The sequence below is a fragment of the Henckelia pumila genome, chromosome 4 (genome assembly GCF_033568475.1).
Source record: "Henckelia pumila isolate YLH828 chromosome 4, ASM3356847v2, whole genome shotgun sequence".
In the NCBI taxonomy this organism is placed as follows: Eukaryota; Viridiplantae; Streptophyta; class Magnoliopsida; order Lamiales; family Gesneriaceae; genus Henckelia; species Henckelia pumila.
Genome location: NC_133123.1, coordinates 141,189,888 through 141,261,976, shown reverse-complemented (window position 1 = coordinate 141,261,976; position 72,089 = coordinate 141,189,888). Strand labels below are relative to the sequence as shown.

General features: G+C 33.5%; 5 protein-coding genes and 1 pseudogene across 10 annotated transcripts; 4 read left to right on the top strand and 2 right to left on the bottom strand.

The window, feature by feature from the left end:
- Window positions 1-3,379: 3,379 nt before the first annotated feature.
- Window positions 3,380-3,757, top strand: LOC140861912 (isoflavone reductase-like protein). Its single transcript, XM_073264914.1, has one exon. It carries the CDS (start codon window positions 3,380-3,382, stop codon window positions 3,755-3,757), a length of 378 nt encoding a protein of 125 aa, XP_073121015.1.
- Window positions 3,758-6,417: 2,660 nt separating this feature from the next.
- On the top strand, window positions 6,418-8,709 carry LOC140864738 (isoflavone reductase-like protein). The gene is made up of 4 exons (XM_073269078.1): window positions 6,418-6,693; window positions 6,808-6,942; window positions 7,837-8,074; window positions 8,203-8,709. The coding sequence occupies exons 1-4, from the start codon at window positions 6,511-6,513 to the stop codon at window positions 8,574-8,576; spliced, it is 930 nt and encodes a 309-aa protein (XP_073125179.1). The 5' UTR covers window positions 6,418-6,510; the 3' UTR covers window positions 8,577-8,709.
- A 28,181-nt stretch (window positions 8,710-36,890) lies between these two features.
- On the top strand, window positions 36,891-38,185 carry LOC140861911 (eugenol synthase 2-like; annotated as a pseudogene).
- A 1,866-nt stretch (window positions 38,186-40,051) lies between these two features.
- Window positions 40,052-43,447, top strand: LOC140864821 (gamma carbonic anhydrase 1, mitochondrial-like). The gene is made up of 5 exons (XM_073269207.1): window positions 40,052-40,320; window positions 41,248-41,391; window positions 42,350-42,475; window positions 42,558-42,709; window positions 42,962-43,447. The coding sequence occupies exons 1-5, from the start codon at window positions 40,206-40,208 to the stop codon at window positions 43,241-43,243; spliced, it is 819 nt and encodes a 272-aa protein (XP_073125308.1). The 5' UTR covers window positions 40,052-40,205; the 3' UTR covers window positions 43,244-43,447.
- Window positions 43,448-43,631: 184 nt separating this feature from the next.
- On the bottom strand, window positions 43,632-45,535 carry LOC140865277 (proteasome subunit alpha type-1-B-like). Its single transcript, XM_073269868.1, has 2 exons — window positions 45,086-45,535; window positions 43,632-44,318 (listed from the first exon to the last, which is right to left on the bottom strand). Exons 1-2 carry the CDS (start codon window positions 45,434-45,436, stop codon window positions 43,860-43,862), a joined length of 810 nt encoding a protein of 269 aa, XP_073125969.1. The 5' UTR covers window positions 45,437-45,535; the 3' UTR covers window positions 43,632-43,859.
- Window positions 45,536-46,021: 486 nt separating this feature from the next.
- Window positions 46,022-50,283, bottom strand: LOC140860336 (glucose-1-phosphate adenylyltransferase large subunit 2, chloroplastic/amyloplastic-like). 6 transcript variants are annotated; one of them, XM_073263304.1, is made up of 15 exons: window positions 50,159-50,283; window positions 49,385-49,623; window positions 49,152-49,280; window positions 48,724-48,897; window positions 48,502-48,594; window positions 48,357-48,440; window positions 48,222-48,277; window positions 48,001-48,094; window positions 47,442-47,627; window positions 47,288-47,368; window positions 47,053-47,139; window positions 46,873-46,977; window positions 46,629-46,735; window positions 46,490-46,550; window positions 46,022-46,343 (listed from the first exon to the last, which is right to left on the bottom strand). In XM_073263304.1, the coding sequence occupies exons 2-15, from the start codon at window positions 49,616-49,618 to the stop codon at window positions 46,242-46,244; spliced, it is 1,593 nt and encodes a 530-aa protein (XP_073119405.1). In that variant the 5' UTR covers window positions 49,619-49,623; window positions 50,159-50,283; the 3' UTR covers window positions 46,022-46,241. The 6 variants fall into 6 exon arrangements, with proteins under 6 accessions (XP_073119405.1, XP_073119403.1, XP_073119408.1 ...); XM_073263302.1 differs by having other exon boundaries at window positions 49,976-50,273; XM_073263307.1 differs by having other exon boundaries at window positions 49,388-49,623; window positions 49,976-50,273.
- Between the last annotated feature and the right edge of the window lie 21,806 nt (window positions 50,284-72,089).

Here is a 72,089-nt window from a genome sequence, read left to right as displayed (position 1 = left end):
CAAACCTTTCTTCACAGTAGATATATTTCTGGAGATGTTGTGGGAGGGTGTTGGCAACACCTTAGGCAACATCTTCAATGCAGATCTCTGTCTGTAATATTCCTGCAACTTAAAACAATATGGTTTGATATGACCAGGTCTATGACAGTAATGACAAACATACTTACGTTTCCTTCCAGACTTTACAAGAACAGTAGGCTGTGGCTTTGGTTTTGGAGGATCAGGAAACTTCTTTGATGATTGATCAGGCCCGCCAATTTTCAGAGTTTTGTTAGCAGCCGGAAAAAGTGGAGCATTGAGTTTCTGATCGGTCTTCTTTGTCTCCCTCATCTTCTTCAGATAATCATCAAACTTCTTTGTGATGAGTGACATCGAGTCATCTCCCAAATCCAATTCAAATACTTCTTGAGGTTTGAAGAATAAGTTTGCTGTTGTTGACTCCATAATATTCCTGAAAAAATAATCCAGAATCAGCTCTTAGTGTATCAAGAGTAGGCTCTGATACCACTTGTAAGGAATATCATGGTTCATAAAAACTATCAGAATAAGATGTTGTCACTAGATGTTGACAACATCCTACACAACATGCAGCGGAAATATTAAAACGTGAATAGTAACAGCAAACCAACAATATAAATACTCAAGAGTAAATATGTACAAGTACTAAAGTAATAAAAGTTTGCACATACAAATAGATTCAGATGTTGTCACAAGGTATTGAAAACATCTTCAATAACACCTTGATTAACATGCATCAGAATTTATGAAAGTATGAATAAAATAGATAAGCAACCAAAAAAATCAGACTCAAATATTTAAGCAAAAGTATAAAATACTTTTGCAGGGCAAAACTTTCACTAGAAAATAAATCAAAGAGTTTACAAAACCCTAAAACTAGTGAATTATTTCAAAACTCAATTTTCTCAAGAACGAGTGAGAAAATAAACAAATAAAATCATCTCCTAAAATTCTATACAAAGTAGAATAAATAAACAGAAACACGGAGATGAATCCTTGATGCCGAACACACGAGAGCAACACTCTTGAATCTTCAATGCTCTCAAATCTTCAACGACAATCAAGTAGACCACGACCAATGGTTGTAGAAACGAGCTTCAAATATGTATTCTGAATTCTCGTGATGTACGCTCAAAAGCTCTCTAAAAAATCTCACTTGGTTGTGTCTTTTATTTTGTACGCTCAAATCCTCATCTACGGCTTTGATCTCTCTTTTCTGCTCTCTCTCGTTTTTTTCCAAGCCGCATCAATCTCTACACCCTCTTCTTCTATTTAAGCGTGTCAGCTTATCTCCAAAAAGACTTGATCATATTTCCTTTCAAACTTGAACCAATCTACAACGATAAGGAAATAATATTAAGTTAGGAGATAAAGATATATTATGATAAGTGCATAATATCTCCTACAAAATAATCAAGTAAATATTTAAGCTCTTTAAGAAATATGAATATCTTATTCTATAATAAAACAATTCCTATTTAAAATATCTCAAACACTTAGATAGGAAAAAATATCAATCCAAGAAAGGCAAAATATCACAATAAATCTTTCACAATATTAACTAACAATCATAGAAAGGCAAAACACATTAATACAATCTTTCAAAACATGGAAAGATATCAAGGAATAATTATCCTTTCAAAGTTTAGCACAATACATGAACAATAAGAATACACATGCGATCTAATTTAGCATAAGTTGTTCTTCTTACCGAGATAAAATTTTGAGCCACTAAGATAGACTTTTCAAAGTGAAAATAAATTAGGTTGGAATTATCTTGGATTCAGAATCATTTTATATTAATTTGGAATAATGTCGGATATTTTTGGCACAAATAGAGAAGCACTTGGGTATAAAAGACTCATTTTTTGCACTAATGCGAAGATGTTATGATTTAATGCATAACAGACATTATGATGCTTATGATGATATTTCAATGTAACATTATTTGTCACCCAATTACATTGATATTGATAATCTAATATCATGTGTGCTACTTTGACAAATGTAGAAAAGTAATGTATATTTCTCATTATAGAATTAAATCATATGTGGTGATACTATTCAATTCCAACGTCTACAATTATGTAACTAGATGTAATTATAAACTTAAAAAAATATTGAATATGATAAGACGATGCTTGTATTTGAATTCAACTATTAAAATAACATGTGTGATCTTAGAGTTTGACACAACACATGAAAAATAAGAGTACTCATGAGATCTAATTTAGCATAAGTTATTCTACTTATCAAGATAAAATTTTGAACCACTAAGATACACTTTTTCAAGTAAAAATAAATTAGGTTCAAAAGTATCTCAAATTCAGAATAATTATATAATAATTTGGACATTTGTGGCACGAATAGATATACAATTGAATACACACACTCGACCTATGAATACACATTCTCCAAAAAATATTATTTGTACCTTGTTTTCTACACTCTTAAACACGTACTCATAAAAAACGAAAATATATACACTCGACTTATTTTACGTACTTCTCAATTATCTGAATATCATACTCAACTTATTCGAAGAACGCTCTACAATTTCTACTTGTTATGCTGAATCTAAGATTATTTATAATTGAGTTTCTCCACTTTTAAAAATTTTCAAAAAAATGAAGTTGTGCACACTTAGGGTACCTAAAGTTCATACTCGACTGAGTAGCTACAAAATGAATAGTTCAATACATCATCATAAAATTTAAACAATTAATATTGTTTTTTTATCAACACATAATGTAAACATACCACGAAACTCCATGATGATTTAAAAAAATCAAAGTTCAATCTCTCAAACTACAAACTATAAGCATAATGATAAAAAAAAAAATTAATAAATTACTTGAATTTTCTCTCCAACAATCCATTTAAATTTGATAATATAATCGTTGGATCAATCTTTGTTCATCTTTACAACTTATTAATATCTGAATATGGCATTCGTGTCATGAGCTAGACACTCTAATTGTATGCATGAATAAACACCACGATTGAAAGTTGCAACTTGCTAACACGAGATTATTTCACAACCTTTTCACTATCAATGAAAAATCTCGAAAGATGAAGCATGCAAACTGTCAAAAAAATATGTCTACAAGTAACATAATTATTTACAAACTTTAATAACAGATATTGAAATATAATATGGACAGTTTTAAAAGTTATTGAAATACAATATAACCAAGTAATGCTTACACTCTCAAATCCAAACAAAATTTCAAATAAGAACAATCAAAACATCGTAAAAATAGGCTCTAATAAACAAAAATATATACAAATTAATCATCCATCAAAGAATTACATACCATTCTGATGTTGTCTTTTCTTTGTATTTGTCCACGCTTTGTAGATGTCTTCAACTATGAGCACGATATCGGGAGACGGGACATGTACCATCAAAGCAACGGATGATCCAAGAACATTGAACAAGGTTCTGTACATCAAGCCACACAAGAATATCTATTCATCCAACCACCTTGTTGCGTTATGGGAGAAGAAGATTGGTAAAACACTGGAGAAAGAGTATGTTCCCGAAGAACAAGTCTTGAAACAAATTGCTGAAACTCCATTCCCTGCCAACGTCTTACTCTCAATCAACCACTCGATCTATGTTAAGTGGGATCAGACATACTTCGAGATCGATCCGTCGTTCGGGGTTGAGGCTACGGAGCTCTATCTAGAAGTTGAATACAAAACGGTGGAAGAGTATCTTGATCAATTTGTTTGAGAATTAAATCTTGTTTCAAGGTTGTGTTACAGTATGTGTGTTTGTTGCCTGTGTTATTGTTGTGTGTTAATTATTATTATTAATTATTAATGAATAAATGTGCGTTTCTGCTTATTTTCTCTATTTCTACTCTATCTCTGTTTTGTGTATACTACTTAGAAAACAAGTAAATCTGATTAATGCACTTACGGGGTGTTCAAGTTGGTGGAGTAGGTAAACTTTTAGCCATAGGTCAGGAGTTCGTTTTCCTTTACCAACACTTTCTTGGGCTAGCCTGTCACACAAGGTTTGCCTAGTGTGGTTTACCTGACTAGCGTAGTTTGCAAGCAATTGCGTTAGTTCGGGGCTTTATCCAGAGCGCACCGCAAAATAGCGACTGCAGTTTCCCATGTCAAAAAAAGAGTAAATCTAATTAATTCTGTTAACCAAGTTGTTACAAAATCCATCTCTAAAAATAGTGCATCTTTTAAAAAAAATAAATTGTAGTGCAGTGTGGCGTTTATTGTGGTCATAGATCCTTGCTATCTTCTTCCGACTACGTTCGCAACATGAACTTTTCGTAAAGCGATAAGTTTCCAATCTTACAATGAATATTAAAAACCATGTCACCTGTTGTGTTCCTTTACCAAGAAATGCAAATTAAAGAACTGGGCATTGACTTGTATATATTTGAGATCAAGATTCATATATAGAATCAGACGGGTAAAAAGATATTATATGATGACCTCATAAATTTGATTTGTTTAAAAAGAATTACTAAAAACCGCGAGACTAATGTAATACTCCATTGAAAAACAGAGATTTATTTTCCTTTTTTCCCTTGTGGGAAGGCCATAACAAATTTGCCTAAATTCTACAAGAAGCTTGCAGTTAATTGTCAGTTGTTCAAACCAGAATTTCTGCAAATTTGGCAAAATGTATTTTGATTATATTTTCCAAAAAAAATTATTGAAAAAAATTTGATATCCTTCAAAGTGACGAATACTCCTATTTTTAAGAACAAGATATATAATCAAATGACATGAATATGCTACAAAATTTGACTTGATTTTAATAAAACTAAAAATTCAAAATTTGATAACTTTGGTTTCAATAAAAAAAATTGTTGATACATGCAACGTACGTGCATTTTTCTAATATATTTTAAATAATTCAATAATCCAAACACAACCTAAAAAACTTTGAAGGGATGATTTAGAGGATACATATTACGGTGAATTCAATCTGACTTAAAAAAATAAGTTGTTGAGATTCGAAATCTATTGCCAAATAGATTTTAACATAAAAACTAGTAGATTGGGGTTTTTAACTTCTAACCACATATTATTATAACATAAACAAATAAGTGGTTGAGATTCGAAATTTATTGTCAAATAGATTTGCTTCATTTTTTATTCTTTTAACTTGTATGCTATTTTTATTTTTATTTTTGATCCTTTTTTGGTTGGATTTTATCATGTATTGAGGTAATAAAAAAAGACTGAAAAAGAAAGCAAATAAAAGTTTAATGATAAAAAAAAGAAAACAATATAAAGTTATAGGAGTAAAATGACAAATTTATAATTAACATGACCAAAAATTAAAAAAATACAAGTTATAGGACTAAAAATACAAATATAATCCACTATTAATAGGAACAAAAATTAAAAAAAAATACAAAACCAAAAATATATTTCACCCACCAATAAAATACAACTATATTTTAATCAGATATAGGTGGCACACGAATGAGGTCAATTGACCAAGTGATATAATTGATATGCAGAAAAAATTATTTATATTATATTTATCAATGACTATATTTTTAAATATTTACTTTGATATAATAGACTAAAAGTTATGTTTGAATTTTAAGATAGAACGTGAATTTGAAATCTTCTTTTTCTTTCTTTAATTTCCTATATGTTTTTTGTTTTTTAAATATTTACTTTGATATATTTTTAAATATTTACTTTGATATAATAGACTAAAAGTACTCATGCCAATATTTCAGTTAAACTAATCGACATTGGTCAAAGATTTGCAACGATAAAGTTTGTAATTTTTAAAAATAGATGATTATAGATTTTTTATTAACAAATTTATGAAAAATGAAATGTGTTTTTTGTCGAGTGTTAAATTAGTACCCTAAGGTATATATATATATATATATATATAAATTTGATATTGTGAGAAATAATTAGTGAGCACTTATGTGCACCCAATCTATGTGGCAGCCATGCCACTTTTCTTTATTAAATAATATAATATATTAATATGGAGAAAGCGGCGTGAACTCTTCTCTCTCTGCGTCCAGATTCTCTTTCGTCTCTCTTGAAATATTTCTCCAAAAAATTTTAGACGATCGTTGCCGCTGCCGCCAACCCCCACCGCATATTCTCTCACTCGTCTCACGATTTCAAGAGAGACGAAAGAGAATCTGGACGCAGAGAGAGAAGAGTTCACGTCGCTTTCTCCATATTAATATATTATATTATTTAATAATAGATCAAGCAAGAATCAAGATCTATTGATCAAACATTAATGGAGTACCCCACATGTATATTGATCGTTCAATTTAGATATGATATTTTCCTAAATATAGCCTTTTAAAATGAAATAAAATAAAACCTATATTATATATCGTGAGTTGTGTATATATAGGCTTACACGAGACGCAACATAGCACCCCATATATTCTTTAATATCAAGTAATCACATCTCTTTATCACAAGTACTTCTTGAGTTGACCAAAAAAAAAAGGGGGCAAGCAGATGGGCGAGAGGAGCAAGATTCTGATCATCGGAGGAACAGGGTCCATAGGCAAATTCGTGTTGGAAGCAAGTGTTAAATCCGGCCACCCCACATTTGCTTTGTTCAGAGAGAGCACCGTTTCTGATCCTGTTAAAGGCAAAATCGTGGATGGTTTCAAGAACTCTGGTGTCACAATTCTTATTGTACTAATTACGTTTTTGTATTTATTTTGATAAAAGAAAATTGCTTCCCTTATTCTCCGTGGATCGATCGAGGAATATTCTTGATTGATTGGGGACTTCTGTTTTTATATGCAGGGTGATTTGAATGATCAGGAGAGTTTGGTGAAGGCTATAAAGCAAGTGGATGTGGTCATATCCACTGTTGGTCTCTTTCAGTTGGCTGATCAAGTGAAGATCATTCCTGCTATTAAAGAGGCTGGAAATGTTAAGGTAATTGGCTTCATTTTTCCTCTTGTATATCAATGATGTATTCTTGTGCATGTGGTGTAAGTTGTTTGACTCTTAAATTTGGGTTGATTTCATATCTAGATATAAGGGCACGAGAAGACATTAATCAACTGGAAAATTAATCCGCACGGATGTATAATTCAGTAACTGATACGAAACAACCAAAAGAGGCTGAGGTAGATTGCTTGGGAAAACTTGTAATAATTAATTCTCGGCTTCTAACAAAATTTCACAAAACTACGTATGTTGCTTTAATTTATATAAATTTGACTTGTCCAAAAGTTGAAGTACCAGAATCTCAGCAGATTCACAGATTACCTTAAAACAAATCCAACCATGTCTAAAATCTAATCCCAGTCTTTGATTTTACAAAATAAATAGAAACTTATAAATTCATCGGTGAAGAATAAACCCAGAACAAATCACGCCAGCTGCTTCAATTGCATGATATGTCCCGACAGTCCCAATTTTGTATATGTGATCATATCCAATGGATCCACTAATAGCTTAGAGTGGTGGTAATGTCTGAAATATGATTGGGCTGCCTTATAATATCATATTGTCAAAAAGAGCCCATGCATCAAGTAAGGAATCCATCAAATTAAATTTCATAATCTACTCAACCAAATTCAATTTAAATCTATAAGGTCTCGGCTATGGATCAAGCACTGCCTAAACTTTGGAGGAATGTAATTAAGAACCAGCGTTACAGAAGAATATAATCCATGAGGTAAATTCTGGGAAAGATCCATAACAATCATGCCATCCAAAAAGAAAATGGGTGAATTCATTTCCATGAGAATTAGCAAGTGAAATCTGTATTCCGCGCAGACTGTGATGTGTAAATCCAAATTACGTACCATTTTTGTTGTATAGAGATTCTTGCCTTCGGAATTCGGTAACGATGTAGATCGTGCTAGTGGGGTCGAACCAGTGAAGTCTGTATTTGAAACTAAAGCTCAAATCCGCAGAGCAGTGGAAGCACAAGGCATACCTTACACCTATGTGGCGTCCAACTATTTCGCAGGCTATTCGCTTTCAACGCTAATTCAACCAGGCGCTACTGCTCCTCCAAGAGATAAAGTGATTATCTTAGGAGATGGTAACGTCAAAGGTACGTATCATATATTTTTTTTTTCATACAGAATAATTAATTTTATTAAATCAATCATATATCCATCTAATCTAAGAAATAAATGGTTCTTTTTCTTCGTATTAATTTGTTCCCTGCTTTGCATGCAGCTGTATTCAATTATGAGCACGATATTGGGACATATACGATCAAAGCAGTGGATGATCCGAGAACACTGAACAAGAATCTATACATCAACCCACCCAAGAATATCTATTCATTCAATGATCTTGTTTCCTTATGGGAGAAGAAGATTGGTAAAACACTGGAGAAAGAGTATGTTCACGAAGAGCAAATCTTGAAACAAATTGCAGCAGCTCCAAACTATATAAGCAAATTCTTGCTGTCACTCAACCACTCCATTTTTGTGAAGGGGGTTTTTTCAAACTACGAGATCGATCCCACATTCGGGATTGAGGCCTCGGAGCTTTATCCAGAGGTTGAATACAAAACAGTGGAAGAGTATCTTCATCAGTTTGTTTAAGAATATTTAAATCTTGTTTCAAGGTGTTAGTTTATATATATAGTATGTGATGCATGCGTCTATGTTATTGTTGTGTGTATTAATTAATTAATTAATTAATGAATAATAAATAAATGTGTGTGCTAACTGTATATTTCTCTGTTTCTATTGACTCTTCGTTGTCATTATATCCCAAATCTTTACTGATTAACCAACAAAACAAAACTACTACTTGTTCCTAATATATGAAAAATCCATAAATCTATTCATGATTTATTAAATGCATTTTAAGTTATTGTATTTTATTATTTATGATTTAAATTTATTCTTAATTAAATATTTTTATGTGTTGCATGTGTGAATATTTAAAAGTTGATATTTCATGTATTTAAATATACATTTATTTATTGTGTTAAATAATTTTAATGGTTTTATGAATTTTATTTATGAAGTATAAAATTATTATTTAAATTATTTGATGTTAGGTATTTACCTAATATATTTTTATGCCTTGCAAGATAGTTTAATGTTTTCTCGGTAGAATTGGTTCTGCACTGAGAAAACGAGACTAGCTTATAAACGAGATCGAAGAAAATGATTTTACAAGTGTTTTGAGTACAATATCGCTATGGTTTTATTTCTAGCATCGAGAGGAGAAAATTGTATTGACTCAGTTCAAGTCTTGTTGGATTAACTATGTTTTATGCACAGCCATAGCTGTGTTTGATGAGGCCTGAAGCGAATAATAAAAATGAGTTCTTTTGTTGTGGTTAATAACAGTGAACAATGACTTTCAATCCCCAAATTATCCCCTAATTATTCTTCTATTCTTTCTACTAAAATATTTGTCAATATCACAACGAAAATTTGAAATAATGTCTCCTCCATTTGTTTATTTTTCTCTTTTGAGCTCAAGATATATATTAAAGATATATTTTAGATATTATTTTGTTATACCTATTAATTATTAAAAATAAATATATAGCTCGGTAATTCATAATGATATTTTAAAATTCAAAATCATTAAAAAAAATTCATTAACCTTATATGACTCTATATATTCAAAAAATTCTTACCCCATTATTTAAATCTCAAACAATCATTAAATCAATAAAAAATAATATCAATTTTTATATAATTTCGATATTAGCTCCATAAATTCAACTCCACAAAAATTAAAGTAAAAGTTTAGCAACTTAAACTCATTGAAGTGCATTAAATTAGATTTAAAAAATTAAATTGGTATTGGATCTTATCTTTCATAAAGACTATGTGAATTATTTTTTATTTGATCATTACCACAAAAAATACAAGAAAGTTTTTTTTTAAAAAAAAATAAAATTGGCCCCCAGTTGGGCCAGGCCCTGAGGCAGCGGCCTCTTTGGCCTCATAAGAGGTCCGACCCTGGTTTTATATATGTAGTCATTCCACCTAATGTACAATTATAATTTATTTCTCCTCACCCAACCCAATTTATTGTATTGTCTCCTTGTCTTTTCCATCATTGTCTCTTTCCCCTTCTAATCACACGACTCCTACATCTTCTTGCTCCCATTTCTCAATCTTCATCTCTCCATCTCGCCTCTTTGAGCAGCTATAGTAGATGACTCATATCTCCTTCATCCGATGTCTTCTTTAAAGTTTTAATTATTATTTCAAAAAAATATTATTAAATATTAGTCATACGAATAAAGATGTTTAAAGTTTTAATTTACTGATATTTTAGCATGCACTCAAATGCAAATAAAAAATATATAAAGAAGACGAATTTTTGTTAATAGATAACAAAATTACTGATATTGAATAAGAAAGATAATATTTCAATATAAAAACAAATTGACATTATTTTTTCGGCAAATCCATGTAAAATCCCCCATAGCAAATATAAATGTACTTTCAGTCCCTGTATTAGTAAAACTTTTTTACACTCCATGACAACCTCTATTTGTTTTAACTCCCTAATCAATATTTTTTATCCTTTTGCCCTTTTTTTCTCTCCAATCTTAGGTCAACCTTCTCCTCCCCTCATATTCTTTCAACAAACTTCTATATCCAGGCACTTAATTTTTTTTAAAATTTTTAAATTATTCAATCAAAAAGGCCAAAATTTTTTTTAGAGTTTACAAATCTGAAATTGGATTCTTCCAACCTTGTGAGTAAAAATTACATAAATCGTAGGCTATATAAATCTTTTATTTTGCCGCTGCTATATCGTCGATAATTCTCCTTCCCGGGTTTTTATCAATTTATTATTTTTTTATATATTTATTTTATTTTCTACTCTATTTTCGAAATCCAAAAGAAAAAAAATCGCAGACCTTGGATAAATCCATGTCTAGATGGGATTTTTGGTTTCCTTGTCAATAAGATGAAGGTTTTCGATTTTAAAAATTGGAATTTGGAAGATATATTCTGTTTATGATCGGAATTATTTTTTATCATAAACTTGTAAATAATTTGTCAAAAATAAATTTACTTGTGCATGAACCAACAACATGAATGAAGATAACGAAATTTGGTGGCAAAATAATAATTTACAATGCATAAACTTGTAAGCTATTGATGGCGATCTTAAGAATAAAATTAAAATTTGGTGGTATAATATTGGCACTTGAAAGGCAAATTAAATACTTAAATAATGGTCCTGGAGCTTCAAATTTTGTGGTAATCAAGCATCTTCTCATACCACTAATAAAATGACATTTCTTACATATATAAACTGTCAATTTCTTCATTTTTAGCATTGATTATTAATTTCTGGTCATTTTTCATATTGACAATCGCTGAGGCCTCGAACGACTAATCAACAGAAGAGTTTACTGAAATTAGGGTTAGTGAAATTAATCAGAAAAACACACTATGACAACAAACTTTATTTGAGGACAAATCAGTATTCATAAATCATGCAAATTTTTTACTTTTTATTTTTTAGACGAAGATTCACTTGTTTGATTCAGGGGGTCAGACATATATGAACAAGAAGAGTACACATATGACCTAATTCATCATAAATTATTTTACTTATCGGGACAAAATTTTGGGCTACTAATATCGACCTTGCCAAATGAAAATAAATTAGCTTCGAATTTTTTGGATTTCGAAATCTTTCCATATTAATTTGAAACAATTTTTGGAATTTGTGTCACAAATTGAGAAGTAATTGAGCATGAGAGACTAATTCTTTGTGGTGCATAACACATAATTATGATGTCCATGATGATTTTTTATTGTCGTAAGAATTGTCGCTCAATTACAATGGTGTTGATAATCTAATGTCATGTGCACAACTTTGACAAATATAAAAGAGTAAGTATTGCTAAGTATTGAATGAGATCCACATGTGTTGATATCATTCATTACTTAATGTCTACAATTTCGCAACTAAATGTAATCATAAACTTAAAAAATGTTGAATATGATATTTAGATATCGATTAGCCTAATTTGTAAGACAGATCTAGTATTTGTATTTTAATATTAAAAGACGATGCTTGATCTTGGAGTTTGGCACATCACAAGAACAATAAGAGTAAAAATGCGACCTAATTCAGCATAAGTAGTTCTACTTACGGGATAAAATTTTGGGCCACTAATATCGAATTGACCAAGTAAAATAAATTAGGTTCTAATTTTCTTGGATTCAAAATCATTCCATATTAATTTGGAATAATGTCGGATATTTTGGCACAAATAGTGAATCATTTGGGTATAAGAGACTCGTTCTTTGCACTAATGCGAAGATGTTATGATTTGATGCGTAACACACATTATGATCTTTATGATGATATTTCATTGTCGCATGATTTGTCTCCCAATTACATTGGAATTGATCGTCTAATTTCATGTGTGCTACTTTGACAAATGTAGAAGAGGAATGTATTGCTCATTATAGAATGAAATCATATGTGCTAATATCATTTAATGTCCAATGTCTATAATTGTGTAACTAGATGTAATTATAAACTTAAAAAATTGTTGAATATGATATTTAATCATCGATTAGCCTAATTTTTAAAACGACGCTTGTATTTGAATTCAACTATTAAAATAGCATGTGTGATCATGGAGTTTGGCACAACACATACATGAACAATAAGAGTACACATGCGATCTAATTTAGCATAAGTTGTTCTCCTTACTGGGATAAAATTTAAACCACTAAGATAGACTTTTTCAAGTAAAAATAAATTAGGTTCGAATTATCTCAGATTCAGAATCATTTCATATTAATATGGAATAACGTCGGATATTTTCAGCACAAATAGAGAAACAGTTGGGTATATGAGATTTCATTGACACATTATTTGTCGTCCAATTACATTGATATTAATAATCTAATGTCACGTGTCCTACTTTGACAAATATAAAAGAGGAATTTATTGCTCATTATAGAATGAAATTTTATGTGATGATATCATTCAATGTCCAATATCTACAATTGTGTAACTAGATATAATTATAAACTTAAAAAATTGTTGAATATGATATTTAAGTATCAATTAGCCATTAAAAAAAGTATCGATTAGCCTAATTTATAAGACGACGCTTGTATTTGAATTCCACTATTAAAATAGCATGCGTGATCATGGAGTTTGGCACAATACATGAACAATAAGAATACACATGCGATCTAATTTAGCATAAGTTGTTCTTCTTACCGAGATAAAAGTTTGAACCACTAAGATAGACTTTTCAAAGTGAAAATAAATTAGGTTCTAATTATCTCGGATTTAGAATCATTTCATATTAATTTGGAATAATGTCGGATATTTTTGGCACAAATAGAGAAGCACTTGGGTATAAATTAAAGACTCATTCTTTGCACTAATGTGAAGATGTTATGATTTGATGCATAACACACATTATGATGCTTATGATGATATTTCATTTTCACATAATTTGTCGCCCAACTACATTAATATTGATAATCTAATATCATGTGTGCTACTTTGACAAATGTAGAAGAGTAATGTATATTTCTCATTATAGAATTAAATCATATGTGGTGATACTATTCAATTCCAACGCCTACAATTGTGTAACTAGATGTAATTATAAACTTAAAAATTTGTTGAATATGATATTTAAGCTTCGATTAGCCTAATTTGTAAGACGATGCTTGTATTTGAATTCAACTATTAAAATAACATGTGTGATCTTGGAGTTTGGCATAATACATGAACAATAAAAATACTCATGAGATCTAATTTAGCATATTTTATTCTACTTATCGAGATAAAATTTTGAACCGCTAAAATACACTTTTTCAAGTGAAAATAAATTAGGTTCAAAAGTATCTCGAATTCAGAATAATTATATAATAATTTGGATATTTGTGACACGAATAGAGATACGTACAATTGAATACACACACTCGACCTTTGAATACACACTCTTCAAAAAATATTATTTGTACCTTGTTTTCTACACTTTTAAACACATACTCATAAAAAACGAAAATATACACACTCGACTTATTTTGCGTACTTCTCAATTATCTGAATATTATACTCAACTTATTCGAAGAACGCTCTACAATTTCTACTAGTTATGCTAAATCTAAGATTATTTATAATTGAGTTTCTCCACTCAAAAAATGAAGTTGTGCACACTTAGGTATCTAAAGTAAATACTCGACCTAGTAGCTACAAAATGAACATTTCAATACATCATCATAAAATTTAAACAATAAGATTATTTTTTTTATCAACACATAATGTAAACTTATACCACGAAACTCCATGATGATTAAAAAAAAATCATAGTTCAATCTCTCAAACTACAAACTATAAGCATAATGATAAAAAAAAATCAATAAATTACTCGAAATTTATCTGCAACAATCCATTCGCATTTGATAATATAATTTTGGATCAATCTTTGTTCATCTTCACAACTTATTAATATCCGAATATGGCATTCGTGTTATGAGCTAGACACTCCAACTGTATGCATGAATAAACACCACGATTGAGAGTTGCAACCTGCTAACACGAGATTATTTCACCACCTTTTCACTATCAATGGAAATCTCGAAAGATGAAGCATGCAAACTGTCAAAAAAATATGTCTGCAAGTAACATAATTATTTACAAACTTCGATAACAGATATTGAAATATAATATGGACAGTTTTAAAAGTTATTGAAATACAATATAACCAAGTAACACTTATACTCTCAAATCCAAACAAAATTTCAAATAAGAACAATCAATGCATCGTAAAAATAGACTCTAATAAACAAAAGTATATAAAATTTAATCATCCATCAAAGAATTACATATCATTCTGATGTTGTCTTTCTTTGTATTTGTCCACGCTTTGTAGCTGTCTTCAACTATGAGCATGATATCAAAGCAGCGGATGATCCAAGAACATTGAACAAGGTTCTGTACATCAAGCTACACAAGAATATCTATTCATTAATCAACACCCTTGTTGTGTTATGGGAGAAGAATATTGGTAAAATAACGGAGAAAAAGTATGTTCCCGAAGAACAAGTCTTGAAACAAATTTCTGAAACTCCATTACCTGCCAACGTCTTACTCTCAATCAACCACTCGATCTATGTTAAGGGGGATCAGACATACTTCGAGATCGATCCGTCGTTCGGGGTTGAGGCCACAGAGCTCTATCTAGAAGTTGAATATACGAAACGGTGGAAGAGTATCTTGATCAATTTGTTTGAGAATTAAAACTTGTTTCAAGGTGGTGTTACAGTATGTGATGTGTTGCCTGTGTTATTGTTATTTGTTAAATTATTATTAATGAATAAATGTGCGTGTGTTTGCTTATTTCTCTCTTCCTACTCAAATCTCCATTTTGTGTATACAACTTAGCATGGGCGGTTTCATATAGGGTCCGAGCCCATCAAGTTTTGATATAAATTTTTAGATTTATTTGTACCAAACACCCCTGTCAAATATTGAAAATGCACACTTCTCCCATGTGAAATTTTAATAGGCATCTTCAACCCTAACCTTTTAAAAAATTAGCACACTCGCCCCATCAGATGAGTGATTGTTGTGCACGCGCCCCTCATGCGACTGGACAAAGATTTTGATATTTTTTTTTGCACCAAATACCCCTGTGAAATATTAAAAAAGCATATTTGACCCCGTGAAAATAATTTTTAAATCTATTCAACTCATAATACACAATTTTTATTAAAATTTAATTATAAAATATTTTGCAAACACTTTTCGTTTATTAATATTATTTTTAATTTTTAATTTATTATGATTATATAATTATTTTCCAAAAAATATTATTTTTTTGAGAGATTTAAAAAGTACCAAAATATTAAATCAAAATGATAATTTCATGCATATTAATTTTCAATTTAGGATTATAGATTTTTGAACCAAAATCTAAATTTTTTAAAATGCATTGCAGAATTTGCATTAAATAATAATACAAAATATTTATTAAGATCTAATTATAAAATATTTTTCAAACATTTTTTATTTTATTTTATTTATTTTTATTTTTTATTTTAAATTTATAATTTATAATTAATTTATTTTTTAAAAAACTTATTACTTTATCTCGTTATCATTATTTTTATCAAATCACTTTGTGTTTTCAACTTCTCCATTAAACATGATTCATAAATAAGGCTTTAAATATCTAAAAATATCAAAATATTGAACCAAATGATAAGTGTTACTTTTTCAAATTAGAATTATATAAGCATGTTATTTTTTTATTATTTATTACAAATTGTGCAATGCATATTCTAGAAAAATTTTAATTTTGGTTCAATAATATATAGTCCTAAATTAAAAAGCAATATGTTTGAACTTATCGGTTTAGTTCAATATTTTGGTACTTGAAATTATTTAAATACTTGTTTATGAATGCATGTTTAATGGAAAAGTTGAAAATACGAAGTGAGTTTAATAAAATAATGATAACATTATAAAGTAATAATATTTTTTAGAAAATAATTAATTAATGATAATACAATTAAAATAAAAAATAAAAATTACTGAAACAAAAAATGTTTGCTAAATATTTATAATTGGATTTTATTAAAAATTGTGTATTATGAGTTGAATAGATTTAAAAATTATTTTCACAGGGGTTAAAAATGAATTTTTAATATTTCACAGGGTATTTGGTGCAAAAAAATATATCAAAATATTTGTCCAGTCGCATGAGGGGAGCGTGCGCAACAATCACTCATCTGATGGGGCGAGTGTGCTAATTTTTTAAAAGGTTAGGGTTGAAGATGCCTATTAAAATTTCACAGGGGAGAAATGTGCATTTTTAATATTTCACAGGGGTGTTTGGTGTAAATAACTCTAAATTTTTATTATATACTTGTATCATTTATGTAATAAAATAAAATATGGTAAATGTCAATTTTAACTCATATTGATATTATATATTTTGAAAAATAAAATATTTAGCGACTTATCAAATAGTTATATAATAAAATTATTATGAATTGAAGATAATATACTTGTGTTGTACAGGTTTTTGGGATGTCCTATTTATGGATAGGTCATCCCAAAATTTTTGTAGGACCAAAACAAAAACTTTTAACACGTTTTTGTTGTTTATATTAATTAATTTTGATCGTTTGATCATTAAATATTAAATCAGGGCCCGGGTCTTTTTACTTTAACTTTTTTGCTCGTCTTTTAGTGATATAAATTATGTATTCGTGATTTTTTTATGAATTATATCCAATAACGGAGCCAGATTTTTATTTTTATCCAGATTAAAATTTTCTAACCTCTCAATTTTTTTAATGTCTTTAACTTGAATCTTTTTATTTTTAAAATTGTTCACAGAGATATTGACAAAGTGGACTAAATTTAATTTATAAAAAATAGGAAAAAAAATTGGACACCCAAGCTATCACCGAGCAGAGCAACACATGGTTCTGCTATTCATTGTGCCCCCTGAACAAAATTTTTGGATCCGTCACTAAACAATTAAAAAATAAGTAAATCTGATTAATTCTGTTTAACCAAATTATTGTTACAAAATCCGTCGCTAGTAGAACTATTGTAGTACAGCATGGCGTTTTTTGTGGTCATAGATTCTTATTATCTTCTTCAGATTGAGTTCACAACATGAACTTTTAGTAAAACGATAAATTTTCGATTTTACAATCAATATTAAACATCATGTCACATGTGTTTCTTTAAGGTGAAATGCCAAGTAAAGAACTGAACATTGATTTGTATATAATTGAGATCCAAGATTTGGTCCAGTACATGCTGCTCTCATCCAGTACATGCTATCTTTAGGGTGGCTACCTCCAACAGTAATTAGATATATGGATCAGATCTCTTTGCAGATCAATTGATTTTATTTGCTGATGTGATATGGTCCATTCAAATGTTTTTAACCCAGAATTTTGTCAAATTTGGCAAAATGTACTTTGATTATATATATTTTCCCAAATAAAAAATTATTGAAAGAAATTTTATATCCTTGAAAGTGACGAATACTCTAATTTTTAATGCATAAAATAAGATAATCAAATTACATGAATATGCTATATATAATATGAATAATAGAAAAACATTAGACATATAAAATAATACCGATCCTTCCACTATGCCAGGCATTTTCAGATTCCATCTGTATCACGATGATAGCCTGGAAGATCAAACCTATACATATGTATATGTAGATAGAGAGACACAGATCGGCAAGCCAGAAAATGTACATGGATGATACCTGTTTGCTAAGAGAGCCCAAGTGAGGCCAATAAGACAAGCATAGTTATTTGGATTCTTGCTCAGCCCAACCCAAATTTTCTTCATAAATGATAGCCTAGAAGATCAAACCTATACATATGTATATGTAGACAAAGAGAATCATACATTCCAAATTTAAGGAAAATTTGGATAAAATAATACTCACTTTCCATGTAGGCTTCTTTTTCCCTTTTCTTTCCTTAGCACACTATATTATTTTATGCATAAAATAATACTCATGGCACAATTAATTGTATTTACCCCATGGGATAATACTCATGGAGTAGGATCGAAGTTTCCGTGATGGATCGTGAGATTCCTCTCAAAGAAAATATAAAATCATATATATGAGATTGTGCATGCAGCATATGGGCAATCACTTGATCAAAGGCCAAGTAAAGATATTCATTTTTGCAAAAAAAAAAAATCCCGAGTAAAGATGAGAAGATGGTTTGTTAATTTGCCAAAGAGGGCACGATACATTTGGAGGATTTCGAATTTAAGGTCATGCTTGGTAGACAGGAATGCGGCAAGCTATGAATGGAATCCATTATGGAATTGAATTAGTGTGAGAATGGAATGACATGTATATTCCTTTCCAATGCTTGGCATCAAAAGTGAATGAGGTTGGGAATGAAATACTAATTACTTATTTGATTCCAATATTATGATTGGTAGCTCAAAATAAACCGTTGGAATGGAATAAAATTATTTTCACTGACAAAATTACCCTTTATGTCAAATGAATAAAAATAACATATGCAAAATATGTGTATTCATTTTATTCTATTTTTATGAAGGTTTTTTTTAAAAAAAAATAAAAACAAGTAACAAAATTACGAACTTGTTACAAACAAATTTCAAATTAGTAGCAACCAAAAAATTCCAACTAATTTTAAATAACAAACATATTAAATAATGTATTGTTGATTTCCAAAAGAGAAAAATAAGGAATATGGTTTTCTAGTCATCACCCAAAGTATGACAAACGATATTGGCCAACTATTCTTTTATTTTTTCAAAAACTTTAGACAGCACCATTGTTAATAGCTTCAACCAACTGCTCTTTTTCTTGTTCCAACATGCTAAAAAACACTTCAATTAACTCGTCAGATTTTTCTATGAGACACACTGCTTTCACGATTTCTCCAGCAGTAAGATTAGAAATCTTTCTTATCTCAGAATTAATTTTTTGCCGTTTTTCTGAAATTTCTGCATCAACTCCAATTGCTTTCGCAAAAACTTGTCTTGCTTTGCTAATTTCACTTCCAATAATTGAAGCCGCATCTTTAATATCTACCATGGAAATCATGTTATCATTGCTTTTGCTTCTCTTTCGCTTCTTTTGGTTGTGAAATCCTTCACTTCTTGGAGATTGCATAGGAGAAAATGAATTATAATTATCAAAATCTTCAAGACCATCTTCTACCGTTGTTTCAATACCATTGTTATTATTGGGTTCTTCTCTTTGTATCTCTTCCATCATATCAACGGAATTTTCGGCGCTCAACCCTGTTGCTTGATCTTTTCCGAAAATGATAATTAGCTCGTCATAGAATGGGAATGACTTGTTTCTCCATGCTGAATGAGTAGGATGACTCTGGAAAAATAATAGTTTTTGTAATAGTCACTAAATAATCAACAATATGAGAAAATATATAACCAACTAAATATGCAAACCTGAATATATAAATTCCATACGGCTTTTTCTGCAGTAATACATTTTTTTATTGGATCATAACCAAAACCACTTATATTGGGGTCATTCAACATATCATAAACAATATGAAAATCTCTCTTGAAGACCTTAATTCTTGATTCAATATGTGGTTTGGCCTTCAAACCTGAATTGGGTAAAGAAACTTGCATCTTCTCCTCAACATAATTAAGATATCCAGGCTTGAAACCATTTTCTGCTTTATATGCTCCAAGATTTACCATATCTAAAAGTGCTTCAACAAGTTTGGCATCTTCTTCATGCTTCCATTTTCTCTTGTTCTTGCCTAGACCTCTCTGATCTTGGTTTTGATTGTTCATTCTTCATTAAATAAGCCAATAAAATGATAGAATTATAAAAGAAAAAAATGTTTTTCGCACTATCTACATAAAAAAAAATTACGAGAAAAAACAAAAAATAACACTAATTAAAAAATAAAAATATTTAACAAAAAATTTCATTGCACCAACAATCCAATCTATTTATTCTATAACAAAACAAATCATATATGATTTCTTTGAGCTGCCCAAGTATTGAACATATTATCTGCAAGATTTCTTCTAAATTCAGTCCATTCGTTAGAAGGCTCAATTACAGTAACAAGTTTTTCTGCATCAACGACATTAGTGTTTAGGCTTTCCTCTTGTTCTTCTTGAACTAGTGGACTATCATTATCTGATTGATAACCAACCATTTCTTGTCTTATAAAATTATGAAGTAAAAAACATGCCATGATGATGCGATTTTGAATTTTAATTGGATAATACGAGGGACTTCTAAGGATTCCCCAACGACTCTTTAACATTCCAAACAATCTCTCTATTACATTTCTAGCAGAAGAATGTTTCATGTTGAATAATTCTTTATAAGTAGTAGGTTGATGTCTTTCACTCCAATCATTCAGGTGGTATCTTTGACCTCGAAATGGTGCAAGAAATCCATCACAATTGGAATATCCGGCATCCACAAGATAGTAGGAACCTTAAAAAAATATACAACAATTAATGAGTTTGTCTTCAATACATCACTAGTTATGTTAATTTTCAAAAAATTATGATGGATGAATCATACCACGAGGAACAACTAAACCATTTCTCCTACTTATAGCATTTCTTAGAACTCTACCATCAGCGGCTGATCCTTCCCAACCGGTCAACACATAGATAAATTGCATATCATGGGAGCACACTCCTAATACATTAGTAGCGATTTCATTTTTGCGTGTGCGATATTTTGGTTTGTCTTCTGAAGACACACGAACCTTGATATGAGTGCCATCTAGAGCCCCTAAACACCCCTATCATTAAAAAATCTCTAATAAGTATATTATAACATATATAAACTAACTTCTATATAATAAATATAAACTAACTAAAATACCTTAAAATATTTCCATCTCTCATCCGTAGAGTCATCAGGCACTGCCTCGGCTTTCTTAAGTAGTTCTCCTTGAAGTCTAATTAGAGCATTTATCACTTTTTTTGAAATATCTACTAATTGTTTCCCCGAAACGTTCAAAATTAGCATTTATAACTCTATGTTTTACGTGATGAGCCAAAATATGCAATGCCAATGCAACTTGTTCATCCACTAACATATTATTGGTCGATGAAATTATACCTATTGCTTCAAGTTTAGAGCATAAACGAACAAAAGTTGTCCTATTCATTCTAATTAAATTGTAACATACTCTATCGTTTGCATAAATTATTTTTTCAATATATTTTCTCCTCTCATAAAAATTACGTTCATGTATTGACCTTGAAATAATAAACCTATTGTGATTTTCTGTAAATTTAAGAACAATTATCCAAAACCAATTTACTAACTGCATTATATTCAACCAAAAAGATATCATTGCTATGTATTTCTTTTTTCTTGCCAGTTTTTTTGTTGCTAAACTTAATCTTGCCATAGCTGCAAATATATTAAAAAGAAAATATATTAGCTGGGTTAGTCCAAAAAAATTAACACGATAAATTCCTACTTGTTGAAACATATTATATACTTTTAAAACTTCATTTTCTAGTTAATAATCATAAAGGATAATTAATTAAATCAAATCCCATTTATTTGTTAATTCTTGCCACCATGCTACTGGTCGCAACTATGACAAGCATACAAATTGAGATATCAAACAAAGATTAAAGCTATGTTTCGCAACACAAAAACAAATTTATTAGGAAGAAGAAAACACCCATTATTTATACGATAAAAAATATTAGTCCAAAAGCAAAATTAGAAGTAACATATATATTTTAAGATGGCGAAGAAAACATAGACAAATTGGCACACAATAAACAATCAAGAACAATACGAAAAGCATCTCAAAATTAAAATAAAAACCCACCAAGAAAGGAGATGTTATGAAGAACGAAAGTTTTCATAGATTACATATAAAAAGACAAGGTGGTGAAAATTAATTTAAATTTACCTTCGAGAGACGTGAAAAAATTGAGAGAGTAAAGGAAAGATATGTATAAAATGAAAGAATATGGCGGGAGACGATATAAATGGAAAAAAAGAAGATGATATAGATTGGAAGAAAAAAAATATGATTTTATCACGTTAAAAAAAATATCATCAGATAATTTTGGAAGATAAAATAAAATAGTAGATAGAGTAAGGAATGGAATTGTGATTCCTTGATATAATCAAAGGAATCACTATTCCCATGAATTTGGGAATGAGTATTCCATAGAAATGAGGATTCCTACTTTTATTTATTTACCAAGCACGAGATTTGGAATGAGGGTTGGAATACTCATTCCATTCCCACCTCATTCCATCCTACCAAGCATGACCTAAGGTTATGTTTGGATTGATGAGTTTGAAATCAATGAGTTTAATTTTGATTGTTTTATTGTTTACAATAAAACAATATATTAAATCTTAAATCTACTCCTTGATGTTTTTTATTATTTATAATAAAAAGAAAATGAATTTTAAATAATATTATTAACTTATACGCGTATTTGAAATTTATGTCAATTAACATGAAATTTATGGATTTCTCTTTAAACAACAAAAATACATTAAAATATATTTTAAATACTTCAATAATCAAAACACAGCCTAAAGGATTTTGAAAGGATGATTTGAGAGGATACATATTACGATGAATTTGAAATCTGACTTAAAAAATAAGTGGTTGAGATTTTAAATCTATTGTCAAGTAGATTTTAACAAAAAAACTAGTAAATTTATTATTATGAATTTGAACCCCTTTTTTAACTTCTAACCACTTATTATAACATGAACAATTTTAATCAATCGAATAACTAATATCCAATAGAAAATGTATATTTCACCCATGAAGGGGAACTATATTTTTTGTCTTGTTATTGGATTTTTTTCCTTTCAATTTTGGCCATGTTATGGTTTATTTTCATTTGTAGTCTTGTAAATGTATTTGTTTCCATTTTCTATCCTTTAACTTATATGTTATTTTTATTTTTGATCTTTTTTAATCGAATTCTATCATGTATTGAGGTCAGAAAAAAGAACAAAAATGAAAGCAAATAAAATTTAAATGATAAAAAATGAAACAATATAAAGTATATAGGAGTAAAATTAGAAATTTATAATTAACATGACTAAAAATAAAAAAAATACAAATTACAAGACTAAAAATATAAATATAATTCACTATTAATTGGATAAAAATAAAAAAAATACAAATTAATAACAGGAGGAGAAATTTATTTTGCCCACCAATAAAATATATATTTCATAATCGGACATTGATATATGTGGCACCCGAATGAGGTCAATTGACCGAGTGGTATATTTGATCCGAAATATTTATTTATATTATATTTATCAATGACTATTATATTTAAATATATACTTTGATATAATAGATTAGCCAGAAAGAAAGTTGTGTTTAAATTTTAAGATAGAACGTGAATTTGAAATTTTCTTTTTCTTTTTATTTTTTCTTTTTCTTTCCTTTTTATTATTATTATTTTTTTAAAAGTGATTAGTGAGAAGGAAAAGTCTTGAATGCCACGAATGAAATGACTGCGGCCGGAATATTAGCGTCTTATTTGAATGCCACGGATAGCACTCCAAATTATCGGCATGCCTAATTAAAAGGCAATGAATGAATAATGGTAACTATCTCGTCTATATCCAATGTAATAATTGATCATATTCGTTATGCTTATAACTCAATAAGTAAACTAATATTCCAAAAAGTACTCAATCAATATTCCAGTTAAACTAATCGACATTTGGTCAAATACGTGAGCGATCGTCTTGCCTGGATCTCCAACGATTCACGTCTCCATGCATTTGGTGCTTGTGAATATCGTGTATATTTAGATATTATTTGTAACTTTAAAAATAAATTATTATAAATTTTTTCTTAACAAATTTGTAAAAAACGAATGTTTGTTTTTGTCAAATGAACTTTTGTATTCAATGAGAATAATTAATGACTTTTTTTGCATCTAAAAGTCTAGTGGTATTCACTCACGACTTTTATATACTCTATAGAAATCTAGTGGTATTCAAAATAGACTTTTTTAGAGTTTTAGAAGTCAAGTGATATTCAAACTCGACTTTTAAAAACTTTACAAAAGTCTAGTGTTATTCAAAATGTCAATGAACTTTTAATAACTTTATGAAAATCATGAACATACAAATTAAACGTTAATGCTCAAAATACAACTATATATATATATATTATATATTTATTATTTATTTATCTTCATGTATTTTTTCGTTCTTTTCCTAATATCAAAATAAAAAATATTATTCAAAAATTTGAAAATTTTGAACTATTTTGTGCTTTTTAATTTATGATTTATATCAATAATTATAATATTTAATGATAATAATATATGATTTAAAAAATTATAACATGATTTAATTCAAATATTTGAATAGCCGGATAACATATATGATAAAAAATAAAAATTGACAAATAAATTTTTATGATATAATTGATAAAATAATTTATAAGTTATCATATTTTTTTAAAAAAAAAATTAACTTTATACAACCACAAATTTTTTAGTTTTTTATTTTGTTACATTAATATATGTATATATATATATATACATTTAAAATAAATAAAATTCATTTTCATCAATAAATTTTAAAAAATATTTCAAATAAAGTTATTATTTATGTCAAATAATTATTACTTCAAAGAAAAAAAAATGAAAAATAATAAGAAATATTAAAGATACAAATTCATGTAATTTTATTAAAAATTTACAAATCTCTATAAAAGTCCTGCGAAAATTCTACAAAGAATGCATGAAAATTTGTTTGTAAATCCGTGATATTTTATGAAAGTCAATAAAAATTCATCAACTTCACAAAAGTCTATCATTTTAAAAAATCACTGAAAATGATTAAAACTGTAAGACCCGAAAATATTGAATTATTAATTATGGGATTTGAGACTTAAATTCAATATTATGGGCTAATATTAATTTGAGAAGTTATGAAAATGATATATTTAATTTCCGAGCTGAAAATATTTAATTTGAGAATTTACGGATTTTGAGAATTAAATTTCGAGAATTCTTAAATTAAAAGAATAAATATTCGATTTGAATATTTATGGGATTTAAGATTAAATTTCATGTTTCGGGAATTAACGAAGATCAATTTTGAAGATTTAACCTGATCAGGGAGTGATTTGCAATTATCGACGTTGCAAGGGCTAAAGTGCAAAAGGCCGGATTATTTAATTAATTCGAATTTATTTAATTTTAATCTGAGTATATTTAATTTGGGAAAATTTAGAGTTTTGATTTAAATTCTAATATTATTAAATTATTTTGGATTGAAATTGAATTAAAACGAAGGCCGAGGACTGAATTGCAATTACTGAAGATTTGAGGGACTAAATTGCAATTTGTGTATACATATCCGATTTTAGTCTATTAATCAGCAGAATACGTGCTTGAGCGAGAAGGAGTTCAGAAATGGAACAGGGGAGTTCGAATTCATTCCATTTTTGTTGCTTCGATGATTTTCAAAATGCCGTAACTTTTGCGTCGTTCGTCCGATTTCAATTCCGAAAGATGTTTTGGAATCCTTGCGATGCGTACTTCGACTTTATGTAAGTTTCTGAGTACTTTAAGTATGTTTTGTAGAACGAAATTGGCAGAGATCAGTACATGAGCATATGATCTTGTTCTTGACGTGTTGTCTTGTTTATATTCGAAACCGGATTGAAGATTTAGTTTTGAATGAATCGTATGGATTCTCCAGCATGTATTATCAAAATTTTAGCTGCTGGTATGTGGTTATTTGTCTGGTTTATGATCACATATGCTGATATGAGATTGAATTCGAAGTCGATATTTCGTCGGTTACCGATTTTCAGTCGTTATGCCGTCGATTGATGTTTTGAAACCGTTGTTGATAGTCTATGATTGAGCCAATGATCTGAAGATCATATACTGATTTTGTTAGAAGATTATCTTTACATTTCAAACATGTTATGAGCTCAATCAACTCAAGAGATCGAATTTTGAACCGAGGAAGTTTGCTTACGGTTTTGGATGAGTTGTTTGATAATAGATGGATGTTTTGATAGCTGATAATTGAACCGAGATGTTCATTGAAATGTTGCTGATGTTGTAGCATCTTTATTCTTCAATTTCAGATTATTGTGAAGTCTTATTGACTCGAGAACGGGACTTCGTTGAAGGAAGAAGAAGTGAGGTTTGAAATGATTTATTGAAGATGTGCTGATGATTTCGACTCGATTCTGAAAGGAATGAATTGAACAAAGATTGATGTGCATGTTTTGAGGTTGAAGAATTCAGAACAGACGAAAAATACGAAGGTAAAAGTGTACTACTATTTGATTGGGAATACAACTCGAGATGGTTTGTATCGAGTTCCCCTAAATCACATACTTGTTTGCTTAATTGCTCTTATGTGCTTTCATATGAGTTGTTGAATAAGTTTTTGATGTTATGAATGCCTTGATGATGATATATGTTGCATTCATCTTGAAGACTTATTCCTTGATTTTGAAATGAACGGAAACGTTCGAATAGACGATTTGAGGAATCGTATATGTATGGCCTGGGTGGTTGTTTTAGCCTAGCGTCTGATTTGCATATATGATTGCTTCAAAGTCTAGAGAAGAAAGATAAGTAACCCCACCTCGAGCGGGAGAGTCGGTGGATTAGTTATGATATCTACTTCTCGGGATTCCAACCGAAGAATGAAGAGATGAACCTTGTTTTTTTTAAAACATGCATTGTATTAATTTTATATCATGATCTTGATATATGTTTGATATGCATGTTTAGTTGCTTTTACTGGGAAATATATTTCTCACCGGAGTTATCCGGCTATTGTTATGTTGTATGTGTCATGGCAATAGGAGGAAATGGAGCAGAACAGAGGCAATCTTGAAGAACAAGGGTTGAAGAGATATAGCGTGATGATCCGAGTTAGATGGTTGAGTGAGCTGTCATGATGTAGAGTTGAGCTTTAAACATAATCTTGTTATAGCTACTTGTTTCACAACTTGTAGATGATCTAGTTGTTATCTTGTTGTTGTATTTAGGATTTGATAGATGTTTAAATCCTTTGAAACAACATGGTGTAGCTTGATCTTGAATGAATAACATTGCTTCTTGCATGATTATGAGCCCTCATGGTTATGTTTTAAGGCTTTGTTATGATTCATTTCTATTAATGAGATCATGTTAGAATGCATGATAGCTTATGATATTGAAAAAGGCTTTGCATGAACTTTTATTAGATGATAATTGCATGATAGAACCTATTTGACAGCAGCTGAGCCCCTTCGTTTTGTTTCTGGTGCGGTGGCATGCGCACGGGCGAGCTACTGCTCGCGCGCGCGCAAGCCAGCCCATGGAGCCTCGGGCTCGTTGAACTGCGCCCGCGCGAGGGGTGATGCCCGCGCGTGCGCAGGGCAATCCATTTAAATTTTTTTTTTTTTTTACTCTTTTGTTTAGACATTGTTTCTTGTCTAAAATTGGACATTTGATTAAATGAGAGATTAGAACTCGGGTCGTCACAACAGGTGGTATCAGAGCGTAAGTTCTTGGACTGAGATAGAAGCTGAGCGGGGTAGATTGAGTCACATGCATGTATTGTATTGCATGATTATGCATTACTTGATTTGATAATTCGATGATTTGATAAATTGCATGTGAGCATGATCTATATTTGAAATTCAATTGCCTGATTTACTGATTTGTAAATTCTTGAAATTTTTACCGTTTTGTTATAAGATTTTTCTCGGGTGATGTAAGCACCCATAATTGAATAGAACAGTGTTCTTTGGGTGACGTAAGCACCCCAGACTGACAGAATCATATGGCCAGACTGAACAGAATGTTATGGTCAGATTGAACAGAACAGAACGGTATTGCTCAGCTGAACGAAGTATCTCTGAATGAACAGAACAGAATATCAGCAAATGAATAGATGATGTTGTAGGTAACAGTTGGCTTGAAGAACTTGACTAGTTGTTCAAATACCGGAATGATTCAGATGAATATCGGATCAGATTGATTGAATACCAACTTCGAAACCTAGCAACCAGCTGGTGGATTTTGATAAAGAAATGATAAGAAGGCAGAGGTATGTTGATTGTTGGTAAGTGCTTAGAACAGCATTTTGGTTATAGTTCTTTGCCACAACAGATAGAAATGATGAGAAAGAAAAATATACCCTGTAGAAGTTGAATATGTTGACTTTGAGGAATGCCTTAGTAGAATTTTCAAGTCTATTATAATTTTTTGAATTGTAGATGATGAAAAGCTCAAGATTGAGTGAATTATTTAATGGTTTGAATCCGCAGATTTTGTCTAATAAATGTTGACGACTGAAACATTTTGTTTAAAGACATAGCCTTGTCTAGGAGAATTGAAGCTGAATGATGAGTTAGGAGAATGAAATTGTAGACATGAAAGAGTATGTGAGATACTCACAACTCTATCTACAATTTTTATTTTAGAACAGATATGAGGTGAATGATATGAAAATAAATCTCTAACTCTAGCGAATCGAGATGGATTAGTCTGATTCTGAATGCAGAGTATATTAGAAATTATTACACTCTTTATGGAGGAAGATATCTGAACAAACAGTGTAAGGACAAGTCAGACAGATGTGCTAAAATTTATTCAATGAATAAATTCCAGAAGTATACAGAGGATCAGAATGAAATTGCACTTGAGAATGAAATTTCAGGTAACAGATTTATTTTGTTTTGGCCTGTTTATTATTGGTGCAATAGATATATGATAGCTGAAAGCTTATTATATGATTACCTCTGTATCAGAAAAGAGATTTTGTGAATTGAACTGAAGAATAGAACTATTGCCTCGATGAACTGAAACTGAACATGATATTGTTCATGTGAGAATTTATCTAAGTACTGATTAGTGATAGTTGCAGATTATTGAATCAATGGATTTTGTGAATTAACCAATCAGTATGATGATCAGAAGCGATAAAATTAGATCAACAAGAACATAGTGTGCATATGAATATAATGATATGATATAGAATCTCGAATTAAGATTCTGTGATTTTGGTTTGATATTTGATGTTTGATTACAGACATATTCCGAAATCAGTATATTCGATGCACGAGATATGTTCACGATCTAAATTAGCATTGATAAGTACGCTACTGAATAGAGATTACAGATATGTTCCAGTAAGATTTTTTGACTTTAGTTTAAGTTGTAAACTGGAATTCAATAAGGAATTGATGAATTTATGAATTACCGACTTATTGAGATTATGAATTATATATATTAATCTTGAGGTTTAGAAGATAAATGATGATATGACAATTGGTTACAGATGAGTCTTTTCTTTGAATATGCTGAATCGATTACATCAACTGGAGATATAATTCTTGAATGATTTAATATTGATTGGCTCTCATGGCATATTGCTTTCATTTAGAGCCTGTGTTGATTTACTCATTCTGAGTTATGTGATGCAAGTGAGTTGTTTTCACTTTGCAGAGTTTGTTATCCAGAAGATTCGATTTTGGATGACCTTGATTGAGGGATTTTCTCAATCTTGATTTATTTCTTTTGATTTTGAGAATTATTGATCATTTGATAATATCTCAGCGTATTTAAGATTGTGACTCGTAACTGATAGAAGAATTTGAATATGATCCATGATTTTTGGGTTAGATGATATGATTTGTCGGTATTTGGAGATAGGAATAAGGAATAAACTAGGCATCCAATGAATTGATTTCAGATTTTTGTGTATTCTGGTTTGAATATTCAGACGAATATATCACCAATCAGAATGATTTTTCTATTGGAAATACGGCAGAATTATTCAGAAGATGAAAACAACACAGAAAGTAAACTGAAGTGATTAGAATTCAGTACAGAATGCCAGATTGAGATATGAATTGAAGCCTTAGATCCGAATGAATGAATTATATTATGATTGATTATTTGATTGTGCCTGATATTTTCGAAAAGAGATATCCGAATTTGAAGAATTGCACAACAATGAATTCGATATTCATTTGATAATTGTTTTATCTTTTGATAAAGCAAATAGAAGTAACAGAATTAGTACGTTTTTGAAGTTAAACGTACAGAGAATTTCTGATGAAGTTGAAAATCGTTGATCCGATGAGTTCAATGTTAGTTTGGAAACTTCAAACATTGAAACGAGATTATAATTTGAAAGAATATTTTGCAAAACTACCGTGATGAAACAGTATTGATGAGGTAAACAGGTGGTAGTTATGAACAGTATGATGGATGTTACTGTATACGACGATCTGTCTGTATGAACAAGTCATTGAATTGTGATTAGATTCATTGTAAAATGAACAGTAAGCCAGGAAATAATGTTTCAGATTGAAACATTGGGTTTACTATTAAATTTCAATACAGATGATCCGATGACTTTGAGTACTTTTTGAGGTAAAGGTACAGTATTTTATCCTTGAATTGGAAGAATAATCAGAGAAGATGAATCGAATTTGTGAGAATGAACTTTTTATCTGATATGATACCGATTATCAACAGTTTTGAATACTTTGAAATCTGTGACTACAACATATTATACTCTGATTAATTGATAGTCCGAATAGACTAATCAGAATTTGGTAGAATACTCTGTATGAGATGTGACGAACAGCTATCTATTCAGATCTGTGAAGAAGATAGAGATATGATGAAAGTACAGGAATGATTAAAATCTATTGTCCGAATTAAGACTTTAGATTTATTTGACAGAATGTGGCATCGATTGATTGACTGATGTTCTGAGAGTTGAATTCGATTGATGGATTATCTGAGTCGATTTTCCAAATATTGAGGATATTCTCAGAACTTTAATACCTGATTTGGTATTATTTGATTTGATATGTTGCCACTTGAGGATTATAATTCCTGTAATAGCTATTGAGCCGATTTTGAGATAATGATATGATATTGAAAAGAACTCCGATTTTTTTTGTGTTGTAATGATATTACCGAGGTATATGACATCAGATCAGACATGATTTGTCGATATCCGATCGGAGTTGATTCGAAATACACAACGAATTTGACGATGAATCTGTATGAAATGAAAATGGAAAAGAAGAACCAGAATTAGTAATTGAATGATAGATATAACTTTGGAAGCTGAAACGGATTAGTTAAGCGACAAAGTTATTCTTGAAACATCATTCAATTCAGAATAGAGAAAAAGCAGAATTTCATTTACAGATTCAGAATATGAGGTTGAATACTAAACTTGAAGCAACGAAATGAATGATAGTGTAGACTTGATATGTTCTATACAGAACATTGAATGATATTCAGAAAGAAACAAGTCGACACAAAGACTGAACCTCATTGAATAAGATATCAGATGGACTTAACGATGGGAAAAGATTTATTCTTTTCAGCTTGATACAATGATTCTGAATTGTTTCATGTATCTAAAGTAAGGAAGTATTGATAGATTCCTTCTGTGGACTTAAATCAAACAAGAGGACTAATGAAAAAATTCTGAGATAAGTCGAATATTCGACAGATTCTTGATTTAGAATAGAAACAACTCAGAGAGAATTCTTTTCAGTATTTGAGTACAACTGATGATTGAAGTGAGAATAACTTCAGATAATCATTCAGTCTATCAGACTTGATAGTTGACTTGACTACGATTTCGAGGACGAAATCATTTCTTAGAGGGGAGGAATTGTAAGACCCGAAAATATTGAATTATTAATTATGGAATTTGAGACTTAAATTCCATATTATGGGCTAATATTAATTTGAGAAGTTATGAAAATGATAGATTTAATTTTCGAGCTGAAAATATTTAATTTGAGAATTCACGGATTTTGAGAATTAAATTCCGAGAATTCTTAAATTAAAAGAATAAATATTCGATTTGAATATTTATGGGATTTAAGATTAAATTTCATGTTTCGGGAATTAACGAAGATCAATTTTGAAGATTTAACCTGATCAGGGAGTGATTTGCAATTATCGACGTTGCAAGGGCTAAAGTGCAAAAGGCCGGATTATTTAATTAATTCGAATTTATTTAATTTTAATCCGAGTATATTTAATTTGGGAATATTTAGAGTTTTGATTTAAATTCTAATATTCTTAAATTATTTTGGATTGAAATTGAATTAAAACGAAGGCCGAGGACTGAATTGCAATTACTGAAGATTTGAGGGACTAAGTTGCAATTTGTGTATACATATCCGATCTTAGTCTATTAATCAGCAGAATACGTGCTTGAGCGAGAAGGAGTTCAGAAATGGAACAGGGGAGTTCGAATTCATTCCATTTTTGTTGCTTCGATGATTTTCAAAATGCCGTAACTTTTGCGTCGTTCATCCGATTTCAATTCCGAAAGATGTTTTGGAATCCTTGCGATGAGTACTTCGACTTTATGTAAGTTTCTGAGTACTTTAAGTATGTTTTGTAGAACAAAATTGGCAGAGATCAGTACATGAGCATATGATCTTGTTCTTGACGTGTTGTCTTGTTTATATTCGAAACCGGATTGAAGATTTAGTTTTGAATGAATCGTATGGATTCTCCAGCATGTATTATCGAAATTTTAGCTGCTGGTATGTGGTTATTTGTCTGGTTTATGATCACATATGCTGATATGAGATTGAATTCGAAGTCGATATTTCGTCGGTTACCGATTTTCAGTCGTTATGCCGTCGATTGATGTTTTGAAACCGTTGTTGATAGTCTATGATTGAGCCAATGATCTGAAGATCATATACTGATTTTAGAAGATAATCTTTACATTTCAAACATGTTATGAGCTCAATCAACTCAAGAGATCGAATTTTGAACCGAGGAAGTTTGCTTACGGTTTTGGATGAGTTGTTTGATAATAGATGGATGTTTTGATAGCTGATAATTGAACCGAGATGTTCATTGAAATGTTGCTGATGTTGTAGCATCTTTATTCTTCAATTTCAGATTATTGTGAAGTCTTATTGACTCGAGAACGGGACTTCGTTGAAGGAAGAAGAAGTGAGGTTTGAAATGATTTGATTGAAGATGTGCTGATGATTTCGACTCGATTCTGAAAGGAATGAATTGAACAAAGATTGATGTGCATGTTTTGAGGTTGAAGAATTCAGAACATGCGAAAAATACGAAGGTAAAAGTGTACTACTATTTGATTGGGAATACAACTTGAGATGGTTTGTATCGAGTTCCCCTAAATCACATACTTGTTTGCTTAATTGCTCTTATGTGCTTTCATACGAGTTGTTGAATAAGTTTTTGATGTTATGAATGCCTTGATGATGATATATGTTGCATTCATCTTGAAGACTTATTCCTTGATTTTGAAATGAACGGAAACGTTCGAATAGACGATTTGAGGAATCGTATATGTATGGCCTGGGTGGTTGTTTTAGCCTAGCGTCTGATTTGTATATATGATTGCTTCAAAGTCTAGAGAAGAAAGATAAGTAACCCCACCTCGAGCGGGAGAGTCGGTAGATTAGTTATGATATCTACTTCTCGGGATCCCAACCGACGAATGAAGAGATGAACCTTGTTTTTTTTTTAAAACATGCATTGTATTACTTTTATATCATGATCTTGATATATGTTTGATATGCATGTTTAGTTGCTTTTACTGGGAAATATATTTCTCACCGGAGTTATCCGGCTATTGTTATGTTGTATGTGTCATGGCAATAGGAGGGAATGGAGCAGAACAGAGGCAATCTTGAAGAACAAGGGTTGAAGAGATATAGCGTGATGATCCGAGTTAGATGGTTGAGTGAGCTGTCATGATGTAGAGTTGAGCTTTAAACATAATCTTGTTATAGCTACTTGTTTCACAACTTGTAGATGATCTAGTTGTTATCTTGTTGTTGTATTTAGGATTTGATAGATGTTTAAATCCTTTGAAACAACATGGTGTAGCTTGATCTTGAATGAATAACATTGCTTCTTGCATGATTATGAGCCCTTATGGTTATGTTTTAAGGCTTTGTTATGATTCATTTCTATTAATGAGATCATGTTAGAATGCATGATAGCTTATGATATTGAAAAAGGCTTTGCATGAACTTTTATTAGATGATAATTGCATGATAGAACCTATTTGACAGCAGCTGAGCCCCTTCGTTTTGTTTCTGGTGCGGTGGCATGCGCACGGGCGAGCTACTGCTCGCGCGCGCGCAAGCCAGCCCATGGAGCCTCGGGCTCGTTGAACTGCGCCCGCGCGAGGGGTGATGCCCGCGCGTGCGCAGGGCAATCCATTTAAAAAATTTTTTTTTTTTACTCTTTTGTTTAGACATTGTTTCTTGTCTAAAATTGGACATTTGATTAAATGAGAGATTAGAACTCGGGTCGTCACAAAAACTCTAAATTAAAATACACCCTCTAAATTAGTACCCTAAGATATATATTTAATAATAAATCATGTCACATATACATCACAAAAATTAATAATTGTTCAACTTAGATATGATATTATCCTAAATATAGCTTGTCATTACATTTGATAAAATAAAATAAAACCTATATTATATATCGTGAGTTGTGTATAAATAGGCTAACCCGAGACGAAACATAGCACCAAGTAATTAATTACATAGCACAATTAAGAACTTCTTGAGATCAAAAAACAAAAAAAAGCAAGAAGATGGGCGAGAGGAGCAAGATTCTGATCATCGGAGGAACAGGGTCCATAGGCAAATTCGTATTGGAAGCAAGTGTCAAATCCGACCACCCCACGTTTGCTTTGTTCAGAGAGAGCACCATTTCTGATCCTGTTAAAGGCAAAATCGTGGAGGGTTTCAAGAACTCTGGTGTCACCATTCTTATTGTACGCACATTTTTTTGTTTAATATACTTTGATTCATTCCGATCCCTCAAAAGATTGCTTCTTTTATGCTTTGTTTTTTTAATGATATGCAGGGTGATTTGAACGATCACGAGAGCTTGGTGAAGGCTATAAAGCAAGTGGATGTGGTCATATATATATATATATATATATATATATATATATATATATATATATATATATGAGGCTAATTGCATCCACACCCCCTGTGAAAAGTCTAAAAGACATAAAACTTCTTAAGAAATATTAATAGGCTAATGCATCCCTCAGTTTTTTAAAATGTAGCACATTTCACCTCTATGTTATACAAATTCAGGCACATTTATACCCTCTCATAGGGATTTTTATGCTAATTTTTTTAAAATATAGGGTCTAACATGCTATTAATTTTACACATGGTGTTTTATGCCTTTTAGACTTTTAACAGAGGATGTTAATGTAATTAGCCCATATATATGTCAATCATGCATGATGTCTTGTGCATGTGGTGTAAGTTTGTTTGACTCTTAAATTTCATGCTCCGATTCAATCCATTTCTAAATCCAAATTATCATTTTTGTTGTATGTATAGAGATTCTTGCCTTCGGAATTTGGGATAGCTTAATGGCAAAAAGCTTCATCATGTATTAGTCTGTCAGCGTTCGATTCTACCGGCTTCCATTTCTAATTTTCTTTTGCTTTTTTCCCTTTTATTCTCTCTTATGTTTTCCGTTTTCCTCCTCTCTCACACAAACTCTTGTTTGAATTTTATTTTATTTTTTCCTTCTTATTCTATCTTTAATTTTCCATTTTCCTTATCTCTCACCCATCCGTAATTTATTTTCCTATCATTTCCCTCTTCTTCTTTATCTAAATTATTATTATTTTTAAATTAATGATAAATTTGTTTTTATTGAAATTTTTAAAATTTATTCTCTAAAATTATATAAAATAAAATGACATTATAATAACAAATAAAATGGAAAAATATATCATATTAATCGAAAAAACAACTCCAAATATCTTAAATATTTGTATATTTATTGATATATTTAAAATTTATCATCTAAAATTACACACTCTATTTGTTTCATATATAATCACTTTTTCATTTTTTTTTCCAAAATATATAGACTTCTACGATAATTAATAATATTTTCCACTTTTTTTTTTTTATGAATACGCTCATATTTAATTGAGATTTTCATTAAATATATAGATTACTTTCAATAAATTTTTACACTATATAAATATTCATTAAATAATAATAAACTTTAAAATTTATTTACCAATTTACATTTCCAAAATAATTGTTAATATGTGTGAAAAATAAGTAAGTATTTATATATATATATATGTGTGAGACAAATTGAGTATAAAATAAAATTATATATATATATATATATATATATATATATATATATATACTTGAAAAAAGACATATATATATTTTGAAAATAAAACAATAAAATATTTCAAATAAATTAAAGAGAATGAGAAACAATATAGATCTAGGATCTTGGTTTTAGAGAGTCATTCTCAGACATATATATTAACAAATTAAACTAGGTTTCATAGCAAAATGGAGAACGATTTTCTCTTTGATGCTTTGATGATATGTATTGAAAGAAAAATTGCTAAAATTTTTTCTATTGATATTATAATCGAAAACTTTAAAAAATTCTAATGAACGTCGAATTTTTTTAACGTACAAATATTTTGTTTGAAACATGTAGCTGATGCTTAATTAGCTGAATATAACTGATACTGTAATTTTTATTTTATTTTTTATTCTTATGCCTAGCTTGTAGGCGGCCCCCCCAAAACCGAATTTCTGGATCCGCCCCTGACCGCGATCGAGCTGTTGAGCTGAAGGAATACCTTACACCTATGTGACTTCCTTTTATTTCGCGGGCTATTCGCTTTCCACGCTAATTCAACCAGGCGCTACTGCTCCTCCCAGAGACAAAGTTATTATCTTAGGAGATGGTAACGTTAAAGGTATCATATTTTAAATTTGGGAAAATTGCATATATCACCCTTGTGAAATTCCGTGTTAGCTAATAACCCACTGTGAAATTTTTTTAAGCTAATAACCCCTGTGATTCTAGATTTGTAGCATACACACCCTTTTCAGCTAAAAAATGACGAAAATACCCCTACCTACATAAAATAAATGATAAATTAAATAGTTCATAAAAGTCAAAGGCATTTTCGTTATTTTTTTAGCTAGAAGGGGTGTGTATGCTACAAATCTAGAATCACAGGGGGTTATTAGCTTATAAATTTTTCACAGAGGGTTATTAGCTAACACGGAATTTCACAAGGGTGATATATGCAATTTAGCCTTTAAATTTTTCACATGAATTTTATTAAAACAATACGTACGTACATGAATCAATTACGTACATCTATGCATGTACTATATATTAATCTTTCTTCTTCGTATTAATTTGTCCCCGCTTTGCATGCAGTTGTCTTCAATGACGAGCACGATATTGGGACATGTACGATCAAAGCAGTGGATGATCCGAGAACACTGAACAAGATTCTGTACATCAAGCCATCCAAGAATACATATTCATTCAACGATCTTGTTTCGTTATGGGAGAAGATCATCGGTAAAACACTGGAGAAAGAGTATCTTCACGAAGAGCAAATCTTGAAACAAATTGCAGAAGCTCCAAACTATATAAGCAAATTCTTGCTCGTGCTCAACCACTCCATTTTTGTGAATGGGGTCATGCAAACGAGATCGATCCCACATTCGGGGTCGAGGCCTCGGAGCTTTATCCAGAGGTTGAATACAAAACTGTGGAAGAGTATCTTCGTCCGGGTTTAATTCAACCTACCAGTAGAATGAAAGTATTTCCTTAACAAGAGATCCAACGATCCATGGACCATGATTTCTTATTTCAATCCTATAATATTAATTATACATATGTGTTGAGACATGGATAGATCTTTTGATGAATAATTTGAATATTACCTATCGTAAAATCATCAGTTTGTTTAAGGATATTTAAATCTTGTTACAATTTGTTGTTATATAGTATGTGTCTATGTGATGCATGCTTCTATGTTATTGTTGTGTGTATTAATTATTAATTAAATAATGTGTAAAATAAATGTGTGTGATGCATTTGATATGATGTAAAAGTCTTGTTTGTTCAGAATAAAAAAAACGTGTTACTGCGTATTTATCTGTTTTTATTTAATTTCCGTTTTCATTATAAATCTTTACCAATTAACCAACAAACAAAGCTACTACTTGCTACAAATAACTTCTTATTGCTTAAAATTTTAATTATTACAAAAACATATTATTAAGTATTACTCATACTAATAAATATGCTTAAAGTTATAATTTAGTGATATTTTAAAATGCACTCAAATGCAAATAAAAAATCTATAAAGAAGACGATTTTTTTAATAGAAATAAAAATTACTAATATTGAATAAGAAAGACAACATTTCTTCTTAAAAAAAAAAAAGAAAGACAACATTTCAATATAAAACAAATCTGCCTTATTTTTTTCAAAAATTAAGAATGCTGAATGGGATGTGATGTTATCATTTTAAATTTAAAAAATAAATATATTTATGGGAAACTTAAGATTCAATCATGAGTTCAAGAATCACTTAAGATTCAGTCTTAAAAATTTCGTGTGAACTCTTTTGTCCCACGTGTCTTTTCATTTATGAAAATTGACATAAAAGGTGAAATACATGGTATTAAAATATAATAATTGAGCAATAATAGATGATATAAAAATTAAGATCCTGAGTATAATATTTGAACAAATTTTTTAACATCAAAAGCTTAGTGTACACATATGTTTATGTATAAAATATTTATATTCAAAAACTTGATCATTATTAAGCTTAGGATACACACATGTTTATGTACAAAATATTTATATTAAAAAATTGGAAAAATTACTTTTTTAGTTTTGAATATTTGTTAATTTGCGATTTTGGTCCTCTATATTTTAAGAATTCAGTTTTAGTCTGCTATCTTTATTTTTTTGGCAATTTTAGTCTTTTTTCTGATGTAGCGCTAACGTGGAACAAATGCAGTGCTGATGTGGAGCTGATGTGTATAGCGCCACGTAAGCATTTTCGAATAAAAAAGACTGAAATTGACAAAAATCGAAACATGCAGGACTAAAACTGAAATATGAAAATATAAAGGATCGAAATCGCAAAATGACAAACATAAAGTACTAAAATTGCAGTTTTCCCTAAAAAATTTGATCATTATTAATCAATACATATATTATTATTTTGGGAATCACAAAATTGAATAATTTGTGTGCACTAATTTAAGAAATTTGAGTACAAAAATATTTAATTTATGTATTGATTTATATATCTATGACATCAATTGTTTCATTACAAAATCATAACACAAAAAAAAAAACTTTATACCAAAAAAACTTGTTTTTATACAATATTTGGAAAAAGTTAGTACTAAAATTTAATATATTAGTATATGATTTTTAATTTTTTATACTTATTTTTCACTTTGAAAAAAATTTGTGTCCAGGAAATATAAATAAACTTTTTATAAATTAGATTGTGCAGGAAAAAAAAATTATGACAAGAACTGAATCCTAATCAAACTTATAGCATGGAGATTTTTTTACCAATTAACTCTATATTTAATTTAACTCTAAAAAAATAGTAGAAAATGAAATGCAAACAACAATTCTAAAATCCCAAAATATCCCTTTTGATTTGTATTGAGTGTTTTTGCTGGCTGGTCGTCTAGCTCCTGCTCCATTCACTGTAACCCTCAACGCCAAAAAGGCAGCTGCAAAAAGAGTACATAGACGGGGGAAATCGAGATTCCGGTCATATTCTACGATCGAAGAATCAATATAGATCTCAATTGATGGGGAGTTTGGGGCGGGCAGTATATTCGCTTGGGCGCTGGATTCGAGAAACGGGTCAAGCCATCGATCGCCTGGGATGCCGCCTCCAGGGAAATTACTATCTCCAGGAGCAAGGTAAATCCCTTTTTATTATTTGGAATTATTTTTGGGGATAAACCCACATTTCGATTTCCTTTTAAATTTATGGATTGGGTTGGATGCCAATTTAGGAGATGCTGAACGTGTTTGTTTTGGTTCATGGGTTGCGTTGTAATTTGTTTATTTTTAGTTCTTTTGAGGTTTTTGGACGAGCTTTAGTATACTTCGAGTTTGGTAGAGAAAGGGAAATCTTGGAGACAATGAATTTTCCCTGATCTTTAGGAGGGAAAACACGAACTTAGTTTCAATCTGGAAATTCTCGGGTGTATAAGAAAATGGATACTTGGGGAAGTTGGAGTGGATTAATAGAGTTAAAATTTTGATATCAGAATTTGTATTTATTTTTTTGGTTAACAATTTTTTATTTACCCCAAATAATTAAATATTTAAGTTTCCGATTCCTCAAGGAAAGTTTTTGTAGCATATTATCATTTCAAACTCGGTGTTTTCTCATGATTTTGGTGTTCGTAGTATATTATGTTCATTGTTGTCCATCACTTCATATTCACCAAGGCTAAACTAATAGCTTTGCTAGGAAAATCCAGTAGGATTTTGTGGTGAAATATTTGTGAGGAGAAAAGTCCTTGTTGTTGAAATGTTGAGTGGCAAAAACCTGATCCACGGAGTCTTGATAATTAGAAAGAAGTATAGTAGATATCAAAATGGTGAGGTCCGGATCCCAGTATACTTCTTTCATATTTTGTGTTTTTTCCCAGCAACCTGAAATTTCTAAATTTTTTTGGCTATCTACGAGTCGTTCTTTTGAATTTGTGTTACTAAAACTGATGATATATGTTTCTCCTATATTTCAAATTATAACAATTGATTCGTAATCTTCTTTTCAGCTCCTTCAATGTTATATTGCTTTTTTACACCGATCATTTCATAGTTTCGTGTTTTCAGTGTCTAGGCATCGAACGTTGATGAACCTTTTTGAAAAATCTCCGGTAGTCGACAAGGATGCTTTTGTTGCCCCAAGTGCCTGTGTCATTGGTGACGTTCAAGTCGGACGAGGATCTTCTATATGGTATGGGTGTGTCCTTCGAGGTAGGTTTCACCATAGTGATACCTGTAAAGTGTAAAGTATTTTCTGCTGCACTGATAATCTGATATGGAAATCAATTACTAAAAAATGTGATTGTTAGATTTTGGCTTAAAAAAATTACTTTTGTGTGTTTCTTAAACCAAATTATGTGTTAGTTTATGCTTAGCTTAATTTAAATAAAAAAGCTAGTTATATGATGATTATAATTCTCCAAAAGTGATTCTAATAAAAAGGTTAATGTTAAAATCTCTCTAATAACTTATTTATCCAACACTACCCAACTTTAATTTTTAGATTTTCACATTTGTTTCTAAAAATTAACAACTTTTGATTTTTCATAACTTTTTTATAATCTAAAAATTGAATCGCATCTACAAAAGCATAATCTTTTGCAAAACACTGTCTAAGCTTCCTTGATTGGATTGACCTACTTTCATTTGATTTGATAAATAAGAATACAAATTGACTCTATGATTGGCTATGTTTTCTGATCTAGGTTTTTTACCTTGCTTTTGCCATATCTCGTGTTCTGGATGCGTGGGACCACCGTTTTCCTGAATTTTAATACTTCTACACTCACTAGAGAAATAGCTTTTTGTGGAACCAATAATTATAAAGGATTTACTTTGTGTCTTTGTCCACGTAAATCAACTTCCATCAAATCATTTTTTTTCTCGAGGAAGAAGCATTGTTCCAAACAATGTTGTTTTTCAGAGTGGGGTCGGATTGTATGTTAAATCTTTGAGAGGTCAATATTCTTCCTTATGCAGGAAAATTACTTATAGATTTGTTTTTACGAATTACGATAGCCGTGATTTAATGTCTGAACTCTGAATGTGGTTATTTGAATTCACTACATATTAAAATCTTGCAGCCCTAATTTTTCTCACTATTCAAAACTCAATATTTGTTTTTTTTTTGTGGTATCATATGATTATTTTACCTCTTTTCTGGACGCAGGGGATGTCAATGGCATCACTGTTGGGTCTGGAACTAACATACAGGACAACTCTCTTGTTCATGTGGCAAAATCTAACCTAAGTGGGAAGGTACTGCCCACCATTATCGGAGATAATGTCACCATTGGTGAGTGATCTCTTGCTTGTCATGTTGGAATTTTGTCGCAATTTTTTTAAATACAAGATACTAGCAATCACATAACGCACAGGTCACAGCGCTGTTATACATGGCTGCACAATCGAGGATGAGGCTTTTGTTGGTATGGGAGCTACCTTGCTTGATGGTGTGGTTGTGGAGAAACATGCCATGGTCGCTGCAGGATCTCTCGTGAGACAAGATACAAGGGTCCCTTTCGGGGAGGTATGTTTTTATGTGCCCTCAATTTTGTGTGACGAGACTCAAATTTTTCAGAGGTAAGCTTCAATCCCGTGTGTGTGTGTTTCGAGTGAATGATACTTGTTAGAATACACCTCAAAACCCTACCCGTGAGGGTCCTTGCTTTTTCCATTTTAAAAAATGTATATAGATCACGCTGAGGAAGATTATTATGCTTATTGGTGTCATTTTAGGTATGACTGAGATCTATATCAATATGGTGCTGCTTTATTTCAGGTGTGGGCTGGTAATCCGGCAAAATTTCTCAGGAAACTTACTGACGAAGAAGTAGCTTTCATTTCCCAATCAGCCACAAATTACATTAACCTTGCGAAGGTCCATGCTGCTGAAAATGCCAAGCCCTTTGAGGAAATCGAGTTAGAAAAAGCATTGCGCAAGAAATATGCTCGTCGCGATGAAGAGTATGACTCAATGCTTGGGGTGGTCCGCGAGACTCCACCAGAACTTGTTCTTCCAGATAACATACTGCCTGACAAGTCCCAGAAGGCTGTTCAATGAGATTTTTTTTTGTTTTCTGAGATAGTTTTGACCTCTAGTTTGCGCAGATTTTGTGTTAACAATTCACCACTTTTTACAAATAAAAGAGGATTTGCGTTGATTGAATGTATCCAATTTGTAATGGGAACCATGCTGCAACCTATATATGCATGACGACTCCTGTATTTGAGATACTATTTTTCTGAATCATATTTTTCCATGATACGTTATGGCACCGTTTCAATTCCTGTCCTAGGGCATTCTTAAAAAATCATTAGTTATGGACAAATTTAGCGACTGCTGTATATGAACATATTTATATCTTGCACATACTTAGCTCATAATAACTTCTAGTGTTTTTTTAACCAAAACAATCCAACACCAAATTTTGAATAAAAATAGCATGAAGTGAAACCAAACGCCATCAAACTATTCCGAAAAAAGGAAAAATTTTGAATATGGACTATGGTGCAAATTACAACAGATAGAACTCGAATGTTTGGTGAGGATGATGTCAATTAAGCTAAAAAAGAACGTAGTATCCTTTTGCTCCAGCACCTTCAGTCTTAAAAAAGGGATATTTTGTAAACATTTCACCATTTTATAACAAGAGAAGCAGTGATATTGAATAAAGTTATCAGATATCCATTGGAGCAGCGCCTTGGTCAGCAGGGGTAGCAGCCTCATCAGTTTGATCTGGAGCAGCAGCCTCGTCGGTAGGAGTGTCATCACCAACAACCTCAAATTCATTGATCAAGGATTGCACAGTTTCTTGATCCAGTAAATGGAACGCCTCCCCTACTCCCAATACAGCAATCGTGCATATCGAGCTTGTCATTTTCTCTCCTTGTATAGTTTCCCTCAACGCAAACAGTGCATCCTTGATCAGATTATCTCGTGATGATTCCATGAAACTCTCAAACTTCCGTTCTAAGTAAGTTTTTGCAGCCTGTGACCGAGATCCAATTGCAAATGCTTGATATTCAAAGTAATTGCCACTTGGACAGTTGTAATATAAATGCGCTCCAGATTCATCAAGACCACCAACCAGCAGACCAACACCATAGGGTCGCTTCCATGATCGCTGTGTGCAGACCTGCATTAGGGTTAACCAAAACAAAAGAGTAATTACTTTTAACAAGAGAATATAAGAAACTTCTGCAACTAAAGTAAAGATTGAAAAAAGGGGAGGGAAGCATCTTTCACATGTTAATTCACCTATTTTTACCAGATATATTTATGAAACACCAGAATTCTCCTTCAATTAAACATTTGACCAGAAGCAATGGTCGAAAGAATAAAAAAACAATGAGTGGATACAAGAAATCTACATCTCAATCTAATATGCAAAATGCAGCAGCAACTCATCAAGGAAAGGAACAGAGAAGTTCATAACCCACCATCATCAATAGCAACAGGTAACAAACAAGATATAGAATCCATCCATCAAGAAAGAGGTTAATGGGTCACTTTTACCCTTATTACTAATTGATATTTATCTTGGATTGACATTTGAGAAGCAGCTTGTTCTCAAAATTGGATGGTGGATTAAAAATATCATTTTTAGCCACCATTGTTATTTGTTCATAGCTAACTCAGCAGATTCAAGGATCGTATAGATCATACTTCAAGATAATAACCAATAAAACGCCAACTAACTTCTTATTTCCAATTGAAATAATCCTCAATCTTAGATTCCCCTAGGTACCAATTCGCAATCACAAATTAAAAGCCTACCAGTTCTCAAATAAAACCCTAACTCAAAATCGGCCAACCATTTTATATCAGGCACACAATAATCACCAAAATATCACTACATTTGGAGGAGCGCACGTTAGTAGCTTACTGAAACAAAAATCAAACCTGAGCCTTGTCAGCGAGCTGAACAACAAGACGCCCGACGGGGAGCTGCGACTCGTATGTGTAGGAATAATTGATACACTCATTGCGCATGTATCTGGAGAGGACGCGTCCGTCGGCGGTGAGCCCAGCAATGGCGACGCCGATGTGGTCGTCGACCTTGAATATCTTCTTCTGGTGAGAAGAAAGCTCGGAGCTGGCCTTATTAACGCACGCCAAGACCACGTGTGTCTTCGATCTCAGCCCTATCGCAGCCGACCCTTGCTTCACCGCCTCCATCGCATATTCAACTTGAAACAGCCGCCCCGCCGGCGCCCATGTCGTCACATCGGTGTCGTACTGGTTTCTGAACATGTTTGGATCGCGGATTCTGTGAATTGTACTGGTATGCGTATCTGTATCACTGATTGGATTTGGGTATTTCGTAGAAATGGAAGGGTTTTTGCTTGATTTTGTTTTACTTTGTCTTCAAGCCAAGAATTGCCAAGAAATGGATCTAGATTACGGGCCTAGTGAAGCCCCGATTGAAGGATACAATTCAAGGGACCGAGTTCCTTGCAGCCCATTCCATAGGCCCATACTCAAAACCCAAAAGATACAAAACCTCATTTATTATATTAAACATAATGAACCTATCCTTGCAAACAACAATTGATTTATAGCTTTATAGGAATAATTATTTTTGAAATTAAGATACTAAAACGAATTATTGTGTCGGAATTATTTATAAATATTTAATTATGAAAATGATGATGTAACTATAAAATATTTAAAATTTATTTAGTTAGTGTGTAAAGTTTTGAATTTTCCTAAGAAAACTTATGACATAATTTTGGGAAAATAAATTAATGTTGCTATTAACCGCTGGCCTCCACTAGTCCGACTAGTTTGGTGACGAAATCTTTGTTGAAACAAAGCACATTGAAACATAAATTGTGAAGAAGCAGCTTATGATCCAAATGCAATTGCACGAAAGATTTAATTTTACATGATCCATTCAAAACAACTAGATAAAGCAGGCAGCAGGAAACGTCTTCTTCTTCCTAAGGATCAACACCGGAGCCTAGATTTTATTATTTACAATGAAAATCTAATTATTCACCGAGGCAAACGGGTTCATATTCAAAGTTTCAGTCTGCAACCGCCGCAGGGGTTCGATTTATATGACTGTTCCATCTCTAATGGTGGAGTTCTTCAGTATGACTGTGATACCGGATCGAATGTAAAATCCTTCCTTTGCTCTATCTGCTTCTTCAACACCCTGATACGTCCAAGAATTCAGATATTTTTGCATTATTACAAGGCATTTCCAGTCCAATTCTCTCGGTGTAGGGCGAGTTATCGAGGCCTATATGTACTTTCAGAACTATGAGCAAGTTAGATGTAAGGATGTAAACAGAAACTTACATCTTTGTTTGTAATGATCACCTCCTTCCCAATCTTCGCATTTTTGTCGATTATACAATTCCTTCAAGAAAATTACACAAACCATTTCAGTACAAATGTCAACAATAGAATTAAATAAATAAAGAAAATGTTCAATTACCTGATTTTGGTATTACGTCCCACGCCGATTGGAACCTTGCCTTGTGCTAGAACAGCTGCAATCTCAGATTCTGTTTGATAATAGTCTGCACCCATCATCATGGTATCCTGAAATTTAACATGTTACATGCGCGATGATTTTGAAACTGGATATAAAAAAAAACTCATCCATTTTAAAGTTCAAACCTAACTATGTTTAGAACTAAAACCAAGTGATGTTAGAACATACAACAGATACAACTTACCTTGAGCTCAACACCATAGTCTAAGCGGGACCGTATGCCTACGATGGAATGCTCTACGCTACATTCCCGTAAAAAACAGCCATGCGAAATTATCGCGTCCACTATCTGCAAGAAAGTGAGTTCATAAGATATACCCTGACAAGATGGAAAGAGAACATTTGCCAAATACTACATCCATACCTTGCATTTTTCAACTTTAGTAGGTGGCAAGAATCTTGGAGACGTATAGAAAGGGGTTTTTGGATCATTGAAATCAAATTTTGGGGGCTGCAAAGAGAACATGGGCCACATTAAGCTTGTAACTCTATCTAGCCAGCATTAAAATGACTTTTATTTTCAGATTCAGTTGTCGTTGGTTTTTCAAGCTAAAGTGGAACAGTGGTTTGAAGAACGTTCTTGGGAAATGACATATAACCTGCTCTGTGAGTGCCAAGTTGGCATCGAAGAAGGATTTTATGGTTCCAATGTCTTCCCAGTAGTCGTTAAATAGAAACGCCTGACAAAAGGATGCATTGTTAGTGACTGCCAATTTGATGTCGAACTACAAAATGGTTCATGTCAGATCTCACCTGAACATTGTGATCCTTCACAGCAGAAGGAATAATTTCGGAGCCAAAGTCATTGCAGGAAGGATAATTCCATTTTAAAAGCTTTAGTAGAACGTCTGTCTTGAACACATAAACACCCATCGATGCAATGTAGGGAAATCTTTTAGCCTCTTGATGTGATAGTCCTAGACGAGAGGTGTCAACTTGCTGAAGATATTGTCAAATAGTGGAAAACATGTTAGAAAATGGCTGAAAGAAAGAAGTTACAAAATGCAACTCTAGAGCTTCTACTTCAACCACTTTTTGGGAATCGGGAAAAAAAAGAGGTGATTTTCAGTTGTTACATACGAACACAAAATAGACTCAGCTTTTCCAAAGCTTGCATGCTTAATGAAGTATTTTTAAAGTTAAAGCGATTTTGTATCCAATTTCAAACTCACAACATGTTAATGCGAAGAAAAGCAACTTCATCGTTAGTGACATAAATAATCAATCAGTTATTGAAGCCAAATCTGAGAGAAGGATGCTTAGAAGGATATTGAAGATTAGAAAATTAGGTTTCGTAGAGTGAACTGATTACCATTTCTTTCAGTGCAGAGCCCTTTGGTTTCTCAGCAAAGTGAACAATACGTCCCGTTTCATCAATTTTCATCAAACCAAAGTCTGATGCTCGGCTGCAATGACAAAAAGTACCAAGGCCTGAATATACGTCGATTTGAGGCCGAGCAAACTTTCCTTCAATGTCTGATAAATTATCGGCCTTTCATAGAGTCATAGTCGAAAGATAAATAAAGCACGTACCTATCATCCATGGGTACACACGACACTGTGATGTCTGCATTCGTATCTATATGTTTCTGCAAGTACATTGTTCATCAGAATACAAGTATTGATGTTTAAACAAGGATTACGTTTATTTGCGAGTCATCATAGTACCTGAATGAATTCCATGTAATCCATCCTGTATAGATGGTCTCCAGACAAAATCAAGATGTTCTCAACTTTCTTGTTTTTGGCATCCTACAATCAGCAAAGTTAGGAGAATTCTAAACATATCATCGAGAATATTTCGGAAACACACCTCAAAAACCCATATAAATTGTCGGACAGCATCTGCCGTTCCTTGAAACCATTTTTTTCCCGTCTCCCCGGGTGTCTGAGTGGCAGCTAGAACCTGATCCCACAACATAATTTGTCACAAAGTTACTATATGCTTTGGTCTTTTAAGTCACTATCAGCCACTGACAATGGCCTAACCTTTGAGTGTATCCCAATGGGATCGTGATCTAATTAGGCATCTTACCTCCACAAAACCATCTCCAAAATTTACACCATTTCCGAAATTGTACAACCGAGCAAGGTGTCGATTGAGGGAGAAAGAATTGAACTGAGTTAAAATGAAAATCTTTCTTATCCCACTGTTGATGCAGTTACTCATGGGAACATCAATTAGCCTATAACAACCACCAATTGGGACCTGCACAAAACAAAGCATTCTCACACGTTGTGATCCGACTTATTTTAACCGTGCTAAAATTTGATATCTGGCATCAACTATCCATTCCTATGGCGAATAAAATTTTCAATTTTTGTCTAAAATTGACCGCGTATCAGTAGTACAAAGGGCGACTGGACTAAAGTTTATCACTTGTATGTATAAAACTTGCAACATGGATTTACAGATGATATCAATAACAGCAAGCCCATTTATAAGTTTCGATCTTTTCTTACAGCAGGCTTAGATCTTCTGCTTGTAAGAGGAAAGAGGCGAGTACCAGCACCTCCGCCAAGAATGATGGAGGCAACAGAAGTTGGATCTGCCATTGGACGCTCTTCGACAAATGATGAAGATTCAAATGGCTGAAAATAACCAAATTTTAGTAGCAAAACAAATCTTGAAATTCAAACCTAATAAACATTCATTCGGCAAATAAAGTATAGTTCAATTAGTGCTCAAAATTTACCACCATTTCTTTGTTAATATCACGTGTCAGAACAGAGAATGCTATTCCAGAATTGGATTTTCTCGACCTTTTTCCACCAAAATTCTTCAAATTCTTTGTCCCAATTCCAAATTTTTTCCTTAAACTCTGTCCAACATTTCCTCCCAAAAACCCATTGTCTGCCTTGCTTAAACCCTCGTTGATTTGTGCTGGTAGCACCTTTGCTTTAACGGCAGCACAGCAGGCATAATCCATTGTTACTGAAATAACAGACTAAATTAATCAATTTAAATGTTAAACAAATAACAAAGAGGAATCCCATTAAGCTGGATAGAACTTTACTAGAATTGGACAGGAACCTGAAAAGCGCAACTATTTTTTTGCCAAAAGATCATGGATTCTAAAAGAGAACATAAAGCTTTGCACAAAATAACTCAAAAGACAATAGCACTTTTAATTTAAAATATATTATAAAAACTAACCCAAAAAAAAACTCCAGATCAGAAACCACCTGATCAAAACAAAAAGGGGATACACAAAAAACAGCAAACACAACAAGAAGGGATCAAAGAACCCATTCTGAAGCCAAAATTGAAGAACCAAGATTTGTACCAGAGGATCGAAAATCTGCAGCAAAAGCTCAATGCATGTGATTCAAGAAAGTGGGCAGGACGAGAAAAGGTGTGATTAACGTGATTTAACGAAAACGGGTCGTGAATGTAACGTTAACTTTTCACAATCGGTGAAAATAGGAGAAATATAAAATCATTTAAGAAAGAAAGATCTGATTTTTACGTTTTGAAATGTATGCAATCAAAGTTTACAAAGTGGACTGTGTATACAAGTGTTGAGAGAGTGACGGGAGTGAGTGATACATCAGCTCCAAATTCCCATAAAATGTTTGGGAACCACAAAAAGAGTAAAGATTGAACTTGTATTTAATAATTACTTTCTATGAGCCACAAGATTATTATATCGTTTTGACTCTGTGATACTGTACGATATTTTCTTTAATTTGACAGCAAATCATTCTCAAGTGTACTTAGATTTGGGGTTCTTTTTAGGTTTTTTTTTTTTTTTTTTTCAAAAAGATTTCGGGTTCTTTGGAATGCGCCAGTTGTACGATTAGATTTCATTCCAATTATCTATCAGTTTTCTTTTTTTCTTTTTATTTTTTTTATCAAAGTTTTCTTATATTGAAATATAAACTTTTTGTTTATTAAATTAATGAATGAAGATCAAGGTATGAGCTGAACAATTACCGAGCATTTTGTTTAATTTATATTTGTGTTTTTGTACGATAAATTCCTTTGATATCTGTTCTTTCCATGATTAATCTATTGCAGAAAGGAGTAGAGAGATTTCTGATTTACGCAGTTGATGTACTGAAGACTAGCCCGAAATTGGCTTAGTGAATTCGTTGATATTTTTCTTGACGAGATTTGGGATTGCCTCCGTTTCGAGAGGTAGACTTCAGCATAGAATTGATGTCAGGTACACATCCGATATTGAAAGCACCTTACCGTATGACACCAATAGAATTGAAGGAACTGAAAGAGCAGCTTGAAGATCTGTTAGCCAAAGGTTATATCAGACCGAGTGTCTCTCCTTGGGGCGCTCCGGTATTGTTTGTCAGAAAGAAGGACGGATCAATACGATTATGCATCAACTACCGGCAATTGAAAAAGGAAACGGTAAAGAATCGATATCCTTTGCCTCGTATAGATGATTTATTTGATCAGTTGCAGGGTTCCTCGGTGTATTCAAAGATTGATTTGAGGTCTGGTTACCATCAGCTTAGGGTGCGAGATGAAGACATACCTAAGACTGCATTTAGAACGAGGTATGAGCATTATGAATTCATTATTATGCCTTTTGGTTTAACGAATCAACGGTCTTTATGGAATTGATGAATAGAGTATTTCAAAAGTATCTAGATGATTTTGTGATTATCTTTATTGATGATATTTTGATATACTCTAAGAACCTATGTGATCATGCTGACCACTTGAGAACAATTTTGAAGACGTTGAGAGAGGAGAAACTGTATGCTAAGCTATCCAAATGTGAGTTTTGGTTGAAACAGGTGGTATTTCTGGGTCATATTATTTCAGGAGATGGTATTTCAGTTGATCCAAGTAAAGTTGAAGCTGTTCTTAGTTGGCAGAGACCGACATCTGTGCCAGAAATCAGAAGTTTCATGGGCTTGGCAGGATACTATCGTCGATTTATCCGAGACTTCTCGTCTATTGCAAAGCCTATTACACAGCTTACACAGAAGAATGCACCATTTGTGTGGTATGAAGCGTGTGAAACTAGTTTTCTAGAGCTGAAGAGAAGATTTACTACAACACCGGTCTTGACAATCCCTTCAGGTACTGGTGATTTTGTTGTATATTACGATGCTACTCACCAGGGTTTGGGATGTGTTTTGATGCAGAGAGAACATGTTGTTGCGTATGCCTCACGACAACTGAAATCGCATGAAGTTAGATATCTAATTCATGATCTTGAATTGGCAGCTATCGTCTTTGCGTTGAAAATCTGGCGGCATTATTTGTATGGTGAAAAATTTGAAATATTTTTTGATCACAAGAGTTTGAATTATTTGTTTTCACAATCTGAACTGAACATGAGACAACGAAGATGGCTCGATTTATTGAAATATTTCGATTGTGAAATCAAATATTATCCAGGAAAATCAAATGCAGCAGCAGATGCCCTAAGTAGAAAGGTATGTGCTTTGTCTTTGTCTACTATAGGTGTATCTCATTTTATTGAGGATTGCTGTATTTCGGGATTAATATTTGAGACAGATAGAAGACCAATGAGAGTTTGTGCTATTAGTGCTGAGCCAGAATTATTGATACGAACCAAAGAAGCACAGAAATCTGATTTGAATGTACAGAAATCGATTGAAATGATCAGAGCAGGACATCAGTCTGAGTATAAGGTTAGTGATGATGATATTCTGTATGTGAATAACCGAATTGTTGTTCCCGATATTTTAGATTTAAGACATAATATTTTGAAAGAAGCCCACTGTAGTCGATTCAATATTCACCATGGAGGCAGAAAAATGTACAACGACTTGAAGAATCAATACTGGTGAAAGCAAATGAAGTCTGATGTGACTGAATTTGTATCAAAATGTCTGAACTTCCAACAGGTGAAGGCTGAGAGAAAGAAACCGGGTGGCTTGTTGCAGAGTTTATCTATTCCTGAATGGAAATAGGATCACATTTCCATGGACTTTGTGACAAAATTGTCACGATCATCCCGAGGATGCGATGCAATTTGGGTGATCATTGACATGTTGACGAAATCTGCATGTTTTATTCCATATCGAATGACTTATCGTCATGATCAAATGGCAGATTTATATGTTCGAGAAGTGGTACGATTACATGGTGTGCCAAAGTCAATTGTATCTGATCGTGATCCTAGATTTACGTCGCACTTTTGGCATAGCCTACAACAATCTCTAGGTACGCGTTTACATTTGAGTTATCGCTTATCATCCTCAAACCGACGGACAATCTGAACGAACTATTCAGACTCTTGAGGATATGCTTAGAGCTGTAGTAATTGATTTTGTTACTACATGGCAAGATTCAATACCACTTGTGAAATTTTCATATAATAACAGTTATCAGACGAGTATTGAGATGACTCCATTTGAAGCATTGTATGGAAAGAAATGTGATCGCCATTGTACTGGGATGATGTGCCAGAGGTACCTGAGTTGCGACCGGATATGATCTGACAGATGACTGAGAAAGTAAAGTTGATACAGCAGAGAATGAGAACAGCGCAACACAGGAAGACCACATATGCGAATGTTCGACGTCAACCATTATCTTTTGAACAGGGAGATAGAGTGTTCTTGAAGATTTCACCATTCAAGGGCACAATCAGATTTGGCAAGCGAGGAAAGTTATATCCACGATTTATTGGGCCGTATGAGATTTTGGAGAAGATAGGCGATCTAGCTTATCGACTTGCATTGCCTCCATCTTTGTCTGGTATTCATGATGTCTTTCATGTTTCGATGCTGAGGAAGTATCAACCTGATGAATCTCATATCTTACAATATGAAGATGAATTGGATGAAACTCTTAGCTATTTTGAACAGCCGATTCAGATACTTGATAGGAAAGCAAAACAACTCCGAACGAAAACCATTCCATTGGTGAAGATTCAATGGAGTCGACACGGAGTTGAAGAGGCAACGTGGGAAGTAGAAGATGACATGAGGCAGAGATTTCCCTATATATTCCACTGTTGTGAGTTCTTATTTAGTTTTCTGTTATTCTTTATTCTTATGAGTATTCAAACTACATATCTATACTGTTTATGAATTCGAGGACGAATTCATGTCTTAGTGGGGGAGAAATGTAAGGCCCGAGATTATTTAATTTAATCCGAGATTATTTAATTTAATCCGAGTATATGTAATTTGGGAATATTTAGAGTTTCGATATAAATTATAATATTCTTAAATTATTTAGGATTGAAATTTAATTTTAAAGAGGGCCGATGAACGAATTGCAAATACTAAAGAATTGAGGGGCTAAAATGCAATTTGGCTTGAAGTTATCAGGTTTTTATTTGATTTATCAGCATGTATACGTGTGATATGTTAAGGAATTCAGAAAATTAGAGCAGAGAAGCCGAGATCTTCTTATTTCGTTGCTAATTCCGATTTTCCAATTGTCGTAACTTTTGATTCGATCGTCCGATTTTGATTCCGAAAATTGTTCTGGAATCCTAGCGACAAGGGCTTCAATATAGTGTAAGTTTTTAATTATTTCGGCATGTTTTGAAGATCAAAATCTGGTATATATCAGAAAGAGATGTTATGTATACGTTTTTGAACTTTTATATGTTCCGCTACCGAAACCGAATCAAAGAGTTTATGCTATTTGTACTTCATCATGATTTCTAGCTTGTAGTCAATGATTATGACTGCTGGTATGAGGTTTATTATGATGATATGCTGATATATATGTGTTAGACGTGATATGAGATTGATATGGAATTCGATATTTCGTCGGTTACCGATTTTCAATCGCTACGCCGTCGATTCATGTTTTGAGACCGTTTTGATAACCTATGACTAAGCTGAAATCTTTGTTTAGATGTTTCTGATGTGATAGCAATTTTATTATTCAGTTTTAGACGAGTTTTGAAGGCTAACGACTCAAGACTCTGATTTCAAACCAAAGAAGAAGACGTCGAGGTTAGAAGTCATTTGATTGACGATCTATTGATGATTTCTAAAATGATAGAGCTGAATGAAGTTTGATATGAATATTTTGATGTTACATTTCAGATTTGAAGTGTTCAAACCCGACAACATAAGAAGGTATATGACGGCATCGTGAGTCAGGGATTTGAAACTAGAGAATGAAGCTTCTTGAGTTGTCCTGCCAAAATCACATACTTGTTTATTGTTTTGATTTGATTTAGATGTTTTCGATCCATACCAGGTAGTGGATCTTTGAGTCGATATGATTACGATGATGATATGATAGGATATTGAATTGATTCTATGCCGAGGTCGGAGGCGACCTTATTTTCGAGTCAAGAATGACTACGATAGATGGATATCCATATCAAGATCGGTTATGAATATTGATGGCAACGACGATATATGAATCAATTCTTAATCAATATATGTGTTATTTACTCTATTGTTGAGTCGATTATGAGTAGAGTTGATATGATTTATTTAACGCTTTTTATGTCGATTATACTGGGAATGATTTCTCACCGGAGTTTATCCGGCTGTTGTCTTGTTTTGTATGTGTGCATGACAACAGATGGGGCAAGAGCTGGCCAAAGTCATCGAGGGTAGCTCATGAGAGAAGATAACATGTGGACTCGGGTTGTGTAGCTGATTTGATGAATTTAGAAGACTAGCAAGCATGTTAGAAACACTTATGAATGTTGTTCTTGAGAAGTTAATGAACACTTGTATAAGTTTATGGTTTTTGTGAGATTCCAAACCTATAGTTTGATGTATCAACTTCTTGTAATCATGTTTGGATCTTGTTCTATGTATGTCTACATGTTTTAGTACTTCAATATGATGGATTGGAGTGATTGGAAGTACCATATTTTGTTGCTGAAAAACAGAGCAAAGGACTGCCCAGAGCTGAGCTCGTTCTGCTTTTTTTGGCAGACCGAGCGCAGCCCCTAAATTCCAACCCAAAGTTTGGGTTAAGATGGGGCGCTCGGTCGGCTATATTTGACCGACCGAGCACACCCAAGGTTGAAAAAAAAAATTGATTGATCTTCTTACTTCCTTGTTTAATTACTATTTGTCCTAAGAATGAGATTAGCAACCCGAGGCCCCACACTATTCTTGTTATTTTCAGATTGATATTGCGCCAGAAGATCAATAGAAGACGACGTTTACTTGCCCATTTGGCATTTTTGCATATCGGCGGATGCCCTTTGGACTTTGCAATGCAACAACCACTTTCCAACGGTGTATGGTTAATATCTTTTCTGATTTCATTGAGCATATCTTAGAAGTTTTTATGGATGATTTCACTGTCTATGGTGATTCATTCGAAAACTGTCTGTCTAACCTTGCTTTTGTCCTTAAGAGGTGTGTCGAAACCAACCTAGTCCTAAATTCTGAAAAGTGTCATTTTATGGTTGGGCAAGGTATTGTGTTGGGTCATGTCGTCTCATCTAAGGGAATTGAGGTAGACAAAGCTAAAATTGATATTATTAAATCCCTCCCTTATCCCACATGTGTGCGGGAAGTGCGTTCTTTTCTTGGCCATGCAGGTTTCTACAGGAGATACATTCAGGATTTTGCAAAAATCGCATCCCCCAGGTGCAAATTATTGCAAAAAGATGTCCAGTTTTAGTTTGATGAACCATGCAAAAAGTCTTTTGACACACTCAAGGACTCATTGAAATCTGCACCAATAATCCATCTGTCTGACTGGAGCAAACCATTTGAGATTATGTGTGATGCCAGCGACTATGCTGTGGGCGCGGTTTTGGGCCAAAAAGTTGGGAAAGCATCACATTCTATCTACCACGCTTCGCGTATCCTCAAAGATGCCCAACAAAACTACTCCACCACTGAAAAAAAACTCTTGGCTGTAGTTTTTGCATTAGAAAAATTTCGTTCTTATTTACTTGGTGCTAAGGTTATCATTTATTCTGACCATGCAGCTCTTCGCTTTCTGATGGCGAAGAAGGAGGCAAAACCAAGGCTAATAAGATGGATGCTACTCTTGAGCGAATTCGATGTGGAAATAAAGGAAAAAAGAGGGACAGGGAATCGAGTCGCAAACCAATTGAGCCGTATAGTTCATATCGATGAGGAGCTGAGCTTGCGTGAAGAATTTCCTGACGAGCAACTGTTTTCAGCGAGCATAGAATTACCCTGGTATGCAAATATTGTAAATTATTTAGTTACTAAAGGGTTTCTCTCTGAATTTTTCAAGCCACAAAAGGACAAAGTAAGAAGCGAATCCAAGTATTTTTTGTGGGATGATTCATACTTGTGGAAGCACTGCGCTGATCAAGTCATACGATGATGTGTACCTGCGAGCGAGGTAATCCCTATTCTCATGTTTTATCATTCTTATGCGTGCGGGGGCCATTTTGGAGCAAAAAGGACAGCGGAAAGGTGTTGGACTGCGGATTTTTATGGCCATCCTTATTTTGAGATGCTTACAATTTTTGTAAGTCGTGCGCTCAATGCCAGAAGACAGATAATATATCCCAGCGCAAGGAAATGCCCCAACAACCTATTTTAGTTTGTAAAATCTTTGATGTTTGGGGCATCGACTTCATGGGACCTTTTCCAAGTTTGTATGTATATATATATATATATATATATATATATTACTTGCTATGGACTATCTCAAAATGGGTGGAAGCAAAGGCCACTCGTACTGATGATTCTAAAGTTGATGCAGAGTTTATCAAGCACAATCTTTTCTCTAGGTTTGGGATTCCACGAGCCATCATCAGTGATAGAGAAACGCACTTCTGCAACCAAACGGTTGCCAGTTTGCTAAAAAAGTACCATGTGACGCACTGGATCTCCACTGCATACCATCCACAATCCAATGGTCAAGCTGAAGTTTCGAACATGGAGATCAAGTCCATCCTAGAAAAGAACGTGAATCCTACAAGAAAGTACTGGAGCTTGCGCATGGATGATGCTTTGTGGTCTTACATAACCGCGTTCAAGACACCTGTAAGCTTCCGAAAAGAAGATGCACCTTCTTGATATGAGCAGTACATATGAAATCTTTTAAGCCCTCCTCAACTATGTAGTCCCATACCTACACAGTCTCAGAATCCCTCTCATTCCGGTACGGGATCAGTTCATTCATGTCTCCCTCCGCCTAGAAGCCTACCAGGAGCCGCTCATTGTCCGTGCAACCTCTTGGCACCGGCGATCACTCCCTGCCTCTTCAGCCCCGGGCGTCACATGCCCACCAGCTTCCGCTTGGTTCGTCCCCGAACCATACCGTACTAAGAGATGTCGGCTTTGATACCAATTGAAACGCCTAGTACTAATAAATGCGGAAAAACTTTTTTTTTTATTTTATTTTAATATACTAAAAATAATACTATACATATACGCCCATACATATATGTATATAAAAATAACATACTTTTCTTAAGTAACCTAAAAAAAATATTAAATAAATAAATCCTTAAAAATGTTTCATGCATCAATTTAAAATAATAAACAATACTGCTGAAAAATCTCATACGCGGAAACAATAGTAAAATAAATCATGTTTCAAAACTCAATGCAATAATCTAAATAACTGCGACGGTCACGGGGTCCACTGCCATGCTCGCTCATACGTCCTCGCCACCGGTAGGAGCTACATAGACATCATCATACTCACCTGCACCATATAAGCGTAGTGAGCCTAGAGGCTCAACATGTCTAATCTTTGATAACGAGGTTTAAAATAATGCATCACATAATCATACTAATACATATAACTTACGTGGATATGCATGCATGATCTTAAAATAATGCATCATAAAATTATTCATCATCTGACCTACATAAATCATAACTAATCATATATAACATAATTGAGCATGTCATCATCATAAAAACTGAGTATGGTCATATCCATGAATGTGACTAATAACTGTGCCGACTGATCAGTCTAAAGAACCAACGTACGTGGCGGTGGATAAATCCACCTCTATGCTGGTAGTAAACTACCTCTGTGCCAGTGGTAAAACCACTTCTATGCCGGTAGTAAAACTACCTCTGTGCCGGTGGTAAACCACCTCTGTGCTGTCACACCACTTCAATTTTCATAAAAATATTTTTCATGCTCAATTCTTAATCGTAAACACATCATAAAATATTTAATGTATGCATGCACTTAAAATATGTTCGTAATATATATTTAATTAATTTTAATAATAAATATACTTATACTTAAAATAAACTTCATGCATAAAAAAAAGAATTAAATATATATTCCGGACTTAGTTAATTTTCATGGGTTGGTCCAGACTGCTGATCACTCACTCTAAGCCCATTAAACTTAAATAAAATCCAATAATCATATTTTAGCCCAAATAACTTAATTAAACTTAACTTGACCTAAATAAAATATTTAAGCGCAATTACTTAACTTAAGCCCAATAAAACTCTAGACTGGCCCAAAATCCACTGACTGGCACAAAAATTCTCATGGACTCCCAAGCCCATAAAAATCATTGTGCTAACTTAAATAAATTATTTAAGGCCCAAATAAAATTATTTGGAGATCCAAATAATTTTATTTCTAATTAATTGGCCCAAAAACCAATTAAAACATTAAACATTTAAAAATTAAATTACTCAAGCCCGGCCCACCTAACCCGGACCCGGACCAACTTAACCCGACCCATGACTACCTGACCCGACCCAGCACTCAACCCTGACCCATAACCCGACCCAGCAACCCCCCCAAACCCCAAACCCGATCACCCCTCTCCTTCTCTTCTCGGCTGGGCGAGAAGAAGATGCACCTTCTTGATATGAGCAGTACATATGAAATCTTTTAAGCCCTCTCAACTATGTAGTCCCATACCTACACAGTCTCAGAATCCCTCTCATTCCGGCACGGGATCAGTTCATTCATGTCTCCCTCCGCCTAGAAGCCTACCAGGAGCCGCTCATTGTCCGTGCAACCTCTTGGCACCGGCGATCACTCCCTGCCTCTTCAGCCCCGGGCGTCACAACACCAATTGGAATGTCCCCATATCGGGTGATATTTGGAAAACCATGCCATATGCCCGTAGATTTGGAGCATAGAGCCTATTGGGCTTTCAAAAACTTTAACATACAAATAGATGAGAGTGGAGAGCATTGGAAGTTGCAGTTACAAGAATTAGAGGAGATACGCAATGATGCATATGCCAGTTCAATGATTTAAAAAGACAAGACAAAGGCCTTCCACGACAAGATGATTTCTAGACGTGAATTCGAAGTCGGTCAGAAAGTTTTGCTCTATCACTCACGACTTCGGTTATTTCCAAATAAGTTGCGTTCACGTTGGAATTGTCCGTTTGTTGTCACTAATGTCTTTACCCATGGTGCAGCAGTAATTTAGAGCTTGGACACATCCAAAACATTCAAAGTGAATGGTCACCGACTTAAACACTACTATGAAGGGGTCCAAACAAATGAAGGAGGGGATGAGCATGATCTCTGAAAGAGTGGGTGCCCGGTTAGCCAACTTGTGGCTAAGAGCTTTTATGACTCTATGTAAAACAATCTTTTGTTTAATATAATTTACACTTTTATAATGGCATTGACTTTATCTTTCTTCATATTGTTATATTATGATATACTATTGTTGTTTTGATAAAGACCTTGAATATACTATAGTGTATGTAAGATGTGGTAGCACATGGGGATGGCTATCATGAAACACATCTTATAGTCACTGTATATTCTAAACAGTTCCTAGTCAATTGAGCCGTCCACAAATAAGGATAAGGATCGCTCGAGATTGAGACTAGCATTTGCGATGCCGAGTACCACGTTTTATTGGTATGGAACATAGAGATGTTCAAAGCATGCAAATGGATATTCATATGATGAATGATCGAACTACCCTATTCGAACTTTCCAAGTGGTTATAACTTATCGAGTGGATAAAGTCTGTGGTTTTGGTTGTACATCATTAGTCCTTATTACTTGAAATATCATTGAGACTCTATATGCTAGTACTGTACTTTGACTCGTTTACCGACTCTATTGGGGTCATCAGGTGTCGGGATTGGGTACAGTTATGATACATATAGGAGTCGATGCTTTGTTGTCAAGGATTCACCACATACTTGCGAGTGTGGATATCCTATGCGATCTGAGGAGATATTAGTGTGACGAATCTCTGGCCAGAGTACATGATGTGTTTTAGGTTAATGGGTTTTCCTAGTAACACATGCGATGTCATTAATAGATCTCCAAGATGTTATGCATAGTTATCGAATCTCGAACGAATCTCGATGCACCAATGGTTGTTGATTCGATCGGGATATTTGGTTGAAGGGACCGTACTGTACGCTAACCAAAATCTACTGGTTCTTGCAGGCACTATCAGTAATACCTAGGGAATCATGGGGCGATGTTGCTAGGCGCTCTTACCATGATTCGATGGGTAAGTCGGAAATTGTTGTTCCGAGTCACAAGGAGTTGTGAGCCCACGGCTAGCTGTATTCCTGAACCATTGAGGGTTACACAAGTAATGGATTACTAAAACCCCGTAGAGATAGTTAAATTTAAAGACTTAAATTTAATGAATGAGAAGTTGGACTTCTTAACTAAAGGGAATGAGATTTCCTAAAATGACATAGGGATGGACATTTTTGGAAATCACTGAATTCGGATTCAGAAAAATTATCTTGACTCTAAAAGATGCAGAAATGGTTTCTGTGCACATTGGTGAAATTAGTTTATCAATCGGAGTCACGATGAATTTTATATTAATTTCTATAACAACAGGCTTGGCTTGTTGGGCTTAAGTTATGGATTGTGGGCTTTAAGAAGTTAGAGTCCTGATACAATTATAACTAGAAATTATCTATAAATAGAGGTGTTGGGTTCGAAAATTACACACAATTGAATACTGCAATTTTCGAATTCACTCTATACTATTCAAGAGGATTTTTCGAAAATTCCTCTGTCCCTTTGGAGAAAATTCGGCTTGTGATTTTTGTGAAAAATTACAAATCGAATTAACAGATCATATCTGTTTATTCTCTACGTAAAACTTCTGATTGATTTCTAGTGCAGTCAATCAGAGGGTTTCTGTTTTTCATTCGTGGACCTAATTCCGGAGTTAGATCGTGACTGTCATCGGTTCCCGGGATTTACAAGAAGAGCAGATTAAATTCTGTTGGAGTCCACGATCAAGCCTTTGCTTGACGAGGTAAAAATTTAATTATGATTTTATTTTTACTTGAACAAATTTAATCGTAAAAGTTTTTGATACCCATATATGGAATCGTTCCATATAATAAAATAAAATTTTAAACTTCCGCTGCACCGGGTATCAATTCTTAATTGATCTGAACACCGTTTTCCATCAGTGGTATTAGAGCCAGGTTGCTCAGATCAAACGATTAAATTAATCGATTGTACAAAATTTTTAAGCCTCGGTTTTTGAAACAAAACGAAAATTTAAAATTGAATTTTAATGGGCAAATCGGGCAGCGATTGTCGCTGCCCAGGGCACCGATCGTCGCTGCCCATCCTGGGCCCCTTTTTGGGGTGCGGGCTGCCCGGTATTGTCCCGGGCAGCCCGGAAAAATTATTTTTAATTTTTAATTAAAATTTTAATTTTTTGAAATTCTAGTTAATGATCCGATCAAAAATTGTTTTTGATTGGTTCACGAGGCATCGGATCGAATTGTTCGAGTTCGAAAATTTTAAAATTGATTTTTGGATAAATTTGAATTTTTGGAAAATTTATAAATTTTATCCGTTAAATTAAATTTTATAAAATTAATTATTTTGGTACAATTGATGATAAGATATGATCTTATGGATGGATAAGATAAAATATGATTTTATCTTTTAAATTATGATGCCTTTGCATGTTTATCCAATTATTTAATTATTGAATTAATTAATGGATAAAGGATGATCGATTGCCATGACCAATATTTTAGGTGTATGTTAGGTGATTTACATTTGTCTTATTGTTGTTGGTGTTTATTAATGGGCTTGATTTATAGCCCAATATGATTGTCATATGTAATAGTGGGCCTGGTTTATGGCCCGTTCCCACCCCTAAAATTGTATCCCATATTTGTCATCGAAATTTATTGTAAATTTATTAGACTTAGTGGGAGACAAATATTTGAAGAAATGGTGGGCCCAACAGACAATGAAGACCGAAGAAATGTAAATTGGAAGCACAATGTAATAGGATTGCATTGCATACTTGCATATCACCTAGGATTGGATTTAGACTCGTGATTGGCAACCACGGGTCGATTAGTTAATGGGATCGATCATCCTTAAATAATATATGATATTATTGATGTATGCATGTTTAGACTAAATTATATGAATCCCGCAAGCATACATAAATTGCATGATGAGACAAATTTTCAAAATTAAAATCCCTCATTTTAAATATGATTTAAAATTGATATCAAGATTAATAAAAAGGGAATTTAAATATTGTTTAAATATTCCTACCTTCCATCAACGATCAATGTATGAGATGCTACCCGCGGATACGGTCCGGATCATATTATTGGGGGGGCCCGTTCGTCGGAAAGCTGTACATTGGATCGACACATGTTGTAAGTTGGGTGAAACTCCCATGGGATTGGCTCATATTATTGGGGATCCACATGGCGACCGTCCATCACAACTTAATATTGATGGGTTATCTTGACATGTCACAATAAACGGCATCATATTATTGGGCCCTTATTGGACATGAGGTAAAAACATGGGGGTTACTTTGGAAGTAATTGAGCTCTAACTTTTGAAAATTATGGTTGTCTGATATTATTCGGGATCATGATTTGTCAATTGGACTCCATGTTCTCACTAAGGAAAACAGTTTCCCGTTTTCACTAGAGGGTAGTGAAATCGTTAAAATAGTGAGAGTGTAATTCATAAAATTAAAATTCGCCATATTTTATGTCTTAGTAAATTAATTAAACAATCATTGCTTATTGTCTGTTTCCTTTTCAGTATACTATTACAATGACTTCTCGCAATCCACTGTTTTCAATTCTCGAACAAAACAAATTGACTGGCGCAAACTATACGGAATGGTTCCGTAAGTTGAAAATTATTCTTACTTCGGAAAAAGCTTTCTACGTGTTAGAGAAGCCGCCTCCGAAGGAAGCCCCGGCTAATACAAGTCCGGAAGAGTTGGTCAAACTTGATTTATGGTGGGACCATGATATCAAGGCCAAATTCTACATGCAGGCTTCGATGTCTGATGAGCTTCAAAGGAGATTCGAGGATACCGTGAATGCTGCTGACATTCACAAGAACCTCAAAGAACTCATTGGAGCTCAGTCAAGGTCAGAGAGGTATGCCACCGTCAGAGAGCTCATGACAAGCCGCATGCGAGATGGGACTTCGGTCCGTGAGCATGGGGTGCACATGATTGTGCTCATTGAAAAGTTGGTAACACTCGACTTGACTTTGGATCATGAACTTAGCGCGGACTTGTTACTTCTATCACTTCCTTCATCGTTTGACGGTTTTGTGATGAACTTCAATATGAACAAGATAGAGGCCACCCTTAAAAGAGATGGTCAATATGCTTGTCACATATGAAGCCACACTAAAGAAGGATAAACCGGTACTCTTGGTTGGCTCATCTTCTAACTCTAAGAAAGGACCAAGTGGAAAGGGTAAGAAACGTTCTACCCCGCCCAAGAAGATTGTACCAAATAAGAAGGGAAATGCCAAGGTTTCAAATGGGATAAAAGATGAAAAAGTTTGCCATTACTGCAAGAAACCCGGTCATTGGAAACGTAACTGCAAGGAATACCTCGAACAGTTGCGAACTGCAAAGGGTATGTTTTACATTAAAATAAATGTTTCGCTTAATACTTCTTCTTGGGTATTGGATACCGGATGTGGATCTCACATTTGCAATGATTTGCAGGTGATGACAAGAAGTCGTAAGCTAAGGATGGGTGAGACCCAGCTAAGGCTCGGGAATGGTTCTAGAGTCGAAGCCAAAGCTATAGGAGACATTTATTAGTTTTGCAGAACAATTTTAAGTTATTTTTGAGAGATGTTTTATATGTTCCGGATTTGGTCAAAAACATTATATCTATTTCTATGCTTGATAGAGATGGCTTTTCTTGCAATTTTGTGAATGTGATTTGCAATATTTACAAGAATGAATGTTTGATTGGAAATGGACAACTTGAAAATGATCTATATAGCTTAAAATTAAAAGACGTTCCAATTAATTATGTTGATAAACCGGTAACAACAATTAAAAGGAAGGACGATAGTCAAAACCCGGCAAACCTTTGGCATGCTAGGCTAGGTCATATTTCCTCAAGGAGGATGAACAAGCTAGTGGGAGAGGGCATGTTTGATATGTCTGATATTAACTCTCTACCTACTTGTGAGTCCTGCCTAAAGGGAAAAATGACTAAATCTCCTTTCAAAGGGAAACCTGAGCGTAGTCAAAATCTGTTGGATTTGATCTATACAGATGTTTGCGGTCCATTTAGGATTGGTACTAAATGTGGCAACACCTACTTCATTACCTTTACTGATGATCATTCTAGGTATGGGTATTTATATTTAATGAAATATAAGTCTGAAGCATTTGAAAGGTTCAAAGAATTCAAGGCTGAAGTAGAAAATAAACTAGGTAAAAATATTAAGGCACTTCGATCGGATCGAGGTGGAGAATACTTGAGTACCGAGTTTTTGGACTATCTAAAAGAGAATGAGATTCTCTCTCAGTGGACTCCTCCTATGACACCTCAGCTTAATGGTGTTTCGGAGCGTCGCAATCGAACTTTGTTGGACATGGTTCGATCCCTGATGAGCTTCACTGAGCTCCCACCTTCGTTTTGGGGCTACGCGCTTGAAACGGCGGTATTGTTGTTAAACAACATCCACACTAAAGCAGTAAATAAAACACCATACGAATTATGGAATGACAAAGCTCCTAAGTATTCGTACTTGAGGATTTGGGGATGTCCTGCTTACGTGAAGCAGACAGTGGGAGATAAGTTTGATAGTCGATCCACCTTATGTTATTTTGTAGGGTATCCAAAGAATTCAATCGGATATTATTTCTATCATCCTGGTGAAATAAAAGTGTTTGTTTCAAGGAATGCCACCTTCTTGGAGAAGGAGTTCTTATTGGATAAGAAAGGTAAGATGATGGAACTCGAAGAAATTCGAGAAGAACCCGAGATACAAAATAGCGATCCTACACCTCAAGAATCATCACAAGACACGCCTATTACTAGGAGATCCGAGAGGACTTCTAGGCCTCCTATTAGATATGGTCTTCTTCTTGAATGGGATCAAAGTGAACCCGACATTGGATGTGATCCAAGAAACTTCAAGGAAGAAATTTCTGATGCGGATTCAAATTTATGGCTTGAAGCTATGCAATCGGAAATAGACTCGATGCATTCTAACCAAGTTTGGTCTTTAGTAGATCCTTCCGATGGAATTGTTCCAATTGGGTGCAAATGGATCTACAAGAGAAAGCTTGAGCCTGATGGAAAGGTATTGACCTACAAGGCATGATTGGTGGCAAAAGGTTATACTCAAAGACAAGGAGTTGACTATGATGAAACCTTTTCACCAGTCGCAATGTTCAAGTCCATAAGAATCCTTATTGCCATAACAACATGATATGACTATGTGATATGGCAAATGGATGTAAAGACTGCATTTCTTAATGGAAACATTAAGGAAGAGATCTATATGATGCAGACTAAGGGATACACATCCATGGGAAGCGAGCATAAGGTATGCAAGCTTCAGAGATCAATCTATGGTCTCAAACAAGCATCAAGAAGTTGGAACCAGAAATTTGATGAAACGATAAAGGATTTGGTTTTATCAAGAACCCAGAGGAACCATGCGTGTACAAGAAAGTAGTTAAGAATGCGGTAACATTCTTAGTACTTTATGTTGATGACATCCTACTCATGGGGAATGATGTAGGGATGTTGCAGTCAACAAAGATATGGTTATCAGGTAGATTCTCGATGAAGGATTTAGGTGAGGCATCCTATATTCTAGGAATTCAGATCTATAGAGATAGATCTAAAAGAATGATAGGACTCACTCAATCAACCTACATCGATACCATATTGAAAAGGTTTTCTATGGATGAGTCCAAGAGAGGACATCTACCTATGTGTCATGGAGTTTTTCTATCCAAGTCTATGTGTTCCAAGACTGACGAAGAGATAGAGAAGATGCACACGTGCCATATGCGTCAGCCATAGGTAGTATCATGTATGAGATGATATCTACCAGATCGGATGTGGCCTATGCTCTGAGCGTCACGAGCAGATACCAAGCCAATCCCGGTCAAATGCATTGGAAAGCCGTGAAGGATATTCTTAAGTACTTGCGAAGGACTAAGAATTTGTTCATGGTTTATGGAGGGAGAGAATTGAAGTTGGAAGGCTATACCGACTCTAGCTTCCAATGTGACGTGGATGACTCGAAATCAACCTCTGGATTTGTATTCGTGCTCAATGGCGGTGCTGTCTCTTGGAAGAGTTCCAAGCAGGACACCACAGCGGATTCCACCACTGAGGCAGAATACATTGCAGTATCAGCTGCTGCTAAAGAGGCGGTTTGGATAAGGAAATTCATCCAAGAGTTGGGTGTAATTCCTGAAGCTGTTGGTCCAGTCCCGGTGTACTGTGACAACACGGGTGCCGTTGCTCAGGCAAAGGAACCAAGGTCTCATCAAAAGTCCAAACACGTACTGAGGAAATACCACATTATCCGGGAGATTGTGGAAAGAGGAGACATCAGTGTCGAGAGAGTGGCCTCTACAGACAATATCGCTGATCCGCTTACTAAGCCCTTGCCAGGACCATTGTTTGACAAACATCGCAAAGCAATGGGATTACGTAGTATGACTAGTCGACTTTAGGGCAAGTGGGAAATTGAAAGAGTGGGTGCCCGGTTAGCCAACTTGTGGCTAAGGGCTTTTATGACTCTATGTAAAACAATCTTTTGTTTAATATAATTTACACTTTTATAATGGCATTGACTTTATCTTTCTTCATATTGTTATATTATGATATACTATTGTTGTTTTGATAAAGACCTTGAATATACTATAGTGTATGTAAGATGTGGTAGCACATGGGGATGGCTATCATGAAACACATCTTATAGTCACTGTATATTCTAAACAGTTCCTAGTCAATTGAGCCGTCCGCAAATAAGGATAAGGATCGCTCGAGATTGAGACTAGAATTTGCGATGCCGAGTACCACATTTCATTGGTATGGAACATAGAGATGTTCAAAGCATGCAAATGGATATTCATATGATGAATGATCGAACTACCCTATTCGGACTTTCCAAGTGGTTATCACTTATCGAGTGGATAAAGTCCGCGGTTTTGGTTGTACACCATTAGTCCTTATTACTTGAAACATCATTGAGACTCTATATGCTAGTACTGTACTTTGACTCGTTTACCGACTTTATTGGGGTCATCAGGTGTCGGGATTGGGTACAGTTATGACACATATAGGAGTCGATGCTTTGTTGTCAAGGATTCACCACATACTTGAGAGTGTGGATATCCTATGCGATCTGAGGAAATATTAGTGTGACGAATCTCTGGCCAGAGTACATGATGTGTTTTAGGTTAATGGGTTTTCCTAGTAACACATGCGATGTCATTAATAGATCTCCAAGATGTTATGCATAGTTATCGAATCTCGAACGACTCTCGATGCACCAATGGTTGTTGATTCGATCGGGATATTTGGTTGAAGGGACCGTACTGTACGCTAACCAAAATCTACTGGTTCTTGCAGGCACTATCAGTAATACCTAGGGAATCATGGGACGATTTTGCTAGGCGCTCTTACCATGATTCGATGGGTAAGTCGGAAATTGTTGTTCCGAGTCACAAGGAGTTGTGAGCCCACGGCTAGCTGTATTCCTGAACCATTGAGGGTTACACAAGTAATGGATTACTAAAACCTCGTAGAGATAGTTAAATTTAAAGAGTTAAATTTAATGAATGAGAAGTTGGACTTCTTAACTAAAGGGAGTGTGATTTCCTAAAATGACATAGGGATGGGCATTTTTGGAAATCACTGAATTCGGATTCAGAAAAATTATCTTGACTCTAAAAGATGCAGAAATGGTTTCTGTGCACATTGGTGAAATCAGTTTATCAATCGGAGTCACGATGAATTTTATATTAATTTCTATAACAACAGGCTTGGCTTGTTGGGCTTAAGTTATGGATTGTGGTTTTAAGGAGTTAGAGTCCTGATACAATTATAACTAGAAATTATCTATAAATAGAGGTGTTGGGTTCGAAAATTACACACAATTGAATACTGCAATTTTCGAATTCACTCTATACTATTCAAGAGGATTTTTCGAAAATTCCTCTGTCCCTTTGGAGAAAATTCGGCTTGTGATTTTTGTGAAAAATTACAAATCGAATTAACAGATCATATCTGTTTATTCTCTACGTAAAACTTCTGATTGATTTCTAGTGCAGTCAATCAGAGGATTTCTGTTTTTCATTCGTGGACCTAATTCCGGAGTTAGATCGTGATTGTCATCGGTTCTCGGGATTTACAAGAAGAGCAGATTAAATTTTGTTGGAGTCCACGATCAAGCCTTTGCTTGACGAGGTAAAAATTTAATTATGATTTTATTTTTACTTGAACAAATTTAATCGTAAAAGTTTTTGATACCCATATATGGAATCGTTCCATATAATAAAATAAAATTTTAAACTTCCGCTGCACCGGGTATCAATTCTTAATTTATCTGAACACCGTTTTCCATCAATCTCACTCTAGATGCTCAGCCAAATGTCGAGTAAATCGCGGCATGCAGTCGAGCTATAGACTGACTGTAAATTTAGCGCTGGCTGGGAGGCAACCCAGTGTTCTTCATTTTCCTTTCCCTTGTTTTTATTTTAGCATATTTTTTTTTGTTTATTCTCTTGTTTAATTTTGTTTTTTGGAAAATAGAAAAATCCAAAAAGATTTTGAATTTTTTTTTCTCGCTCGATCGGCAACATTATACCAGTCAAGCGAGTGCTATTTTTGTTCAGGCATAAAGTTGGTACTTTTGGCTCGCTCGATTGGTCACATCTCACCGATCGAACAAGGGTATTTTTATACAGAGGCAGTAAGTTGGGACTTTTGTCTCGCTCGATCGACAACATCCTACCGATTGAGCGAGAGCACCTTTATTTTGTACAGTAGGTTTGACACTTTGATCGCAGACTTTTTGTTCCTCTCTCATTCTCCCCTTTCTTATCTTCAAATTCCTAAATCCCTAAAACTCTCTCAATTGCTCACGCCACCTTCCTCTTCCATCGCAGGGAATTACTCGGCGGACGCACCTCTACGCTTCGGTCACCATCATCTCTGACCATCTTCTTTGGAAATTGCTCACGCCGTCTCTCTCTCACCAGCCCTCTTACGTCGCTAAGCGCCACTGTCCGTTTTGCTGCTTTCTCTCTGGTTCCGATCATCATCCTTGGCCGTGCACCTCTACCAGACCTTTCTTCGCTAATTGATATCACATATCTTGGAGAATCCACTGGAATTTTGGTTGCACGCCAAGTGTTCGAAGAATTTCCTCTACTATTATTTGTGTCATTTTTGTGCTTATACATGGGGCCTAAACGAGTTCGCGTTACAGGCGAATCCTCTTCTCAAGGCGCGTTCGTGGCTCGTTCTTCCGCCAACCTCGCCGGGTACTTTGTCAATCAAGCGGATTGTGATCGCTATGTTCATGCTAAGGTACACCGCTCTCCCATACCCGAGCGTGGATTCAAATTGGAATTGGTGATAGTGAAGTCTTTTGATTTATTCAAGAACATGGTTGGGAAAAATTTTGCAAGCAACCTCCTCCCGCTATCGTACCCATTGTCCATGAATTTTATGCTAATGCAGCGGAGAGGACGGATAGTAAGGCGTTTGTCAGGGGGAAATTGGTTTCTTTTACTCCCCAGGAGTTGAATTCCTTGTTTGAAATGCCGGATGTCGATGATTCTCTATATCAGAGCCTAAAACTCGACCCGGATTTGGAAGAGTTGCTTTGCCAACTGGCCTATCCTAGAGCTGTGTGGGTTGACCCTGTTTCTTCATTGAATTTTAAGGAGCGCTATTTGCATGTGGTTCCTTCTACATGGTATGCTTTTTTGACTCAGAGTCTAATGTCGATATTGCATTCCAGTGAAGTCAGTCTAGAGCGTGCTCTCCTACTTTATGCTCTTGATATGGAGTGGCCAGTTAACGTGGGACGTGTAGTCCATAGCAAGATATGCAGGTCGATTTCTTCCACCGCCGTGGGTCTCTACTTTCCGATGGTCATCACTGCTTTGTGCATACGCGCCGGGGTTTCAATTCGTTCCGATGAAGAGTGGTTTCCACCTAAGAGAGCGATCGACGCAGCTGCTATTGAGGCCAAGAGGGCTTATCGCATTAAGCACTTTGTGCGTGACGACCGTTTTTATCATCCTTCGGAACCCCTACGACCACCTCAGCCACCTCGTTGCTCTCAATCCGATGCTATTCGTGAGCTTACCGCCTTCTCTCATCACCAAGATGCATACACTACAAGAAAAATGCAAAAAGATAACGGATTTTATCCGTTGTTGTAGGGGGTTAAAAACTGTTGTAACTGATGGTGTTGTTAAAAGTACCCCCCCTACGACAACGGGTAAAATCCGTTGTCTTTTCTCTCAAAGACAACGGATTTTATCCGTTGTCGTAGGCACTCAAAGACAATGGATTTTATCTGTTGTCGAAAGCACAAATCCGTTGTCTTTGATAGAAACGACAACGGTTTTTATCCGTTGTCGTATGGACGTGTTTTTAACAATACCATCAGTTACAACAGTTTTAGACCCCCTACGGCAACAGATTTTATCCGTTGTCGTTTTCCATATAAAAAACAAAAAATAAATAAAAAATAATATACAAATTTCAATATTATAAATAAACCAAAATTTAAAATTTTAAAAATAAAATTTAATATACAATTTTTTAGTATTACAAATCACTCGAATTAAATTCTAATGTAATGCACACTACAGAAAATTACATATAAAGTTCAAATCAAATGATTAACGGAAGCCGGTAACACTTTCTGGCTTCAGAATCTTTGTAAGCAATCCTTTCTTCTCTTCCTCAAGTTCTCTGATCTAGCTTCCAGGAAAGTAGAGATGAAGGTATAATAGAACAAACTCATGTTAAAAATTTAAAAACAACAATATCAGGCTCGAATATAAAATATCGATCATTATATATGTGCATACCTGTGCCCTTAATTTTCTAATTTGAGATTCCTGAGCAGCTTTATTTTTTGAGAGCTCTTCACCTAAAGTCATGTATCATAGCATGGCATCTGTCTCTGACAACAGTAGCATATCAATAAGAACGCGAAATTTCTTCGGGAAATCTGAAACTTTTAAAAAGCTCGATTTGACCCCAACGTATTCAATCTCCT

Excerpts from the sequence above, each read along its gene's own strand:
- LOC140865277 (XM_073269868.1), bottom strand. The coding sequence starts at position 45,436 with ATGTTCAGAAACCAGTACGACACCGATGTGACGACATGGGCGCCGGCG. Across the intron at positions 44,319-45,085 it reads AGCTCGCTGACAAGGCTCAG|GTCTGCACACAGCGATCATG; the intron begins GTTTGATTTTTG and ends ACCCTAATGCAG.
- LOC140864821 (XM_073269207.1), top strand. The coding sequence starts at position 40,206 with ATGGGGAGTTTGGGGCGGGCAGTATATTCGCTTGGGCGCTGGATTCGA. Across the intron at positions 42,476-42,557 it reads CGGAGATAATGTCACCATTG|GTCACAGCGCTGTTATACAT; the intron begins GTGAGTGATCTC and ends CATAACGCACAG. Across the intron at positions 42,710-42,961 it reads CAAGGGTCCCTTTCGGGGAG|GTGTGGGCTGGTAATCCGGC; the intron begins GTATGTTTTTAT and ends GCTTTATTTCAG.
- LOC140861912 (XM_073264914.1), top strand. The coding sequence starts at position 3,380 with ATGTCTTCAACTATGAGCACGATATCGGGAGACGGGACATGTACCATC.
- LOC140860336 (XM_073263304.1), bottom strand. The coding sequence starts at position 49,618 with ATGGATTATGCCTGCTGTGCTGCCGTTAAAGCAAAGGTGCTACCAGCA. Across the intron at positions 46,978-47,052 it reads CTAAAGTTGAAAAATGCAAG|ATAGTGGACGCGATAATTTC; the intron begins GTATGGATGTAG and ends ACTTTCTTGCAG. Across the intron at positions 46,551-46,628 it reads GGACGTAATACCAAAATCAG|GAATTGTATAATCGACAAAA; the intron begins GTAATTGAACAT and ends ATTTTCTTGAAG.
- LOC140864738 (XM_073269078.1), top strand. The coding sequence starts at position 6,511 with ATGGGCGAGAGGAGCAAGATTCTGATCATCGGAGGAACAGGGTCCATA. Across the intron at positions 6,694-6,807 it reads CTGGTGTCACAATTCTTATT|GGTGATTTGAATGATCAGGA; the intron begins GTACTAATTACG and ends TTTTATATGCAG. Across the intron at positions 6,943-7,836 it reads AAGAGGCTGGAAATGTTAAG|AGATTCTTGCCTTCGGAATT; the intron begins GTAATTGGCTTC and ends TTTGTTGTATAG.